Below are 71863 nucleotides of genomic sequence, written 5' to 3' on the forward strand. Positions count from 1 at the left end.
GCTTGGCATTTGGGATGGATGTGAAAGCCAGAGTGCTGGGTATTACTTTTCAGTAATCTAGAAAAATACTCCATGCAAATAATGAAGAGATAAGGAGATAATGGATCTTCTTAATGTACACCACATTTGCCTTGGAAGAGACCGAAGAGATTACCATTGATGCAGATAGAATATGAGGCATTCTCTACACATTTCATAACAAGATGAACAAACCTAGCAGGGAACCCCAAGTGATGCATGAGATCACGAAGAAAAGACTGAATCAAATGCTTTCCTGGAGTCAACCTTGATGGTACAGCGAAGAGATACATGTTTTTTCCCATAACTCCTCAGAAGCTCTTACATGAGGTTAATAGTATCAGCCATGAGTCTCCCACTAAGAAAAACATTTTGAGAAGGGCTGATGATATCATGGAGCACGTGAGCTAGCCTCTCTGCTAGTATCTTGGAAATAACTTTGTAAGTGATGTTGCATTAATAAATAAGTCCGTAATCTATAGCAGAGTTAGCATTAGCTGATTTTGGAACAAAGGCTATGATAGAATGGTTAAGCTATTTGAGAATCTCCCCTGAGGCAAATAAGTCTTTAACAACTGAACAAAAATCTTCACCCACGATGTTCCAAGCTTTTTTAAAGAAGGCAGAGGTATATCCATCCGATCTTGGAGCTTTGTTATCATCCATACTGAAGAGGACTTGTTTGATGTCATCAGCAAAAACTGGAGCAAGAAGAAAGTCATGGGAATCAACATTAATACAGGCTCCACTTTGAACTACTTCAACTCGTAGTGGAATAGTGAGCTTGGAAGTCCCCAAGAGCTCTTTATAGTAAGAAATAAACTCTCTTCCCACCTCTTCAGCCAAAGAAGTGAGCATACCATTACTTCGAACAATAGCAGGGATACGGTGTCTCCTGTGGCGCTGGTTCATCAAGGAGTGAAAGAATCTGGTTCCTTTGTCGCAGTCTTTAAAGAATGCACACTTTAGCTTTTGGCCAAAGAACATTTTCTCCGTTGATTTAAGATTAACAAGGCTCGGCCTCTGTTGCTTATCAAGAACAAAGAGATTAACATTATCCATGTCATTCTGAAGAAGAAGCTGAGTATCTTCCAGGTCCTTTGCAGCTCTAGCTACCCTCTTTGAAATATGACTAAAGTGAAGTTTGTTTAGAGACTTCAAACCTCCCTTCAACTGCTTGAGTTTTTTGCAGAGGATATACATATGAGACCCGTAGACATCCAAAGACCAATTCTGGGAGATGGTTTCCAAGGATTGAGGATGAGCTACCCACATGTTGAAAAATTTAAAATTCCTTTTGCCATGGAATTCCCAAAGCCCCAGCTGGACAGTAGATGGAGAATGGTCTGAAAATGCTCCTAGGGTACCAAAGTGGACGTGGGCCATTTGCTGCAAAGAGAACCAATGGGTGTTAACCATAACCCTATCAATCTTTGTCTAGATTGCGCCTTTTGTCCATGTGAAGTGAGAACTCGTAGAGTTCAAGTCGGTAACCCCAAGATCAGAGCAACACTCTCTAAAGTCTGAAGTTTTATAGGTAGAAACTGGCTCCCCATTATGCTTATCTTCATGAGAGAGGATAGAGTTAAAGTCACCTAGAAGAAGCCATGGAGAGTTCGTGCCCCATCTCCTTAAATCCTCCCATAAAGCTCTCTTGCCCATAATGGTGTTGAAACCATATATGAAAGTGGCTATAAAACTAAATTGTTCCACCAAGCTTGTAATCTGAATGTGTATCCCCTGGGCAGAGAAGTGAAGCATCTCAACCTTCACTGTTTCAGGGTTCCAAAAAACAATTACACGGGCATAAGTTGTAATTTCAACATTGCTTACAAACTGCTAAGTCCTCAACCGTAGCTTATGCATGCATGTAACTTTTGCCAAAGACAATTTAATCTCTAAGAGACCACAAACATCAAACTTTTTACCCTTTATAAGGCCAGCGACCTCATGCTGTTTAAGAGGGCTATTGAGCCCTCTCACATTCTAGTAGTGAACAATCATGGGTGAGGAAAGGTGGGAGGAACCCCACCTCTGCTAGAAAATTTATTAGAATTCCTTTGAATTGAGCTTCTAGTAAGCATACCTGAATCTGTACGATAGGGAGCCTTATTACTAGAAATATCAACTGAAATAGCAGGAGCTTTCCCTTTAAAAGAAACATTTTACTGAAGAGGCACGTTATTTTCAACAGGCAAAAATTTTGGTGACTGTTGCTTGTTGCCAGAGCTATATCTCCTGCTACGGATAGTTACCGCTCTTCTGAAACTACCGCTGGGACCTGAGTATAAAGCTGCTTTTCCTAAGCTACGCAAGTTCCTGAGGGGGCAATGGGAGCATCAAGCTTAGGGGCATTCACTGGAGGAGCATCAATAGGGGAGACTTCAGCCGGATGAGTAGCAGCAGGCGAGGCATCAACTAGGGGGTCAACAACAGGGCTGAGACGAGAGAAGACGCTGCCTTTAACATATTCCTTGGTAGCAACACTAGCTGGACCTGCCTTCATAATTGTTCTGCCCTCTTTCTTACCTTTAGAACAAGCTCTAGTGGAATGGCCCAAGTACTTTGCAATGTTTGCAAAACTTGGGAAGCGTCTCATAGATAACTTTTTGAATGAGAGGTTTTCCATTGGGCAAGGTAACATTTATAGAGGATTTAAGGTCAGTCAGAAGATCTACTTTCACAAGCACCCGGGTATAGGATAGTCTCTCCTTGGTGGAAGTTAACTTGTCACACTGTATTGGTTTACCAAGGACACTTGCAAGCTTTGATAAGCACCTTGATGTCCAGCACTTCAATGGCAGGTTTGGGAACTTAATCCAAACATGGACGTGAGTCATTTCAGTGCATGAAAAATCAAAGTATTCAGACATGGGATGTAAAATAAGTGGCTTGCCATATACTAAATAATGCCCTCCACACAATACAGAAAGCTTGTCCTCTTCATTCTGAAATCTATAAACTAACCAACCAGATTCATTTATGTTAAGATTGGCTGCACATTTCCTGACGTTCCCAATGATATTTTTCAATGCATTATAACCAGGAAATTACCTGAAACATAACCAATGGCATATAATTTCCAGTCATCACAAGAGTAATCTAAGTCTTTAGCTAAAAGGGGGCAAGACTCAATGTCATTTAAGGCTAAAAAATGCATGAGCTTTGGACAAGATGTGGTGTTTTGGTTGGAAGAGAACAAATCTCTTCATTTACCACTAACAGGGGAAGAAGATGGAGGGTTACCTGTTTTAATAGCGTTGGAACGGGTAAAGGTGGCACCTTTGGGACTAGCTGGCGGTTCTAGAGTGACTAGAGTCGGAAAAGATGGTGGAGACCTTTCATATTCTTCCTTGAAGCAAGAGAAATCTAAATGCTCTTCTTCAGGATCTTCGTCATCTGAACAGTCTTCCATAATGAACCCATCTAGAGATGCATTTGTATTATCCACCGGAGACCCATCTGCCTCTTTGGCAGTGCTTGTACCTACGCCGCTGGATGGGATGACAGCAGGGAAAGAGGGTAGATTAGCGCTTGGGATATGGGAAATAGAACCATCAAGCATACCAAGAGCTGACTTGAGTCCAAGAACTAGCGAACCACCTTGGTTTGTGTGAGATGGAACAAGAGCATATAATGGGTCCTGTGGACGATTGACAGCTACTGCAGGTTTTCGTTTGCTTTTTTTCCATTTGTGTAACACATGGGAAAGAAGGAAATGGGTTACAAGAAACAGCTTTGGTATCTGGTGTAGTGGACAGTCATGAACATTGGAAGGAACAGCTTCGGGTGGAAGAAGAGCGTCTCTCTCTTGTTTCTCTCTCAAGTCGTGACTACTACTAAAAGCTCTTTCTTGATTATACACAAATGTGTTTTTTATAAATACAGGTTGGAGTACCTAGGCCATATTATCTCTAAGGCAAGAGTAGCTACAGATCCAGAGAAGCTACAAGCCATCAGTAATTGACAACTCCCTCAGAACATCAAACAGCTATAGGGATTCTTCGGGCTCACGGGTTACTATCACAAATTTATCAAAGGCTATGACATTATTTGTCGTCCTTTGACAAGGCTTCTAAAGAAAGATGCAGTAGGTTGGGACTAAGAAGCAACGGTGGCCTTTGAAACTCTAAAAAGGGAAATGGTGAATCCTCTAGTGTTAGCATTACCCGACATGAGCAAACTTTTATTGTGGAGACTGATGCTTCAGGTTCTGGTATTGGGGCAGTATTAATGCAGGAAGGACATCTAATTGCATTCATTAGCAAAGCTTTGGGGCCAAGGTAACATGCTTTATCTACCTTTGAAAAGGATATGTTAGCAATCCTACTGGCAGTACACAAGTGGAAACAATATTTGTGGGGTAGATCTTTCAAGATCAGGATCGACTATATTAGCCTGAAATACTTGCTAGATCAGAAAATATCCTCTCCTTCTTAACCTTTGTGGCTGACAAAACTATTGGGGTTTGATTACGAAATTGAATTTCGTAAAGGAAGGGAGAATGTTGCAGTTGATGCTCTTTCTCGAATAACCAATAGCGAACTTAATGCCCTCACACTATCAACAATAGAGACACCAGTGCTAGATGACATCAAGCTGTTGTGAAAAGAAGAAAACTGGATCCAAGCTATCATACAAGATCTAATGAAAGACCAAGCTACACATCCTCACTATAAATGGAGCGAAAACCACCTTTTCAGGAAATGCATACTTGTGGTGGGACACAATCCAACACTCTAGCATCAACTCATATTAATGTATCATGATACTTCCTTAGAAGGACATTCGAGCTCTACAATGACTACAACAAAGGTCGTTAGCATGTTTTACTGGAAAAAAAACAGCTGAAACAAGTCAAACAGTATATAAGAGAGTACTCAACCTGTCAACGCTGCAAAAAAGAGAATGTGGCTAGCCCAGGGTTGTTGCAACCACTGCCAGTACCAACCGCACCCTTCACAGATATCAGCATGGATTTCATAACGAGCCTCCCTAAATTAGAAAGCAAGGAAGTTATCTTCGTAGTGCTAGATAGGTTCAGCAAGTATGCCCACTTTATGGCATTTTCACACTCTTATTCAGCTACCATAGTTCCCAAGACCTTCATGGATTCAGTCTACAAATTACATGGGATGCCAGCAACCATATTAAGCGATCGAGATACCATTTTCCTTAGTTAGTTTTGGAAGGAGTTATTCACTTTACAAGGGGTCAACCTCCATTTCTCCACCACCTATCATTCCCAATCTAACAAGCAAACATAAGTGGTCAACAGGTGCATAGAAGGCTACCTTAGGTGCATGACAGACGACAAACCTTCACAATGGTGCAAATGGTTAGCTTTGTGTGAATGGTGGTATAATACAAACTACCAAAACTACACCATACAACATATTATATGGTTTTTTCCCTCCCATGCACATCCTTTATTTCCTAAAAGATTCACCCCTGAAGGCAGTTGATCACTACCTCACTATAAGAGAACAAATATTGCAGACAGTCAAGCACAACTTAACAAAATCCTAGAATCGAATGAGATAACTGGCCAACAAAAAGAGACATGACAGGGTCTTAGAAGTAAGCGATTCAGTCTATTTAAAATTACAACCTTACAAACAGATATCAATGCTTCAACCCTACCACAAGCTAGCTACTAAATACTATGGTCCATACACTGTAATCAAGAGGATATGAGAAGTCGCATAAAACGTAACCTCCCATCTTCATCCACCATCCATCCTGTTTTTCACGTATCCCTCTTAAAAAAAAAAGCATGGGAAATCGAATGGTGCATCACAGTTTGCCTGACAGTCCAAAAGAACCGCTGCTACAACCTCAAGTAATCATGGATCGCATAATGGTCAAGAGAGGTATACAAGCTGCCATACAAGTCTTAATCTACTAGAAGGGGCTATTGCCAGCAGAAGCAACATGGGAGTTCCTGGACGAAGTTAAGTTAAGGTTTCCAACTTTTAACCTTGAGGATAAGGTGGTTCTGAAGGGAGGAGACTTGATACAAGAAGATTCGGGTTGAAGACTGTAATGAAGGGAAAAGTCGTTATAAATTGAATTATAGTTACAACCACAAGCACCGTTTTTAGTTTACACCCAATACACACCGTTTTAATAAACCATAATCAGAAGGAATATTATTATGTCCTCTCTCCCCTCAGTCCTAAATTCTCTCCTTATCTTCCTCATTCTGTTGAATTCTTCACCATTCGTTTACTCCCTTATCATATTTTTTATCATGAGATTATTGAACTCACAAAGCTTAGGTCATGGCCTTATGAGCTTTTAAGGAAGGACATACCTGACAGGTCGAGGCCTCCTGTCTTAACTAAGAAAATGTTGGTTGGTTGAGAGGGTAACTATTTCGGAAGAGGGAGATTCTCATCCGCAGATAGTTGTCATGTTTTAAGTCGATATTTGCCTGTAAATGGTCCTTGCACAGTGGACCAGTTGGATAGTAGGACTTATGTTTCTCAGTTTTCAGATGACGGTACTCTTTTCGTTACAAGATGTCAGGTATTGTTCATTTACTTGGGATAGAAAATAAACTTATTATTCTCGACTAGGCATTATTCTTCATAAATAGTTGGGGATACTTAAATTAATGGGTCTGTTTGTAATGATATTTTTTGAGTAAAAACTTTTCTTGTACAATAGGGAAGCCACATTAGGATATATAATGTGGATAAGGGATGGAAAGTTAAGAAGGACATTTTAGCCAAAAGTTTAAGATGGATGACTACTGATGCATGTCTTTTGCCCAATCAGCATTATCTTGTAAGTTTCTGATGATTCTAGATGGAAAAAAGATGTTTATGTATTACTAAGATAGGAAGTAAATTATTGTAGTCATATAATGTAGTTCAATGCATTAGTTTTGGTTCTCTGGGTTTACTAGAGCCTTTTCATCGATTATTATACCGTAGTTCAATGCATTAATGCAGGTTCTCTGGGTTTAGTGGAGGACTGTCTCTTTGGCAGACCACCTCTTTTATGACCTAATACCAAATTAATTAAGTACCGAGCAGAAGTTTTCTTTGATTTCGTTTAACATACAAGTAAGGTGGATTATATGCCTAACAAGTCTTACTATATTATGCATATCATGTCCTGTCTATGACATGTGCCCCTGTTGCTCTTATGTGAGTGTGTATGTGAGAATGTATGATCATCTCTCTATGCATTTTCAGATTCAATCTCTTTGAATTCCGGATTGTGTGGATATCATTTTATTTATTTTTTGGATTGTCATGGACATAGCTCAAGTGCTCTCTTGTAAAGTAATTTTTGAATTGGCATAAACAGACTTAAAAAAGGGTTACTTTGTTGTTTTAGGTCTTTGTATCTTTTTGGTTGTCTACAATAAGTCAATTTCTCTAATGATATTTTGCAACTTAGCCCAACTTTGGAACTAGGCTTGTTGTTGGCCAGCATATTTTTATTAATTGCTTATAGCTCATCCTTATTTTCCTGTCTAATGGCTTTTACTGTTGTTGTTGATTTTACCAGGATTTCTGCAATACTTGAAATAGTTGCACCATATAAGGCAGAAGATAAAACTTGGATTATCTTTTGGGCTTCTATATTATCGCAAATATAATTTACAGGATCTTCCACTTATGTCTAACCATGCCACTTTTCATTGGGGACAAATTGATTTGTAGACTTGACATGTAATGAGATTTAATTTTATAACTTAGATGCAGTGTTTTTCTTTGTTGATTCCATTTACCTTTAATTTTAATGTGCAGGTGTATGCTAGTTTGTCACCTGTTGTCCATATTGTCATGGGCGGAAGGGTATATAAGGCTGAGGGGGGCTGTAGCCTAGGTAAAAAGATAAATTATAACCTACAAATGCAACAATTAATAGTTTGAATAAGTTCTGAAAAAAGTTATTTCAGTGATAATATAACTTAATTAAATTTTCCTAAATATATTCCCATCAAAAAGCCCTGATTTGACATTAGTATTCCCATCTAATAATATTTAGGATTGCAAAATGATTCTTAGCAAACAACTAAAACGCATAACTAAGTAAAAACCTAGTTAAAATATTGAATTTTTGTATTAAGTTTTTATATAAATAATCTATCTTTTATCAACAAATTAATAAGAATATCTTCATAGAGAACCCCAAAAAAAATAATTAAATTATATTCTTTTCTTTATCTTTAATATTTTCAAAAATATAAATTCATTTTGGATTTCAAAAATATAGACTAAAAGATTTTAGTCTATATATATTATGGTAATAAAAGCAAGATGTTATTAAATATATTAATCTTGGTTAAGAAAATTTAATATTTTTCATTAAGTTTAGATATGAATAGTCTATCTTTAATTAGATAAAAAGAAAATATTGTCTTCTTGAAAATTGATTTATTTATATTTTAGTTTTGACCACTTAATAAAGCATTACTTCGAACTTTGAGAGATGCCGGATTTGATTTTTTTCCTTGCATATGTGCAATCTATTTACACATAATATGAGATTGACATACCACATATGTTAATGCTTCGTATAAAAATACTATAAGTCATTTATGTCAATAATAAGAATCAGTGATAGTTTACCAACATTATCATTATGAAATATTTAACTCAACAATAAATTTTCAATTAGAATAATTAAATTCTAAATTCAGTGATGGGACAATTAAACTCCTTTCACTTAGCTCTTTTTTAGAAAATCATTTAAAGTTGATGCTATTTGCAAGCCTATTAAGAAATTTTATCATAAAGATTTCAATGAACAAGAGATGTATTATTTGAGATCTCAAATAGATTGATCTAATTCATCATAAGAGCTTTTAGAATATATCTATCATTTCTGAATTATGTCGAGAATTAGTTGAAATAAATAAATCACAGCACTATCATTTGATTGGCAAGTTGATTCGTCTTATTTGGACTTTGTCTATTTTCATTACCACTATAAAACGAGCATTTTCAACAATAAAACATGTTAAAACTGTGTTTCACAATAAAATAAAAAAATAAGTTTTTAGCATATTTTATGATGATTTACATTGAACGAGAGCTTGCTGAAGATATTGATTCAGATCATAGATAAATTATATTTCACAAAACATGAAAGGGTACAATTTCGATAGTGTAATTTATTTATTATTTTTTTAATTTTATGTATTTTAAACTCGGATTAAAACTTTATTATTAGTTAGAATTAGTTGAGAGATAGTTTTGTGTTTAATTGTGTTGGATGCTTAAGAGTAGCAACCATCCTTTGTATTTGTACTTGTAGAGTTGTGTACAATATAATGGTAGGATGTATTACATACTATAACTATTACTATATAGGAGTGTTTACATTGTATTCAAACTCTTTCCTTAATACACCCCGTCAAGCTGAAGGTGGAGATTCCACCCGAAGCTTAGATCGAAAGTAAGCAAACGAGACTGGAGGAAGAGGCTTGGTAAAGACATCAGCTAGTTGATCTTTGGAAGATATAAACCGTACTTGAATTTCTTGCTTAGTAACATGATCACGGACAAAGTGATAATCAACTTCAACATGTTTAGTACGAGCGTGAAATACTGGATTTGCAGATAAGAAGGTGGCCCCTAAATTATCACACCATAACGTGGTCACAGTCGAAGAAGGAATCCGAAGTTCTGTCAATAATGAGCGAATCCACAAAATCTCAGCCGTACCATCAGCTAAGGCTTTGTATTCCACTTCAGTAAAGGATCTCGCAACAGTGCGTTGTTTCCCGGATTTCCATGAGATAGGGGTAGAGCCAAGGTACACAAGGTAACCACCTATGGATTTTTTATCATCAATACTACCAGCCCAATCAGCATATGTGAAACCATGAAGAGACAGGGGAGAATCCCTAGTGATGTGCAGACCATAAGTTGTTGTAGCCTGAAGGTAATGCAGGATGCGTTTAACAGCAGACCAATGATCCTCAGTGGGGGCATGCATAAATTGACAGACCTTGTTGACTGCATAGCAGATATCAGGTCTAGTGAAGGTAAGATATTGTAATGCCCCAATAATTTGTCGATACTGTGTGGGATCAGAGTAGAGAGTACCCGGTATGAGTCCTAATTTGGAGGAGGCAGATAGAGGAGTATCAACTGGTTTGCACGAAGTCATACCTGCTCGTTGGATGATATCGAGAGCATAATTATGTTGGCTTAATAAGATCCCCATAGCAGTAGGTTTAACTTCAATGCCCAAGAAGAAATGAACAGAACCCAAATCCCGAAGCTTAAATTCTGATTGCAGCAAAGTAATCAATCTATGAAGCATAGTTGAGTTACTTCCGGTTAATAAAATATCATCAACATACACAAGCAGGTAAATCATGGCACCATCATGAGAGAGAATAAACAGAGAAGTATCACCTTTGGATGCCTGAAATCCAATGGATAGTAAGAACTCACTCAACCGGTTGTACCAAACACGAGGGGCTTGTTTCAAACCATACAGAGATTTATGGAGACGACACACATGAGACGGGAGTGCCGATCAACAAACCCAGGCGGTTGCACCATGTATACCTCTTCCTGAAGAATGCCATTTAGGAAAGCATTATGAACATCCAATTGATGAATGGTCCATCCATATGAAACAACAATAGTGAGCACAAGGCGAATCATTGCAGGCTTGATCACTGGATTGAACGTCTCCAAATAATCAATCCCTTCTTGCTGAGTGAAGCCGCAGGCAACTAACCGTGCTTTATATCGGGAGACCTGACCATCATCATGTCTTTTTATCTTATAAACTCATTTACTGCCAATCACATTCATAGTTGGATGGGGAGGCACCAACGTCCAAGTCTGATTAGAGTGAAGTGCTCGAAGTTCCTCTTGCATGGCAGTGTCCCAAGTCACATGCCTGTTTGCTTCCTTAAATGACAATGGCTCCTACTGAGGTAAGGTCATGACTCGTGAGACAGCTGCAATGCTAAGATTAGCATTTCTTTCTGGCCGTGGGCGAAGCACCATAGAATGGGTGCGAGCCCGCTGAGATGGAAAGGAGACAGCGGCAGGGACGTGTTGAAGATTGAACTTAGATAGATCAACACATACGTTAATTCCAGGATGGGAAAGAGAGGAAGAACTTGTGGGTGAAGACCTCAATAGAAGCACAGACCGTGGTGGAGACCCAGCAGAAGAAGCACCCACAACAAGGGAGCGAACAGGGGAGAAACGAGGGGAGCTGGCAGCAGCATCAGACGATGCTTGTGAGTGTGAGGAATCTAAACCTGCAATTGAAGAATGATCATAATAACATGCAGATAATGGTAAATGAGCCGAAGGAGGTGTAGGCAGTGTATGGGGCAGTAGTGAAGGAACTGACGAGGGTTGCATGAGAGGAAGTAAAGTGATGGGTATAGAGGGAGCAGAGGGCTGTTTGGGTGTTGTTGTAATTTGTTCAGTTTTATTAAAAGGAAAAAAAGTTTCATGAAACCGGATATGACGTGCAAGATAAATTCGTTTGGATGACAAATCAAGACATCGATAACCGACATGCGAGGTACTATATCCTAGGAAAACACAAGGAGTGGACCAAAAATCTAATTTGTGAGCATTGTATGGACGAAGTAAAGGAAAGCAGAGACACCCGAAAGTACGAAGAAACGCATAATCAAGAGTCGATTTTAGAAGATATTCAAACGGTGTCTTATTATTAAGAACTAGAGTGGGATGTGATTAATCAAATAAACAGAACTTTCAAAAGCATAACTTCAGTATTTAAGGGGAGCATGACACTGCCCAAGGAGATTGAGTCCAGTTTCAACAATATGTCTATGACGGCGTTCAACCATGCCATTTTGTTCATGAGTGTGCGGGCAGATCACACGATGATGAATACCAATCGTTTTAAAATATGTATTTAGTTTTCGATATTCACCACCCCAATCGGTTTGAATAGACTTAATTTTTAAGGAGAATTGGCGCTCCACAAGCGCCTGAAACTGATAAAAAATTACAAAAACATCAGACTTAGCAACCAAGGGATAAAACCATATAAACTTTGTATGAGCATCCATCAAAATAACAAAATAGCGAAAACCATCAGATGACAACATAGGGGATGGACCCCAAACATCACTAAAAATCAAGTCAAGAGGAGCTCGAGTTTGAAGACCCGTAGTTTTTAGAGTCAAACACGATGACTTGCCCAAAGGGCACGTTGGACACTGAAAATTAAACTGATTGGATGTACATGACACTTTTTTATTTTTCACTAGCAAATGCAGAATACGTGGACTAGGATGTCCAAGGCGACGATGCCAGACATCAGCTGAAGTAGATAGACAGGTAGAGAAAAAAACTTAAGGCAACGATGTTGCGGATGACGTGGACAAAACATATACACCATCTTTACTCTGACCGAAAAGAAGAACTTCCTTTGTCATGAGATCCTTAACATAAAATAGAGAGGAATGAAATTCAAAAAACACATTATTCTCATGACAAAATTTTTGAATAGATAGCAAAGGTTTTTTAATGGTAGGAATATGTAAGATATTGGATAAAGTAAACATGCGGTTTGGTGAGCGAATTTTAGAGTGAGCTATATTTGAGATAACAAGGCCCTTACCATCACCAACATGCAGATGATCATTTCCAAGATAAGGTTCTGAACTCGTCATACTTACAAGATCCGGCGTGACATGATGATTTACACCTGTATCAGGAAACTAAGTAACAGGAGTGGAAGAGGCAGGATTAAATGCAAGATTAGCATTAGCTTGCATATGATAAGTAGCCAACTGAGAACACTGTTGAGCAGTATGCCCATATTCATAACACAGCTGACATTTTATATTGCAAGGATAGCCACCAAAACGATTTCCTTACTGCCCAAAACTACCTGTTGGCCGTGAGGTGCCAGATGAGAACCGGTTTCCATGTGGACTATATTGTTGTCCTGAATTATAACTGTTTGCTGGTCCATTGCCACGATAAAAATTGCTATGATTGTTAGGTCTCCAGCCCCCACGAAAATGACCCCGTCTGCCAGATTGATGTTGCACAAAGAACGCGGCTGGCTGTTGCGTTGGAGTTGGTAACAGAGGGGCTGTTACAGATGGCTGAAGAGAGGCTTTGTGAAGGAACTCATGTGTAAGAAGACTGCTATGAAGATCAGTATAGTTAAATTCTACCAGGGAGATTGGTCTGCCAGCGGCAACTAGTTCATCAAACAAGGCCTTAGCCTTCTGCAAGTAAATGCTGGCAGTATCATCATTCTGTCGTAAATCCTAAAATGAGTCGTGGAGCTGCATAATCCTGGAATTGGAGGGGGAGGCAAGAGTTGTTTCCAGCATTGTCCAGATGGCATGGGAATTGGTACAATTTACAACCAGGTGCAGAACTTCCACCGAGAGAAAAGATAGGAGGGCACTCATGATTAGGTGATCTTGCTGCTTTCATGACAAATATGCAGGGTTGACAAAGAGTGTAGATGTCTCAGCCGATGCCAAATGTGAAGGAGGACATGGTGATGTGCCATCAACAAAAGAATAAACGCCTTAGCCCAAGAGAAAAGGTTTCATCTGCATCCTCCAATACAGGAAATTATGGTTGGAGAGTTTTAAAAAGACTACATGGTGTGTGTTAGGAAGAGGAATAATGGAGGCAGTAGGCGTTGCCCCATACATAACTGATTGCACCACAGGAGAAAAGGAAGATTGAAGAGCTGATGTAGTGCCAACAGACTGTTGGAGTTCTTGATTGTCCATGTTGCTAGGGGGGAGAAGTTGCAGTTTTTACTTCGTGAGAAGTGACAGAGGAAGAAGAAGATGAGTGATCTCTGCTAAGGAGAAACTGCTGCTTGGGACTCTTAATAGAGGAAGAACGGCTACTAAGAAGTAAGGAGGGCTGCTGGTTTGAAACAGCTACGCAGGACAATTGCAGTTGTTGCGGAAGAAGGCTGCTGAACAATAACCACAGCTCTGATACCAAGTTAGAATTAGTTGAGAGATAGTTTTGTTTTTAATTGTGTTGGATGCTTAAGAGTAGCAGCCATTCTTTGTATTTATACTTGTAGGGTTGTGTACAATATAATGGTAGGATGTATTACATACTATAACTATTACTATATAGGAGTGTTTACATTGTATTCAAACTCTTTCCTTAATATTATTAACTTAAAAATTTATATATATAAGTTAATAATAGATCTTGAAAAATAATTTATGTATATCTGCTTGATATCCCAGTGCAGGAAAAATCTCCGCCCCTGCATATTGTGAATATTGAATCTGCTGCAACAGAGTCACTGGCAAATGCAACGATATGCAGTGTTTTTCGTGCTGTCTTTTCTCCCCTTCTCTATCATTTCCCTTCTTTGAATGCAGGGTAGGTATAGATTCGGTGAACTTTTACATGGAACATCTGTGAACCTATTTCTTGGCAAGAGTCATTAAAATGCAGATGTTTTGCAACTTACTCTCGAGCAGGGCTTAGTGTTTTTGGATATGTCGTGATCTTATGTTTGTTTCTCATGCAGTCTGATGTTAACACGGTATGTTTTGCGGATGAAGCTGGCCATCTCTTATATTCTGGAAGTGATGATAACCTCTGCAAGGTAAAAGCTATCCATTTGACTTTGAAGATTTAGGTCATCATCTTCCAAAGTGCTACACTTTATTCTTTCTTGTTTAACCAGTTTGCAGCTGCCTCACTGTAGGTTAAGCAGAATTTTTCTGTATGCTACTACAATTGTCAGTTTGTCTCAAGCCATATAGGGCTAACCAGAAACTAAGCCATTTTGAATAAATAATGATGCCTTTTCAAGCCTGCAGAAATTTAACTTGGCACTAATTTTGCATCTCTTAATTGGTATTTTTTTTTTTAATAAAGGAATTTTCACTCATCTTTTATTTTAACTTCTACACGTGTGGGATAGGCGATGTTTTATCTCAAAAGGGAAAGCAGCAGGGTTCTTGATGGGACATCTAGAATATTTTTGCTTATCTGTTCTTTAATTGCTTCAAGTCTTTCCTCCATGTCTATATCACTATGCTATATTTTTAAACCGTTCTAGTTAGGAGATGATCGTTTCAAATTCTTATTCCATGTGACAAACTTGTAGTTAATACTTTTTGGTTGATGGTGAAGCTTCAGTGGAGCCAAGTAGAGGTTCAAACTGATCGATGCTAACAATTTTGGAGTTGCATGACTTGTTCAATTTCTTGTATACTAACAGGCAACTGCAATAGCAAATTTCTATTTTGGTTTTGCAGCTTAACATAAACCTGAAAAAAATGAAATCTAGTTTGGAACTAGGTCAGAAGATGTTTACTCTTACAATATGTCATCTCTAGCGGGTAGCATCCTCCAACTTGGCTTTAGAGGCCTTGTTCTACATATTTTTATAAAATTATTTTTCCTAATGAGCAAACCTTGTCAGAAGATTGGATTTTCAATAAAAGCAAATGAACTTTTGATGATGAATTAACATATATATTAAAGATTTTGGGTGGGGGCTGAGTATACGTATTTCTAATTTACATTGCTTCATCCACCTAACTGCATTGCTTGAGCGTGTTTTGAGCTTATTGTGTGAAATGACTGAATTTTTAACCCACCCAGATTTTGAAAAGGATCTGAATTACTTGTATCTGAATTGATTGACGCTCTCCTGAGATCATTTGGCTTTGTTGCCTCAGTGCAGATGCATGTTCTCTGTCTTGATCAATTTCCCATGAGCCAGGCCTGATGTCAGTCAAAGGATTGACCCAAGGTGTTATTCTTTCTGTTTACCTGGATTTACTGTTCAGATTACCCTAAAATTAGCTTAGCAGAAACACAAAAAGAACTTGGAGTCTTATTACCTAGTTGGCAGCTGAAAGTTTTCCATCGGTAACATTTTTTACGGTGTCAATATTCGGCGAAGTAAGATATTGTGTCTGTTGAAATTAGCTTCTAGGTGAAATGGGACAGGACCTACCCGGTTCACTGCCTGTTCAACAGTTTGTCTGATTTGGGACATTACTTTATCATCATGATAGTTTGTTTCTATGTACTGATGATTGCTAGGGTTTCACCATTTGATTATCACTTGTTGCAGCACCGGCCAGAAGCACATCTACACTGGATCTAGTGATTGTTCTGTTTATATTTATGATCTGGTATGTACTTGAATCAACGCTCTTCTTCAAAATCTAATTGTGACAATGAGTTCAGCAGCTTCATAACATTGTTTCTGGTTACAAGCTGCTGGGTGCTGCAGCCACCTTTCTATATGTAGCTAGCTCGTTACACTCCTGCAGCCTGCACATTCTTTTTTTTTTTTTTTTGGTATAACCAAGGGTATCCTGAGCGCTGGCCCAGACTAATCCCCTTTCACACCGGGTGGCAAGTGCTCCCCAAGCGGCTGGCTACAGACGAAGAGAGGGGTCGAACCCCAGACCTCGTAAGCAACAAGAGTGCACACTTTCCCTTTTCCCCCTCAAATAAAGTCATAATCATGTAATGTTCGTCCATTTTCCTGCCTTGGAATGAAAAGGAATAATAATACTTTACGTTCTTAAAAAACTTTGAAACTATTCTTCAAGGCAATTCGAATTCTCATTGAAATTTATGAAAAAATTCAGCTCAAAATACTAACATAAATGAAGGGTTTTGGTCAGAGGTGAAAATAAGCTAACACAGGACCTCTACTATTAACTTATAAGTAAACTCTTTAAATAAAGAGCATCAAATCATATGATATAATTTATAGTATTTTTTTTTTCAAAAGTCAAGTACCTTGAGAGTTTTAAATGAATATACATATATTCAAAATATTTTTTAATTCATAATGATGTTATATTTTTCATTTAAATTCAACTGGTAAAAAACTATACAAATAGCTAATTATATATAGTGAAAATAACGAAAAAAATACTAGAAACAAATATAAATCAACAAGTATAAATAATATAAAATTCTATCAAATAGAATTCTCATGTAAAAATTTTAATTTTAAATTTTTATTATTAAATATTTTTTTTTAAAATAATATGCTTCTTTTATTACTCCTTAAATAAACTTAAAATCAAGTTAAACAAACTAAAAAATTCAAAACAATAAAAATCTTAAATAAATTTGAAAAAATAAAATTATTAAGTATATTATTTAATTTCTTAAGCTAAATAAAAAAATTTAAAAATAAATTATTTTTTTTAAAACCCCACGCATCATAAAATTAGTTACATTAATTAGCACGAGTTATTCCATAAAAAAAAACATTTAATAAGTTTTTAAGTATGTTGATTGCTTATATAATTTTTGAAAAAACTATTATTTATGTCTAAAATTATTATTTTTTAAAATTATATAAATCTTTTATCTTTTAAGTGCCCCCGCCGATAATCCTTCCGCAATTCTCCAATTTTAGCCTCACACGCACACGGTGGTTTCAGTCGGTTCCAATTTTCAAATCCAAGACGACGGCAACACCAAAAAAAGAAAGTAAGAGAAGATGGCATCAGCGACAACAAGAGTGATATTTAGGGTAGTGGTGGGGATTCTAGCCATCCTCGTTCTCTTCTACGTGGGTCGTCCTCTCTACTGGAAAATCTCCGCTACTGTTCAAGAGATCCGCGAGAACAAACGCACCGTCAAACAAGGTCTGTCTGTCTGCATCATCATCATCATCATCATCTCCTTCATCTAATCATTCTTGAGATTCCGAATCTGAATGAATTGTGTTGTTATTATTTTTCACAGGCATTTCTCAGATTGTCTTCGAAGCCCAGAAATCGGTTGGCTGGTTTCGCGATGAGTCTGGTTCTCGAGTCCGCCAGAATCGCCGAGTCAGGTCGCTCTTTTAATTTTTAAACCTTTCTCTTTTATTTTTTAATTAGTGCTTAATAAATTATTATTATTATTATTATTATGTGTAAGATCTGCATCTTTGGTGTACTGTAATGGTTTACGAAGGGTTTTATTGAAATGATAAAAGAGTAACTGAACTAATTAGAAATAAATACATCAATAAAATCATCAGTGCTTGCTTTTGCTTGATTTAAGGTTAATTACATTGATGATACTTGAATTTGATTAATTGTATTTTATTGCTAATATTTGTCAGAACTCTTCAGATACACTCATTTATTTATAGACATCATCTCTAGCACTTAGGCTTGATTCATTAATCCACAACATTGCAGCCCGCAAATGTTAGAATGATCTTTGGAGCATTGCTTTGCTTTTTGTTGAGTGAGTGAAACATCGTAGTCATGAAACTCGGTCCAACCTAGCGGATCAACTCAGAAATAGAATTTAGGTTTTACTTCAAATTGTTGTTTTTTTATATATATATTTTAACCAAAACAAGGTCATTTCGGTTTAAAAAAATCATTCGCTATTAATTTGCTAGTCAATCTGCTCTATCACAACATGGATATTTTTGGGCTGAGTTGATCCCGGGTTGGGTTTTATAACTAAAGAAAGAAGACAGACTTGCTCCAGATGCATCTTTTATGCACAAAAACATGGATTCGCTCGGATTTTAACGATCAAAATGCTCAGATTAACTTTCTTCCCCTTCTGGTTTGAGAAAGTAAGTTGTTAAATACAAAATTTTACCATCTACATATACAAGTGCTCTCAATCAAGCAATCCTATCCTGATATTAGAAAGCTGACAAGCTGACAAGCTATATGCCCTTTCTCCAAGTCTTCATTTGTCGATGTGGAATATTGCAATTCATCCATTTTAAGGAACCTAACGATCTCGTCGGCACTATCGAACAACCAGTGAGTCGGGCTCTAATACCAATGTAATACCCCATCCTATTAATAAGATATTATCTGTTTTGACCTATAGACCTCACGGATTTATTTTTGACAACCATGCATGACTCTAAAATACATCTTACTAGTTAAGGTAAGCATGCTTATATAAAACACTCTTCCAAGTTTTTACCTGCTGATATATATATATATATATCCTCTCTTTGAAGATAACAAAACTTGAACTTAATGCTTTCGAACTGAATTAATTTTTTCGTCCCCGCCTGAGCCAACTCTCTGGGGACGATGGGGGCGTTACGAGCATGCTAGGGTGTTATGCCAAGTCCCTTGAACTTCCGACCAAGCTAGAGTGTTATTGCCAGGATCCCTTGAACTTTCAACCAAATTACGCTACAGATTAGCTGTGTCAATTATTTCAAGAACATCATGGAGACAAGACGATAGAATTGTCTCGAATCTCATTTTACCCGACCGACAACCCAATTAATCAAAGAACAGGAGTGCTAATTGACACGGCTCCGGAAATATCAGATCACAATTATTGGGGCGCTAGATCTTGATCGGAAGGTTATATGCAGTTGCAATTCTGAATCCAATCACATCGAGAAGTTAGGGGCCTAAAAAATCTGATTTGACCAAGGAGATGATTCCGAGCTGGCCTTGATGAACATGGCAATACGGATCTAATCTCAAGTTAGCCTCTACTTCGATTTGGTTTGAAAGGAGAAATTTATGGAGCAAGAATATTTCTATTTTTTTCCCACGATTAAGGATCGGTGCCTGTCCCCTCGGCTTCGGAGACATCCAATGACATAGAAAGTGGTATTAACACTCTAGTTGATTTGGTAAGATATATTTATAGAGTAGATAGATAATAAGATCAAGTTCAAAAAAAAAATCGACCCATCAAATGATTTTTTTTAATTAAAATAGATATAAGTTATAATCATAGTTGAGTTGAGATAAAATCTATCAAAACTTTCTATAAGCTCTGTTTTTTTTTTTTTTTGTGTAAAAGTTAACATTAGTCGAGATCGGGAAAATAGAGTGTTTGGGAGTGCTTTTCAAAAGCGCTTCCAAAAAAATTTAAAATTTTTTTATTTTTTATTTTTGTTTTGAATTAATATTTTTTTGATGTTTTTAAATTATTTTGATGTGCTGATCTCAAAAATAATTTTTAAAAAATAAAATAATATTATTGATATATTTTTCTGAGTGAAAAGTATTTTGAAAAACAACTACAATCATACTTTCAAATATACTCTTTTATTTAAGAAAATCGATTTAATTAATGTTTAAAGAGCAGGTGTGCTATTTTTTATAACAATGTTTATGAATTATTGAATTTTGAAATTTATCAAAACAAAGTTTTTAAGAAAAGTAGTTTAACCCCTTTTTTCAGTTTTTTTATTTTAAATTATTTTTTTTTTATGTTTTCATTTAGTTTTAATATTCTAACATTAAAAATAATTTAAAAAATAAAAATAACTCTGTCTAAAAATCTTATATATATATATATATATATATAAACTAAATAATATGGGTACGTACGCAACATCTGTTTCCCATCACATCCTCAATTAATTAACATTCGTACATTATTCAATGAATGAAGTCAGAGAAGTGGAAGTATTGTCACTTTACATCACATGGGAGAAGTGAGAACGATGATTACACCTATCTATGGCAATTAATGGCCTGTAGCTTTCGCAGGAACATATATAGACTCGAATATTCTGTTTATTTTGTGTTTTAAAAATATTCTTTATTTATTTTTATGTTTTATTTTTATAAAAACAATAATAACTTGTAATTTAACTGTCAAATCAAATTAAAATTTTACTAGAATGTTTTTTATTTCTTATAAAAAATAAAAAGATGTAATGGGAAAACTAAAGTCCCAATTGCATACTAGTTCATAACTTTGACAAAATGCTTATGTCTCTACTTCGTTTTCATGTTTCTTCAATGAATAATCGGAGTACGGGTTTGATGGTCTCGGACTCGGTATTAATTGTTTTTAAAATATATTAAAATAATATTTTTTTATTTTTTTAAATTAATATATTAAAATAATTTAAAAAATTTTTAAAAAAAAACAACAAATTTTAGGGAACCCTGTTTTGGCCAAACCTCAGTTACAAACAGCGGCTAATTCACGAGAATGATACAAAGAGTGTGTTTGGAAGTTTTCTAATAATTGTTTTTTTAAAATTATTTTTAATATCATCACATTAAAATAATCAGAAAATATAAAATAACATTAATTTAAAATAAATAAAAAATTTTATTTTCTTTTAAAAATATTTCTGAAATGTTAAATTTATTCTAAACTAGCATGATATGGTATGATATCATGATAATCTTTGCATGTTCAAAGGCGATGAATGGGCCCAGTAGCATTGGAAGGACAAAAACAATCAAAGACTATTCACCACATGACAATTTACGAGGAGTATTAATGTATTTTTTAATTGTTTTCGATGCTCTAATATAAAAATAAAATAAAAATAAAAAAAAAACTAATATTTTATATGCTTAGAAGAAAATAACTTTTGAAAATTACAGTCCACCCGAATGTCAAATACATCGAGGAGTCCGTCGAATAATGGGCCCGCATTCTATTTTAGTCTCATAAAAGTTTGATGGTTTCAAGATAAAAATAATACTTTTTTTATTTTTATAGTCAATATTTTGGATTTAACGATGTTGATTAGAAGGCCTGCACAGCCGTTAGTAAATCAAGTCCTGCGTGATGATTACGTTTCACCTACAATATTTATAATCTCCATTCTCCCATCAATTATTCAAAGGACACATCGATTTGAGTTTGTTTGAAAATATAACCGTAATTATTTTTTAAAATAATTTTTATATTAAAATAATTTTTTTTTATTTTTTTAAATCAGTATATTAAAATAATCTAAATATATCTAAATATATTAATTTTTAATAAAATTAAATTAAATTTTTATAAAATGATCCTTAAAATCAATAATTTTCTTTGGCTCCAAGTTGCCCTCCATTAATGTGTATGCACGTGCTCCTCAAAGCCAATAATATTAATAATAATAATAAATACATAGATATGGCCTAGTTTTTGTGAATCTGCTATGCAATTCTACTATGCAATTCAAACAAAAAGCATCATTATCTAACAATGTTAGATTTTTCTTATTGGAGAGGTATTTTTATTATTCTTGATAAAAATATTTTTAAATAAATTAATAATGATTAATGTATTGTAGAAAAAAATCAAACTATTTATAAGAATCAAAAGCAATTAATTTTTTTCAAGGCTATAAATATTATTTTATTATTAAAATAAATAGTAATGTGGGTCTATAGCAATAATGAATTCTCCTTCTCCTTTAGGTTTTTTTTTTTTTTTCATATATATTGATTTCATAGTAATTAGTACATTAAAGCTTTTATTTTTATTTTTATTTTTATTTTTTTCTATTTTAAACACTTGGATCATCACTTAATACATCCGGTGTTACTCGTTCTTAATTTCTTGTTAATTTCGTGGAACAAAAGGTGATTTTGAGGACTCCACAATTGAAAGTGTATATTAATTAATGTATTGAATCTATCCATGAACTTAATTTTCAAGTTTTGGGAAAATGTTTTTGCTATATGACACCATGCTGCATGATCACTGGTCAACAATATGAAAAACAGAAGCAGTATTGCCCATGGATGGTTTTTTTTTTTTTTTTGCAATGATCGAGTTTCTCTTTGTCACAGTTTCTCTTTCTAATTTTTAACCTGCAAAAAGATTAAAGATAACGGCTTAATCCTAAGCTCACAAAAGGATTGGGTTTGATCTTGCACTTGTAAAAGGATCATGTAACGATTTGGTTTCACTCACTAAGAAGATTAGTGTGTGATAGTGAAACTTTTAAACGAAAATTCAAGGAGAGGAGTAGGTGGTTTGTCGAACTTCTATTAATCTTGGTCTACGCTTTCTAAACTCTAACTCTTTAATTATCCTAGTTATTTTGTTAATTGCTTCCACATTTGCTTAAGTGTTTAAAATTGCATGTTATTAGGTAAGAAAAAATTAATTTTTAGTTTTACCTTGCATACCTAATTCACTATCCTCTTATATGTATTGTTGTCTTAATCTTAGAACAACACACATAACATAGACAATGGTTTGGTGAATCAGTGTGGTCTACTGTGATGGTAATTGTTGAGAAATATCATCCTTGTAACTAAGGAACTAAGCTCTATTTTTTTTTTGGTGACCAACCATAATTTAAAATGTGATTGGCCACATAAACATTCATGGGTAGTTTGGAATTGTGGTAGCAGTTGCTTTTCAAATTATTTTTTACCTGAAAATGCATCAAAATAATATTTTTTTTATTTCTTAAATTTTATTTTTGACATTAACACATCAAAATATTCAAAAATCATAAAAAAATAATTTGAATAAAAAAAAATTAAAACTTTCTCAAAAGTTCCTTTTGAATGCAAAAAAGAGACACTCTCGTACCATAGTTTAAAATGCAATTGGTAACGAGACCATTTGGAATTGTGTTTCGAATAGCGTTTCTAAAAAAAATAAATTTATTTTTTGGCTTTAAATTAAAAAATTTTATGTTTTTCGATTGTTTTGATGCGCTAATATCAAAACTATTTAAAAAAAAAACATTATTTTGATGTATATCTAATTAAAAAATCACTTTGAAAAGCAATTGTTACCCCACTCATAAACACCACAACATAAATAAATGTTAACTAGTAAAAGTTATTGCAATTTTTAATTAAAAGAAATGTTGAATTTGTGTGCAAGCTAGCTACCAGGCATTTAAGGATAACATGGGCAATTAGCACAAAAAATAATAATTAAATGCCGAAATAGCAAAGGATAAAAAGGTTTTGCTGAAATAGTAGATATCAAGGTTCAGAAACAGGACATTTCAATAATGTCGTGGTTCAGAAATGCTATATTTGATACATGTCATATTTCATAATCGCAACAATTGATATCATGGTTCGTAACCGGGACATTAATGAAATGTTGTGTTTCTGAATGACGACATTCTCAAAAAGACCATTTTGAGAAAAGACTGGACATTTGATAAAACAGTTAGACTGTAGCAAAAACAGTCAAACCGTTTTTGCTATTGTATAGTTTTGGGTCATTTTTGTCTTTTAAGCCTGAAAAAGTTTATAAAATCATAGTTTTTGTTAATCTAAAATTTTATTTACTTTATAATTTTAGAGAGTTAAAATATTTACAATTTTATCAAATTTTGGATAGAGTTTCCTTTATATAGGAACCATTCTCAAAATTTTATCTTGCTTAAAAAAACTAACAAAAAATCACAATGATTGTAATCAACAAATTCTAATTAAACTCAACATATTCTCATATTCCATAATCACAAGCAACCCCAGGAATGCAAAATATATATATATATACACATGCAAAATGAATATAAAATAATTCAAAATTCGAGTAATCTCAAAATATATAAACATAACTCATTTATCTATTTACATCTACATCATTTACTGGATGATCTCGTCTCATTAATAGCATTGCCGAATCCATTTAGTTAATGCCATGCTTCAAAAGCGCGACATGTAGTTGTCGCGTTTTAGAAACACGATATTTAGTGGATGTTAGGCTTTAGAAGTGCAATAAGGTCAAATTATGTCATTTTGCTAAATCTTTTTCAAACAATGTCATTCCCCTAATATTTTAGGTTTAGTATGCTAATTTGAAGAAAAAAAACAAAACAAAAAAAAACAATGCTTCACATGGTATAATTATTTTGCATAGTAATAGGTGATATTAATTAGTCGGGAATCTATTGCTCGTACCAAAATTCTAGAGTTTAAGGACTGATTTTGATGAAGAAAAGCAACATTTCTATTATATTGGGATTTTTTTTAAAAAATAAGATAATTTGTTAAAACTTTTGGTAGAATGACATAATTTCATAAAGCATTTGGAAAATAACACAATTTGAACACAATCATGATTTTCAATATTGCTTCCATGCAAAACCGTTACTGGAAATAGCGGTCGAACACAAGTGCGTTCTCTAATATCAATTATATATCCAATTGTTATTGAGAATAACGGTATTTATAGTGACGTTTCTTCTTCTTCTTCAAAATAATTAACATTATCAAAAGTCAACTCAATATTTTATGAAGATTCAATAGCTAAAAATTAAGATTCAAGATCCAATGACTAAAGAGATAAGGTGATATGGCAGGATAGAGAAATTAAGGAAGAAAAGAAATGCAAAAAAAAAAAGATCATCAAGGACACATCCAGGATCTGTTTTTGACATACTTAGTATTGTTAGAAAGATCTCAACAATACATTTTTAATTACATCTTGGAAGACCATTAAACGAGGTCATAATTAACCTTAAATTAACCCCGAACAAAATCTTAAGAAATTAGGACCACAATTTGATGGTCTTTCAATGTTTGGTTAGAATTGTTTTGTCGAGATCTTTCTAACGGCACTGAATGTGTTTAAAATAAGTCTGATGTATTCTAAAAACCCTTTTTTTTCTTACGCATTAAATCTTAAATTTTATTTCTTGACCAATAGATTTTCATAAAAAAATGAATTGATTTTTGTAAATGTTAATTAATTTGATTCAGAACTTATTTTGAAAATAACTACTATTTCTAATAGCGGTTGGGTTCAAACTATGTTATTTCTCAAACTATTCAAACTATGCTATATTTTTTAAAACATCATTTCTCACAATACCCAACACACTGTATTTTTTAGATCAAAATCATATTATATTATTTGTTTTTACTCTTACCTTTCACTCTCCATTATTACCAAACCACATGTCAAAGTTTCTTCTTTTTTTTCACAAAACCCTAGAGAGTTTTGAACACTCATCGAGATGTATTCTCCACTCCCAAATTCTCAAACTAATGAGATAGAAGTGTCCAACACCAAAAGCAGAAGACACGACAGACCCTTCTCATACACAGCAGCAGCTTGCACCAAACCCTAATTGCACATCGATCGTGCCCTTCCTTTTCTGTTTGGCCCAAGGTTTAGTCAATAACAGCGACAATTTCCAAGCACAAAATGTTCATCAATGATAATGGTATCCCATCATTTTATTTTTATTTAATTTCGATTATGGACCAAAAGCCTTCTCCGAATTCTTAATGGAAATGTTTTATTCAGTGACTGAGTCCTTGTAGGCCCACTTTTGTTTACAGTGATTTTTCTAAAGAAAAATAAAATTATTTTCCTTGAAGCACAAGGAATTGAACACGTGCTCTCAAAAGGAGCTAGGTCACTTGTGTGTTGCTATAATTGGTTTCCAAGGAGGATAGTCTAGGACCAATTACTTTCTTAATACACTCTTCAGCACTATTTTAGTGCATGTTTACTAGCTAGTGCTAGCCCCGTGCGTTTGATATCATGATTTAATCATGTTTTTAATTTTTTTTTAAAAAAAATTTAAATTTAAATTAATTTTTTATAGGTTTGGATAGTACTAATATTAAAAATAAATTAAAAAATTAAAAAAAATATTATTTTAATATATTTTCAAACAAAATTTATTTTAATCAAGCTTCTTAATACGTTTTCGGTCGAGAAATGGCTCACCCTTAACCTAAATACCACTCATAGCTCTATTAAGTGTCCCATAACTCCATTATTAAGGATAGTAAGTGAGGTTTGACCGAGATAAACAACTTGTACCAGTGGTAGAAAGCAAAGCTCCTTTTAGTGCACACACCACAACAAAAACAAATATTTTGGTTTCTAAAATCTTCCGATCTCCCCTTTTGATCCCCTTTTGAACAGTCTACTTATCCACGAGATGTTTTTAATCTTGGACTTTTTCACATTCCACCATTGAGAAAAGGAGTGAGTGGGGCCTGATCTCAACCCAATAAAGCCAATATACTCATTTCAATGGCTGGGAAAATAGAATTTATCATGCTGGAGACCCCTTTAATTAATGGGAGGAATACCTTAATTAACATATAAATAATTGACTCTCGATGCTCTTAGCCTTCTCGCATACGACGTCGCCCTTTTGAGCCTTAGGGTATTGATTATTAATTAAACCCACTTCGTAATCTTTTTGTTTCTTAATTTCATTGTTCTTGACAGCAAAAGATTTCTGATTACACAGTCGATCGATCGAGAAGAGAGAATCTCTAATTTCAAGTTATTATTCTGCATGCCGGCCCTTCCTAATCTTCTAGACGTGGTGGTCGGCAAGATTCTCAGGCCTTCCAGGCATGGTTGAGTAGATAATTTAATATAATTTCTTTTTTTTTTTTTTGGTTCTTGGAGTCTGAATCTGTTCTTGTAATTAAAGCAAGAAAAATATATAATTTTTGAATTCGTCTCTCTTTGATTGGCCGACAAGAGTGAAGTATAGGGATCATTCGGCGATCATAATTTACAAGTCGTGCAATCATCCTCTCGGACACAGAAAACAAATTATTTTAATTTATCCTAAATGGGCATTGAGAACATATATTAATTTATTTATTTTTGGGTACTTTAAAACGTATGTGATATTCCCTCACGAGAACAATCGAAGGGCCGTTCAAGTCTCTTCAACTCCAACCGCCAAAACTGAAAAAACAAAACGGACAATCCACGTGGGAAACGCATAACAAAACGACATGCCTGCGTAGGAGCGCACAAAGTCTTCGGATTGCCAGTCGATGTCAGGATTTTTGCAGAGGTGTTATGTACGTGGGCCCCACATATTTAAGCATCGCTTGTCAAATTAGAGGACGTGTCTCCTGTGGACAACGTGGCATAATGAATCCTGGGACTTTTAACGGAGGCCCCATGCCTACTTTTCTCGGATTGCATCATAAAAACAAAGAAATAAAGATTATTAATTACCCATCAAGGTCAGTTCTTGTCTTTTCCTTGTGTTTGAAAAAGATTGTGACAGGACATAAATATTTTTTTTTCCTTACTTTGTTATTTAAAAGAGATAGCAATCAATCCAAATTGTTGATTTATCTATTTTTTAATATGTCAACTTGTTAAATGTTTTTAGTAATACTTTTTTTTATTAAAAATGATTTTTTTATATATTTTTTAAATAAAAAATATCTAATCCCTTATTTGAAAATGTGGTTACAGATGTTTTACAAAGTGTTTTTTATATCAAAATATATTAAAATAATTTTTTTTAAATTAATTTTGAGATCAGTATATTAAAACGATTTAAAATATATAAAAAATTAATTTTTAGTAAAAATATAAAATAATTTTTTTAAAATATAGATACAGTTACGTTTCCAAAGCTATCGATTAATTGATAGTTATACTATCCTTTATAATACACATGAACTTTTTAATTTTTATTAAAAAATATAGATGAATATAAAAAAAAATAAAAAAATAAAATTTTTATCTAGCTGGTCCATTCAAAACTTAATATGCTTATTTGGTCAACTCTAAAAATTAATAGTACATCGCTTCAATTTTTTTTAAAGTTTTTTTATCCTTTAGAAAAAATATAGCTACGTTGTTGATCTGCCAGGCTACGGATCTTGATCTACGTAGAACTCTAAAATATATAATAAATAATTGTTACAGATTGTTGATTCTTATAAACAAATATAATTGTGTACATGTTCCCTTAAAGTGTGAATGGTCAAATTAAATCCAGTCTCGATCCTTTCACCAAGCCATGACGCGGCAGCATTCAGGGCCAACGAGATGGAGCACCCAAAGCTGAATTCGTCAGGATCAAAGAAAATTATAAAATAAGAACGGAAGCCAGAAAAATAAAAATCATAAGTCAAAGCACACCTTACACTAAAAGAATTCCGATCATGCTAGCTCATTGACAATATATATATATATATATATATTATATATATATATATATATATAGAAATGTTTTTGCGGCATGATAATCTTGCCCAGAACAGTGCATTCACACCCTTTCTGCTCTAGCTTTTATTTACTTGACACTTTGTTTTTTCTTTTACCTTGATCTACACTGGTAAATCCAAGATCAACTGTGAAATTTAGACATGACCAGTGGTTTTTGTCTTTCCTGGAAATGAGAGAATTCAATTACAGCAACAGTATTGTCTCTGCCAGCCCTTTCTTGGAAATTAAAAAAAAAATTCTTGATTTAGAGAGAGAGAGCAGGTAAAGGTAAAATCAGTGAAAAGTCATGTCATCAAGATATATATAATCATACAAAATCATGAATAGAACATTAGCAGTGATCTCACATGGTAACAAAAGATGACATAATTAATTTGACTCACCCCATCATAGCTACCTACTACATGTATGGAATTTGACTCTTCCATATTTTGATACTGATACTCTTATCTTCTTCTTTTTTTTTTTTTAATAATCTCTTGTGATGGAAAAAGGTCCAAGAATCTATTATAGTACTGGTAATGAAGACATAATTGCATCTTCTTTGTCTCTTCTCTTGCTGCTGCTTACAGAAATTAGTCTTGTCAGTGCTTTTTCACATGTGAATCTTACCTTTAAAACCATTTCAGACACCAATTAGCTAAACCTTCAAGTCCTTGTCTCCCTTCTGTGCTCTCACCTCTTTGTTTTACGGCCTCCATTATATTCAGTAAGAGTACTGTGCTTTTTGCTATCATGTTTTTATGTATTTGTTTTTCTTGTTTTAAGGTATGGAATGGATGTAACAGTCTGTATTTTCTGTAGTTTTTGGAGGGAACAGACTTTGAGGATTGTGATTGGAACAGAGAAAAAATGTTGCGGAGATATCTTTTGGCAGTTGTAGTGTTGATTAATGTTCTTGAACTTGCTAGAGCTAGTCTGTACACTGATGGGGGAAAGCCACATCGGATTCTTTTGGATACAGATGTTGATACTGATGATTTCTTCGCTCTTTTGTACCTCTTGAAGCTTAACAGATCAGAATTTGAATTGGAGGTGAGTCCTTTTGCTTTTCTTGTATCTGTTGTCCATTCATTTTCCAGCTTCTGGATCTGTTGCATAAAAGTTAAGCTGCATATGATCAATGGCAAAGTTGTTAGCTCAGGGTTGAGTTTTGCCTTGATTCTAGAATCATTAAATAGTTTTCTTCTCTCTTTGATCACATCAGAATTATTAGATAGTTGGATCAGAGAATTCTTTTCATTCTCTGAAATGGCCAGCTAGTCGAAGCACCTTTTAATCCTAAATAGAGCTCATCTGGGTTCTTAAAATGTGACTTTAGAGCCCAGTTTCCTGGAATTACAACAGAATTATTATATATCTTTTAGTTACAATGCAGTTTCTGATATCTTTGACAAGGCCTGCATTTTTCCCTTTAAAGATTTTTTGCCCTCTCCAAGATATATCTCTATGTTCATGAACACTTGATAACATTGGCAGTTATTGCCTTAGTCCAGGCAGTCACTATCAACACAAATGCGTGGACTGATGCAGGGCATGCCGTGAACCAAATCTATGACATTCTTTACATGATGGGTCGTGACGATTTATCTGTTGGAATGGGAGGTGAAGGTGGAATAAAAGAAGACGGTCACATACTTCCGGATGTTGGTGGTTATCTTCCTATAGTTGAACAGGTGCGTTCAACTACCCTCTTCTGCATTTAAAGATGGTATCCTTTTCTTTTGATCAAGTTGTACTTTAATGACGATTTGATTTGCTAATACATGCTTAGGGAAGTCAACTTAAAGAAAATTTCATTGAGATATCCATTAATCTCTCGTTTTCTATGATTATGTTAGTCGACATGTTACTGATGTCTAAGACTCCGTCCATATCAGGGAAATGCAACTGCAGGAGGTTGTAGATACAGGCAAGCTATTCCTGTTGGTCTAGGAGGACGGCTAGATATTGATTCCAACTATGGCATAAGGAAAGCATTCCTGCCTCAGGTACAAATTTGGTTGAGTTGCTTTTAGTTTTCAACTGCAATTTAAGCAGATTATTCTCTTTCGCACGCGCGCGCACTCACACACTGCATGCCAGTGTACTTTGTTTGGATTGATTATTAAGAACAATATGTTAAATCACTATCTAGCAGGTATGTGGTTTCTCCTTTTGTCAATAAGAATTTCCTGTGGAACTGAATCCACGAGCTTCGCATTTGTTGTATTTACAGTTGAATTTGAAGATCTGCTCTTTAACGTTCCTCCCAATAACATTATATTCATATATGTCACATACATTTGTTCATCATGAACCAGGGCAGCAGGAAGTATTCTCCTCTTCAACAGCCTACTGCCCAGCAAGTGCTGATCGAGAAAGTATCTGCAGGTCCTATTACCATTTTCATAATAGGAGCTCATACAAATATGGGGATTTTTCTTATGAAGAATCCACATCTCAAGAAGAACATCCAGCATATATATGTGATGGGCGGTGGTGTGAGGTCAAAAAATCCAACTGGTTGTTGCCCCAGTAATGCAAGTTCATCATGCCAACCAAGACAGTGTGGTGACCCTGGTAATCTGTTCACTGACTACACTAGCAACCCTTATGGTGAATTCAATATCTTTGGTGATCCTTTTGCTGCGTACCAGGTAAACCTAGAATAGATTTTGGATTCTTCTAGATACAAAGAATGGCTGCATTCTACGATGACACATTTGCTTTCAATTCAGGTGTTTCACTCTGGAATTCCAGTCACCCTTGTGCCCCTTGATGCAACAAATACCATTCCAGTAAATGAGAATTTCTTTAAGGCATTTGAGCAAAACCAGCACACATACGAGGCACAATACTGCTTTCAGTCCTTGAAAATGGCTCGCGACACTTGGTTTGACGACCAATTCTATACTGTAATGCTTGTTTCAAGAACTTTTAATCACCAATTGAAACCTTATATTAAATGTCATATATATCTTTTCGTGTGGCAAGGGAGAACTAAAACTTTTATGATCATAAATCTTAATGCATCTTTTGCAGAGCTATTTCATGTGGGACTCCTTCACGTCAGGTGTAGCAGTTTCTATCATGCGTACTTTGCATAACCAAAATGGAGAAAATGAATTTGCAGAAATGGAGTATATGAACATAACTGTGGTGACTTCAAATGAACCTTATGGGATAAATGACGGCTCGAATCCATTCTTTAACGACCGTAAGGTTCCGAAGTTTAATCTAGTGAAAGGAGGAGTGCACAGTGGTCATGTTCAGACTGGTCTTCGAGATCCATTTTGCATTGTGCAAAATGGGAAAGGGAGATGCAAGGTAAATCGCTTTCTTTAGTGGAAACACACCAGCCAAATTGTGTTCATAAAAGACCATCTATCATTTATTTTTTTCATCTCACCCAACAAAGATGTTGCTTGTTTTCTTCAATCCAATGGCTTTGGCACTAGGAAAATCAATTTCAGTCGCTTGTTTTAGTTAATTATATTCAAATCCTTACATGTAGGACGGCTACACGGAGGAGGTAACCAGTTCAGATGCAGTACGTGTTCTTGTTGCTACAAGAGCAAAGCCTAATCCGGACAGTAATAGCATCCTTGACAGAGCATACTTCAAGAGCTTTTTGGATGTAAGTTCACTCAAGCATTGTTTCTCTATATAATCATCAATGTTTATACGTGTTTCTGATGTATCACTTTAGATATCTTCCAATGATATACTAACAAACGTTTTCGTGTATACAGGTTCTTAACCATCCTCATCAGACTGGAAGGTTCAATTTTACCACACAATTTCCTCATTACAAGGAAGTTTTCTACAAACCAGACTTCGGAACCAAGAGACTAGGGAAACCTGTTGTCTTCGATATGGATATGAGCGCAGGGGATTTTCTTGCTTTATTCTATCTCCTTAAAGTGCCAGTAGAAATAATCAACCTCAAGGCAAGTGCTTTCAATTTTCCAGATTCTTTACAGCAGGCATATGCTATTAGTCCTGTAAAAGCCAAGTTCGAAAGACTACAACTCTAGTTACCATTTTTATTTCAGGCGATAATTGTAACTCCAGTTGGCTGGGCAAATGCTGCAACCATCGATATTGTTTACGATTTATTGCACATGATGGGTCGCGATGACATTCCAGTTGGTCTAGGAGAGGTATTTTCAATGAACCAGTCTGATCCTGTCTTCCCTGCGGTTGGAGACTGCAAGTACCTCAAGGCCATCCCTCACGGGAGTGGTGGACTTTTAGACTCGGACACTCTCTATGGGCTTGCTCGTGATTTACCGCGAAGCCCTAGAAGGTATAATTTCCCTCCATAGATGTTTATGCCTTTTCTTTCCTCTTATTTGAACCGTGATCTTGCTTTATTCGGGACTCAAATATCGAAGGCTTATTTTTCTTCTCAAGGTATACTGCAGAAAACTCTGTAAAATATAGAGCTCCTCGCGACACAGATCACCCTGAGCTCAGGCAGCCTCTAGCACTGGAAATCTGGGATTCCATTGTAAGAACATTGGATCCAGGATCCAGGATCACCATATTGACCAACGGCCCCTTGACCAGTTTAGCCAAGTTAATACAGAATGAGAATAATACAAGCTCTGTGATTCAGGTAAGTGGACTTTATCTGCTATTGTCAAAGTAACTTGCAACTAATGTTGTGCCACGCAGTGGTGGTACACATGCTCATGATGTTTCAAATGTCATTGCAGGATGTTTATGTTGTTGGAGGACATATCAGCCATAGCGATACAGACAAAGGAAATGTTTTGACTATTGACAGTAATGAGTATACAGAACTAAATATGTTTCTTGATCCCTTGGCTGCTAAGACAGTTTTCGAGTCATCACTTGACATTACGCTCATTCCACTCGGCGTCCAACGTAGAGTCAGTTCCTTTCCTAAGATCCTAAGAAGTTTAAGCAGCAAGACGAAAAGAACACCTGAGGAACTGTTTGTGCGGCGTTTGCTATCAAGGCTTTACCGCCTGAAAGAAACTCATCACAGATATCATCACATGGTAAGGATTCTAATCTTAGCCTGAAGGAAAGCACCATTATATTGGTTATAGATAGTAACTGGATCATTTCATAGATTTTCTGAATATTAAAGAGCTTAAATTTGTTTTCTAAGAGACTATAGTTGTATCCGGGGAGTATGCTTGATCCTTCTCCAAGGGAGAGAGTCTTTTAGCTGCCACTACTGAATGAGCTTGCTCTGCAGGATACATTCTTGGGAGAAATCCTTGGTGCAGTAGTCTTAGCTGGGGATCATTCCAAGCTTGAGCCAATCTGGCGAGCCAAACCTGTCATGATCCTTGCTGAAGGTGATGAATCGAAAGATGGACAAGTTGTGATCGATGAAAAACAAGGAAAATTTGTCAAGATATTGGAGAATGTAGAGCCTGCGGCACATTATGATCTTTTCGCAAAGCAACTCACCGTTAAGAAACAATCTGCTGTCGTTGGAAGCTTTGGTGAACAGAGAAGAATTTGGGGTGTGCCACCAAATTGAATCAGAGGGGTATCCTCACTGATACATTGGTCTGAACATTATACCCTGACAGCAGTAAATGATTTTTTATTTTTATTACTGTTATTAGTGGAGGATTTCACTGGATCAATCATATTTCTTGCAAAAATAATTCTTTCTGTTTTGTACTTGGCACATTGAAAGAGAAACAAAAAAAAGTAGCTTATATAGTAAAAAATTGAAGGAATACATTGAAAAATCGGGTGAATGTCTGTGTTTTACTTAACAAAATTCTAGCTTATATAGTAAAACATTCTCGGAGCAAAAAAGTATTTTCTATGTTATTAGAATTATAAAACCTGTGGATTCGCAGTTGGAAACTATGTGCTTTAAGTTTTAAATCAAGAATTTGATGAATGTCTTTGAAATATATATATATATATATATATATATATATATATATATATATATATATAGTTGGTAATTAAGTTTTGAAATGTTATTTCTATTTCATGTTACATTTTATTCAAACAAAATCAAGTCTATCCTATCCAAAGATAAATGCTTCTGCTCTACTGAAAAAACATAATTACCTGAATTTACTTCCATAATTGTTTATTTTTTTGATTTGGCAAAATGAATTATTAAAATTTAAACCATGTCTAATTAGTAAGAAATAATCTTTCTATAAAATTAAACTAGAGAATACCTAACACGAATTAACAATAATAATTGCTTTGAATTATTTGTTGTGGTTTGACCGGACTCTCAAACACAAATGTATCCCTGAGATTATTTGTGAAATAATCCTTGGGATTGTTTTTGAAATAAATTTAGTATCGGTTGACTAACGCAAGTGAATCCAAGATATCTCTTACCATGAATGAAGGAGAGAAAAATAGCACTAAACATGGCGGAGAAAATGAATGCACGCATCTTTGAAAAAGGAAGGTGCGTGCATGGTAGGAAGATGTATAATTACATAAATTCTCTAGTACAAAATGGGATATCTGTAGCCATCATAATTAATGAAAAATCTATCAAAACTCCTGTATATAGCGATCTAGTCTCCCTTGTCTCTTGTTTGTTTTTCTAAGAATGGGACTTGGTCGGTAAAACATATCCTGAATCGGAGGAGAGAAAATGCTGCAGCAGAAGAATCTCTGGGTGCTCTTAGCATTGATTAATACTATAGGACTTGTTGGATTTAATCATCTGTGCCATGCAGAGGGAAAGCCACACCGTATTCTCTTGGACACAGATGTCGATACTGATGACGTCTTCGCTCTTTTCTACCTCTTGAAGCTCAACAGATCACGATTTGGATTGGAGGTCAGTCTGTCAATTGATCAAGCATGTGTTTAACAAATTACATCAATCGAGTCTGTTTTGATCACCGGTCTGCTCCATGCTTGCTCCAGGCAGTCACCGTGAACACGAACTCATGGACCGATGCAGGGCATGGTGCGAGCCAAATCTATGACATTCTTTACATGATGGGCCGCGACGAGGTGGCTGTTGGGATGGGAGGTGAGGGTGGAATAGCAGAAGATGGCCACATATTCCCAGATGTTGGTGGTTTTCTTCCTATAGTTGAACAGGTCGGTCTTCAACTGTGCCCCCCTCATGATCTTCTGCTAGATTTCACTGCAATTTTTACTGTTCTTTCCTTGTCTGTGAATTTATGGACTCCATGATACCTGAGATTGTATGATATTAATCAGGGGAAGACAACAGCAGGAGGCTGTAGATACAGACAAGCTATTCCTGTTGGTCCTAGAGGACGGCTGGATCTTGATTCTAACTACGGCTTACGGAGAGAATTCCTGCCGCAGGTACAGACTTATTTGACACGTTTGGGAATATGGTGTAAATCTTATTTTTAAAATATTAAATTTTTTAAAAAAAAATTTAATATGATTTTTATATTTTAAATAGTTCTGATGTGCTGATATCAAAAATAATTTTTAAAAGATAAAAAAGTATTATTGACATGCATTTCAGCATGAAAAGTTATTTGAAAAGCAATCGCTACCACACTGATAAATATATTTATTTTAGAATCCCGGCATGCTGCAGCATGGAAATTATGTATCGTAATCTCAAATAAACATTAGCCTTGTTTGCTTCTGGTTTAGACGTGGGATTTTGTTTTCCTATATACTATACTGGTGGAAATAATTGAATGAAATAAATAAACAAATCATTTTTAGCTGCCTTTTGAACATCAAAATCAATATTTAGTAACTTTAATGATACTGAGTTTTATGATATTATTAAATTTAATTTCTTAGTTCATATATGACTTGTTTATTTATGGGGCTAATCAAATAAAATTTAATTAATAAAACAAAACAAGTTGATTATTTATTTATGAATATAATTGAAATATCTCTTAAATAAACTAGTTAGTTTTTAAAATGGACAAAAGAATTAGTTCTTTTTTTTATAAAATTTTGTTGATAAATTAACCAGGGCAGCAGGAAATATTCTCCTCTTGAACAGCCAACCGCCCAACAAGTGCTGACAGAAAAGATATCTGCAGGTCCCATCACAGTTTTAATTACAGGAGCTCATACAAATATTGGCGTTTTTCTTATGAACAATCCACACCTGAAGAACAATATAGAACATATATACGTGATGGGTGGGGCCGTGAGGTCAGACGGCAATCTGTTTGCAGACCTCTATAGTAATCCTTTTGCTGAATTTAATATATTTGCAGATCCTTTTGCTGCATACCAGGTATTTCATTAATTAATAAGCAAAAATAAATATATATATTAGCTAGGTAATAACTAAGAATTGTTGCCTGTGATTATTAATGGAGAGTACGCAAATTTGCTTCTAGGTTTTACATTCTGGAATTCCTCTCACCCTTGTTCCCCTCGATGCAACCAATACCATCCCTACAAATGAGAATTTCTTCAAGGAATTTGAGCAGAACCAGCACACTTACGAGGCACAATACTGCTTCCGGTCCTTGAAAATGACCCGTGACACGCGGCCTGGCGACAACTTTTACACTGTAATCCTTCCGTATCTTCCTTTTCGTTTTGTTCTTCTTCTTCAAGATTCCTCAGCAGCTAGTGACAGTTTCCTTTTATACGATTGTCGATGGGATGTGTGTTTCAGTGAGTGACAAGATTTTTTGCAGAGCCATTACATGTGGGACACCTTCGCAGTTGGTGTAGCAGTTTCTGCCATGCGTAACTCGCAAAACCGAGATGGAGAAAATGAATTTGCTGAAATGGAGTACATGAACATAACAGTAGTGACTTCAAATGAACCTCTTGGGATAAGTGATAGCTCGAATCCATTCTTTTACCACCGTGAAGTCCCGAGGTTTAATCTGACGAAAGGCGGAGTGCACAGTGGTCATGTGCAGACGGGCCTTCGAGATCCTCTTTGCTTCGGGGAGAATGGGAAAGGGCGGTGTGAGGTAATCTTTCTAGGACCCCTGCATGCCATCTTCTGCAGTTCACAGAGAAAGATGTATCATTTCTTTAAGGATTTACCTTGTAATTTCCTTTCCGAAAATGCTAACTGGCCTTCTGATGCAACAAAATGGTCGATATAGGATGGCTACACAAAGGAGGTGAGTGGTGCGGAGGCAGTGCTTGTTCTTGTTGCTACGAGAGCGAAGCCTAATCCTGACAGGAATAGCACACTTGACAGAGCATTCTACAAGAACTTCTTGGATGTGAGTTCACCAAGGCATTCATCTTGTTCTTCTGAATCTAAAGTTCTTTTTGCTTATTCCTTAACTGTAGACCAACAAAATCTAATGCAATGGTAACACAGGTCCTGAATGACCCTCAACAATCTGGGAGGTTTAATTTTACCACTCAATTTCCTCATTACAAGGAAGTTCTTTACAGGCCAGACTTTGGAACCAAAGGACTGGGGAAGCCTGTTGTCTTTGATATGGATATGAGTGTTGGAGATTTCCTGGCTTTATTCTATCTCCTTAAAGCGCCTGTAGAAGAGATCAACGTCAAGGTAAGCGACTTCAATTTTCCAACAAGCATATACAATTAGCTCTGCTTGTCAAAACCAGCTCGGGATCTAACCCCATAAAGGAGCAAGATCATTGAGTTGTCAGGTCAACCCGGTTCAATCATTTCTTATTAAAAAGACATTGTTTTGTCCTTTTTTAAAAATTCGTTAGCCACTTTAAACAGGTCAATGATAAAACCGATTCAAATTGAAACCGGCTAGGACCAAGCTCTAGGTTGCAGTCATCCCGTAGACTTGTGCTGGGTTTAATAATTATACTTGCGACTACCAACACATTGGTTCCAGTTGAACAAAACACAACTATGGTGTCTTTTTCTGTTCTCTTTCCGTCCTCTCGAAAGCAGTGGGTCTAATGTCATATCCTCTTGGTCAGGGAATCATTGTAAGTCCAACAGGATGGGCAAATGCTGCGACGATAGACATTGTTTATGATTTTTTGCATATGATGGGCCGTGATGATATTCCAGTTGGTCTAGGAGATGTATTTGCAATGAACCAGTCTGATCCTGTTTTCTCTGCGGTTGGAGACTGCAAGTACCTTAAGGCCATCCCTCACGGGAGTGGAGGACTTCTAGACTCGGACACTCTCTATGGCCTTGCTCGTGATTTACCGCGAAGCCCTAGAAGGTATAATTTCCCTCCATAGATGTTTATGCCTTTTCTTTCCTCTTATTTGAACCGTGATCTTGCTTTATTTGGGACTAAGTATCGAGGGCTTATTTTTCTTCTCAAGGTATACTGCAGAAAACTCTGTCAAATATGGAGCTCCTCGCGACACAGATCACCCTGAGCTCAGGCAGCCTCTAGCACTGGAAATCTGGGAGTCCATTGTAAGAACATTGGATCCAGGATCTAAGATTACCATATTGACCAATGGCCCCTTGACCAGTTTAGCCAAGATAATACAGAATGAGAATAATATAAGCTCGGTGATTCGGGTCAGTGGACTTATCCACCATTGTCATGCAAAATAGCTTGCAACTAATGTTGTGGCCACACAGTGGTGGTACACATTCTTATGATGTTTCAAATGTCATTGCAGGAGGTCTATGTTGTAGGAGGACATATCAGCCATGGTAAAACAGATAAAGGAAACGTTCCGAACATCGATCTCAATGACTATACAGAACTGAATATGTTTCTTGACCCCTTGGCTGCAAAGACAGTCTTTGAGTCTTCACTTGACATCACGCTAATTCCACTCGGCGTCCAACGCAGAGTCAGTTCCTTTCCAGAGATCCTAGAAAGGCTACGCAAGATGAACACAACACCCGAGGCATTGTTTGCGCAGCGTTTGCTATCAAGGCTTTACCACTTGAAAGAAACTCATCGTAGATATCAACATACGGTAAGGGTTCTAATCTTAGCATGTATCAGTACGTTTGAACATCATAATCCTAGAAGAAAAGCATTGCTATCATTTTGGTTCCTGTTTTTTACTGTCTGATCAGAATCAGCGTTTTACACAAAGTGTAATTGAAATTGTTTCGTAGACTTTCTGCATTTTCGAGAGCTTAACATTTACAAGTGAATGTTGTTGAATACATGGAGTTTCTTTGATTTTTCTCTGATGGAGAATCTTTAGCTGCTATTGCTAAATGATATCACACTGCAGGATACCTTCTTAGGGGAAATCCTTGGTGCAGTAGTGTTAGCTGGTAATTTTTCGAAGCTGGACCCAACATTCCGAGTCAAACCCATCAAGGTCCTTGCTGAAGGTGTTGAATCAGAGCATGGACGAACAGTAATTGATGAAAAACAAGGAAGATTGGTTAAAATAGTGGAGAAAGTAGACTTGGGAGCATATTACGATCTTTTCACAGAACAGCTGCGCAGCAAGGAACAATCTGCTGTCATAGGAAGCTTTGATGAGCAGAGAAGAAATTGGAGTGTGCCGCTAAATTTAACCAAAGGTAAGCTTAGTTTATTGGGCTAATTATTTCCAGACAACAGGAAATGGTTTCTTTTTCTTCTTTTTTTAACTCTTTTAACTCAGATTTTTTTTTAATTGTATGCTTAAACTCTTCTGTGTACAGGATTTCACTAGACCAATAAATCATGCAGAAATTATTAGTTCTGCTGTTCTGTACTTGGAATAATGAAAATAAATTAATAAAGTGCCTGTAAACTTATAGGGAAACAGTGATTATATACATTGAAAATTTGGGTTATATCTTTTCTTGGAACAAAATATTTGTAAAAGGTTAGATTTTAAAACAGAAATGATAGAAACACGTTAGAAACACGCTTGGTTGCAAGAACAAAAACAATAGACAAAATAATATTCGGCTGTCAAAACAATTTTCCTTCTCTCTTTCATTCTACCAAACAGAAGCAGAGACCAAGATGTTTGGTGATGATGATCGGTCCTCTACTTTGAGACTAACAGGCAATGGCAATAATATCACGGTAAACTTCACACCCGCTTAAGGGCTTTGTTACACAGTTGCCATTTACAATTGACAACTTCAGAACTTGAACAGAACTTTGGTGTTGGAAGATCACTATTGCTTCACTACCTGGCCAATGAAATTGTGTGCTTGTCCTGTAAGATCTTCAGTATCAAACTGAGCGTACAGATTGCAAAAATTACTACGGTGACAATGAGAAACCAATTTTTAATTAATTAGGAAATGGGGTTTCTTACTTCTACAAACAACACCAATATTGCACTTGATTCAAAGATAAATGCCCCTGCCTGTTAAAAATACTGTCACTCGGTGTAAACCAGCTTGTAAGTAGTAGATTGAGACCAAAAAATAACGTCCCTAAAACCCAAAATCAAGTTGCCTAAATCCTGTCAAAATGATCTTGCAGTGATTACTGTATCGACATTAACCTCTGGAGATATTGCATAAACAAGAATCCATGTCATGAAATCATTCGGATGCAGCTCTTGAAATATAATAATCAGCAGTCAAAACCATTAGATTGTCTAGCATGAAGAACAACGAAAAAGATGGTAAATAAAAGAGAAGCATGAAGAGCAATGGTTGTCTGGATTGAAGCACATAATGATAAGTTGCAGTTCATGGGACTTATCTTCATGAATTAATACAAGCACAATCTCATTAGTTAAACAGAACCTTCCAGTGAGAGTAGTGGAACACGAACAACCCAAAAAAGCTTCTCTACAGTAATCCTCCCACTTTTACTTGCAGCTTTCCTTGCATTGAATTGATAGCCTTAAGAACTCAATTCTTCCATAGGAATCGTCCCGCAAGCTGCCACGATCTGTTGCTCCAACTGTTATAGAAAACATTTCATTTGAAAAACAAAACATGAATACAAAAGAAATTTAACTGGATTTCTTTAAACAAATGAGCATGTTATTAAGCAGAAGTAATTTACTCTACTCACCCTGATTAGAGCTTCAAGCTTGCTCTTCACAAGATAGTAATCCTGTTTCAATTGCTGCAGACATCTCAGGCACCTGCAATCCAAGTAACCAATCACTTGTAGTTGTAATAATAAACATTGTTTCACTTAAAAATACTAATCTGAGATTCAATTGCTAAATGAGAAAAAAAAAATAGGAAAATAATTTGAAAAGAAGAAAGAAAACAATATGGAGAATGCGGTAGAGGAAAATAACTCACCCCTCAATGTTCTGTTCCTCACAGAAGTTGCGAAAGGCGATGCAGTCATTTTTAACTCTCAGTGCACCTATGCTATATAACACAAAATCCAGTCTTGTAATCAATCATCGAAAAACTGAGTTGAAGAGAAGAATTCATCTTTATTAAATCAAACAAAAATGAACTAAAAAGAAAAACAAACAATTTTAACAATTCCATGTCTAGTTTTTCTAGGCCATGTGTATTAGATCTGAACTATTTTTGAAAGGTTCAATGCTTTCATATCCAATATGGAGAAAAACAAACCCTCAAGAATGTTTTTTTCGTTTTTTTGTTGTATAGGAAGAAAACATGTACCTGGAGCTGCTACCCTTAAACTGGTGAACATGAGCATCAACCTTTTTGAAGTCTATATTTTGCTGTTCTCTATAAAAGGAGAGGTAAAAAGAAAACCCATTTAGTTAAAATACAGTCAGCTAGCTAGAATCAACCATAACCAAAAGGAAAGCTCAAAACTTTTAATCAACATCATGCAGTTTCAGATGTCTGAGAGAGGGAGTCTCCTTACAAGGCAGAGGTTAGATCAGTCAGAAGCCTCTCTGAATCTTCAAAGAAGAGAGATACCACTTCAGCAACAAAATCTGGGTTGCTCTCATCTTGCAGAAGCTGCAGTTGTTGAAACTGGGCATCCAGAAAACCCTTCATCCACCCAAAAATAGAACATACAGAGATGAAAACCCAACACAAACACTGACAAAACTCGAAAGCAAAACAGAGACAGACTAAAGAAAGTTAACACCATTTTTTTTTTTTTTTTTGCACTACCTCCCTAAACAAGGACTTGGTATATTCAACCCATGCTCTCTGCATCTGGCCAACCTCCATGCTTTGACCCTCTCTCTTAAAAGGTTGGAAGAACACAAAAACAAAGTGGGTTTTTAAGCTATGGTTAAACACAGCTTTGTGGCTTAAATTTTCAGATCTTGTGGAGTTACTGCACAATCAAAGTGGGTAATAACTAGAGAGCATAAATGCTATGGAAAAATTAAATGTGGAGAGATTTTTGCTTGCTTTTTTGGTTATTAAGAGATTGACTAGCCACCTTTCTTTATCCTTTCGTCTCTGGATTTGTGCTTATGTTCTGTTTTCAGTATTTTTTTTTTGGCTCGCACTCAGATTCCAGTCACAATCACAGCCCCACCAACAACATTTGCTCTTCTACTATATCATCATTTAAATGAAGGAACCTCAACCTGACTCCATCTTCAGGAATCTGAGGCAAATGTATCTCCTAACTTTACTTGTGCTAAGGCTAATGTATTCCTTCAAGAATAAAATTATTTTTTATGTGCGCTGCAAAGTAGGAAGTGTTAACTATTGGTTCTGGTTAAAATTATTGACTCTAACTTCAGACCTTTTTTTTTTTTTTTTGCTTAATTTCACGCAACAGTTTATTTTCGTTACTTTACATATCAATTAAGATTAGATTTATTTTTCATATCAGTTTATTTTTATATATTTTAAAATATTTTTCAAATAATTTATTTTTTTTAACTTTTTTACTTTAAAATAATTTTTTTTATATATATTTTTAGATCATTTTGACATACTAATATCAAAATGATTTTAAAAAATAAAACACGTTATTTTAATGCATTTTCAAGCAAAAATAACTTTGAAAAACAATTATTAGAGCTTGTTTGGCAAATGTTTGTGGTTGCTTTTTAAATAACTTTACGTGCTAAAATGCATGTTAATGATTTTTTTTTTATTTTTTAAAAATTATTTTTGACATCAATACATCAAAATAATTTTAAAACACTAAAAATATATAAATTTGAAATTAATAAAAAATAAAATATTTTTAAATTTTTTAAAAAATAATTTTAAAATACAGAAACAAACAGTACACTCTCAAATATCCCTTTAAAAATAACACCACATGAGTAAAATAAATTTAAGTAAATAAATTAATTTTAATTATTATTATCAAGACTGAGTTTATTATAGAATTTATACTTTTAAGCATAATTATTGTAATTCATCTATAATTTAACTTTAAAAAAGCTAGAGTTATCAAGTTATTAGATCAATCCATAAAGTTAATTTTTTTATTAAAAATATATTATTTTATTTAAAAAAAATATCAGCATTGAACCAGTCAAATTTATATGTATATTGTTAGTCAACTAGATCATTAAAATTTCATCTCAGTCAACCAGGTTTAATTATATTAATAATTTCTCAATTAAATTAAAATTTTATCTAAATTAGACTCCACATAATAATTTTCTAGGTGTTTTTTTAGATAACCTAAATATTTTTTCAGTAAATTCTCAAATCAAGTCTACCAATTATGTTCTAGCTAAAATATGTATTTAAATTTTTATCCATCAAGCAAAACTATATATAGCAGTTGTCATGAGTAGAGGTATCAAGTCATTACAGGCTGTTATTGCTACCTAGGTTGCTCACATAACAACTTCCATGAATCAATCAGCCCCTGATTCCGCCATTGTTGCCACTATCAAATTTTTACTGAAGCTCTCGAGGAGACATGATCAAGAAAAAAAGAAAGAAAAAAAAAGGTCAAACTTCAAGAAATTCCCTGCTTTTAGGGTAATTTCAAGTGGTTCTCAAACATTTTATTTTTATGTATTAGTAGTCAATGTATTAATAAATTCTCTTTGTTAATTTAAGCTAACTTAATAGTTAGATTGTTATGTAAAAATCATGAAATCTCTCTTTGCCTCAATAAAACCTATTAAATTAATTAAAATCTTTCATGTGTTAAGGTAGACTATAGCGAAAAAAGTAAAAATTAAGGTTTTTTTTATATAATTTGGTTTATCTTGTAGATTTTATATTATACAAAATAAATAAAAAATAGAGAATTAACTAGTTTCTTATAAATAAATTAAAAAGTAAAATCATATGAATGTTATGCAACTATTGAATAGTTTTGTTAACTAAAAACGAATGCATGGTATGATTGAGAATTTATGGATATATTGAGGATCTAGTAATAATATCCTTAAAGGTTAATTACTTTTATAAGATTTATCAAAATAATATTTTTTTTGTTCTTACCCAAGTATTCTTACACCATTTTAAAAGGTGAAATTAGTCTTGTTTGGAGTTCGTGATTGTCCCTCCTAATAAATATGTTTTCTGGAAATCGAACTTGTGTTATTATCCTTACATGGATATAATAGTGACTTAACCATTAGACCAACATTTTATTAATATTTATTAAAATAATATGATCCACAACAGCGTTGGCCAATTAACATTGTCGTATTATCTACATCTAAATCAACAAAGTGGAGAAAGATGAGTCGCAAGTTGGCCAAACTTTGAAGTTTATTTTATCTTTGTTGGGTTTTATTTTCCAATTATAATATGTATTTATTTTTAATCATTGTTTTAAAATTAGGATAGGATCGGCAAGTCATTTGGGTATCAAATAATATAAGTAAACATAAATAAATTTATTGAATCCATTAAAAACTTGAATTGATATATAATTAAATTGACTTGAGCCAATCATTTATTAATTTTTTTTTAAAAAAATAATTAAAATAATATTAGTTTAATTAGAAAAATAATTGAATCAATCCTTCCAATTAATAACCTAGATTTGATCTAAAGATTTAACTTCAAGTTGAATTTTAAAACTAAATATATTTTCAGTAGATATTATGGATTGATTAAAAAACTGAATTGTTGTGAAGTGTCGATGTTCTCTTGCAATCTAGTTGTTTCAATTATAATTTGGTTTCTACCTTTCGGTGTTCTTTAAAGTATATTTATTTAAAAACATTAAATTAATAATTTTTAAAAAATATATTTATAGATATTTTGTCACGAGAATGGTAAAATCACAAGAAAATAATATTAATTTAGAGCCTTGAAAACACCATCAACCTTACGAAACACGCACCCAACTTTAATTAATTATTTTCATAATCTGAAAAGGGACAGCTGGACAAAACAAAAGATACGATTGAATTCTAAAAGGCCAAGCCCCAGCCCCCCTTCTCTCCCTCAAAGCCGAAAGGAAAAAACACATGTCACGTGGCCGGTTTGGCTTACTTGCGTTGTGACCTGTGAGGTGGAGACACCACACGTGGAGAGAGAATCCTTACCAATTTTATTCTCTTTGTTTTTTGTTTTTTTATCCTTACCACACATTAACAAGCTTCATATTCTTCCCTTCTCCTCTTTTCATTATTCGTATGCGTCGATGAGGATATTGTCTGCTGCGAGATTTGGGCATCCTTTCTACTTTCTCATGAAACGACAGCAATCCGAACTGAACACGACTTCTTCTTCATTTTCATTAGCAGTAGGGTTAGCTTGTAGATATTTTAACTAATTTCAGGACTTTTAAAATTAATAATTATATGATTTTTTAATAATTCTGATATTTATAAAACTTGAACAGATAACTTTTAAAAAACAAACTTAGAACCTAATTAATTGAGCTATACTCCTCTAAGCTACACAACTTCTTTTATGCATTATGCATTTGAGTTAGGGTGGCCAAATGAATAGTGAATTAACTTGTTGGGCGGAGTCAGGTTTTATAAAAAACACTAAGGATTTAACCTGACATATTAATCCGTAATCTGATCAGAAAACCAGTTAATGTTTTTGTTTTAAAGAGACAAATCGACATCATTTTGACAAAAAATAATAATAATAATAATCTGGGTTTGGCCTCCAAAAGTATATCATCCACTTCGGCGGGGCAAAAAACCATTATTGAAGCACATATTTTTAATGCATCCTCTGTATTTCAATCATTTTCTAAGAAGCTGGCTGTATCTACAATGAAAGGAAAATCACGTTTAAAACCGCCAAGACATGATTACAACTTGTAAAATACAAAATGGATCATTTTTCAACAATGTCTAGAATATTGTAATTGAGAAGAAAAATCTAGTACAGCCCACCAAAACGATCGACAACCCACAGCCACAAGTAACATACAAGGAGCGTGGAGGGCATACAGTGATGTGCTTAACATACCTTACAACTCCTCCTACAATATCCAGGAAGACCTTGAGTTCCAACCATGTACTCGACGTTTTTGGTGCATTCTCCAAGGGCAGCCCACCTCCCACAACTTTCATTCTGATCAGTGCAATTCCCACCAGCTTCCAAGTTCTTGTCAAATGAGTCTACATGAATCCACTTTGTGGCGGACCATTTCTCACCTTCAATCACAGGGCACCCTGCGTGGATGCTGCTTGTGTCTGGAACAGCAGTTGGATAGAGACTGAAGAAAAGAAGCGCGTCCCCTCTACGTGGTTTCACTAAGTATTTCCAAGGTGCGGACAAGAAGACAAAGGAACACATTAACTGAGTGCAAATGCAACTCGAGGAATACAAGTTATAAAACCATTAGTAATCTGTGTGGTGGCTCACCTGCAACTCCTTTCCTTGCACATTCAGAAAGGTCTTCATGACTAACAGAAGCTTTACGACGGGAAGGTTCCTGATAGCAAGTCATTTTTTGAAAAACTTGAGTTAATTCTTGTAGAGTATTCTCTCTGCCTCCCATTCTCAATGTTTTACTAACTTCAATTTTAGAGAAGTGATTGCCTAATTATGTCAGTGAATACAACCAATATTGTAGTTAATCCAAGAGCTATGTTAGGCCTATCAGCATGTGTCTCATGCAGCAGCCAAATCCAGAGGGTATTATAGACTAAAACAAATTCTTTAGCACTGTTAAACTGAAAGTTCTTGTAATCTGGAAGAGCTCAAGCGTATACACAATGAAAAAGGACAAGGAGCTTGAACTTACCTCAGCTGAGGGGAACACTGTTTCACCACCCTTTTCCACATCTGTAAGATACATGAGTACAGTTGCCACCCGGTGTCCACCACGAGCAATATTAACCTTGTCAGAAAAGTAATCGTAGTGGGGATCATATTTCTGCCCATGCTCATATCTCAACACTTGTATGTCTTCACCATTCTCTGACCAAAAGAAATACAGATCACTGTTATGCCATTTGTTGAAAAGGGAGGGAAAGAGTAAAAATCTTAATTATTGCATATGTTAGATATTATTGCATATGATTAAAAGATGGTTAATCTCTCTTGTTTGGTAAAGAATTTCTTGCACAAGAGTACAGCTGAGAGAAGCAAACACTACAGTAACTTCAGGATTTCACAACCCGTATACCAAGGAAGAACAAACCTTTAAATGATAGACCACAACAAAAATTCAAGTGAATTTCACGTTTTTTTTTTTTTTTTCCTTGTTGCTTTACCAGTAAATTATGATTCATGTAGTTGAAAGCAGAGCTTTCTTTGGAATTGAGAGTTCTTTGGCAAATCATTTACTCATTCTAAATCCAACTTCCCTTTTTAACAAATCTCCGCATGTCAATGACAATCAAAATTAGGATTTTGAATGTACAAAAAACTTAGAGATTGGATAGCACTAGGCATCAAAAGTGAAAAGCATAGTCTCGAAAGCAGGTTTGTAACCAAGAAGCTTCCTGATAGGCTCTTCTACGACACTCGAAACAATGCATCACAATAAGCAGCAAGAATCTCCTTACAGATAGGGCTTCTAATACAAAATTCACTCGTAATCAATTTTAAGTGGCACAACATTAAGGGAAAAAGAAAATGGAAACACCCCTTTTTAGGCTTCTAATGAAGTGAGCTTTAGCATGCCAATATGACCTTAAAGAGGCGTGGGGCTTGGCATTATGTTTTTCTCTCTTTGGAAGCCTGCATCCAGGCATCTATTTTTAAGAGACAGAGGAGTGCATGCATAGCAAAGTAGAAATCACATCAAGAAAGAACTCCATCACTTCCACTTGAAAACAAAATGTTGAGCTCAATCAACCACTAGAATTTTTGGGAGCAAAAATGCTTTATACGCATTTTTATAGAGGTAATGAAGGGTAAAACAGAATTGACTATATGCAAGAGCACACATTTTACTTTCAATAGTCTTGCCCGCATGCGGGAAAATAGTGCTTTTGGTGCAGGCTAGGTATGGTCTTGGCAGCAAGTTAAGGCCCAGGCTTTGAAGGCAGGCACAGCTCTGGCAAGTGTGAGCCCTAATGTGCCCTCATTGAGACCTAGCCTTGCACGGCCGTTTTCAAACACATAAAATTGCACAGAGACAATCCCAAATTCCTAAACAAGCAAGAATTACAGTGATGAATTCATAACTGAAACTGACACTGTAGTATGTGAATGTTGGAGTGAGAAATTAAAAAATATCAGTAAAAGTTAACAAATGCATCCAAAAAATGAAAGAAAAAGATTATGATACTGAGATTCATTATAGTGCACTGCACACCTCTTGGAAGAAAAGTCCATGTTGCAATCTTGTCCTCTATACCAGCAACAATTGGATCCTAAAGAACGGATAAATTAAAATAAAAAGCAAATTATAAGGCTTAATTTGACAATTATCTTACAAAAATAGGACTATATATATAAAAAAAAAAAAACCTTTGCTTTAGTGATAAACATTCCAGAACTGGTTCGAACTTCGCTCAGTTTACTCTTTCCACTCTCATTATCAGCCACTGCTGATCTTTTCAACTCCGATTTGGCCTTAGTTTCACAAAAAAATCAAAAGTCAATTAAGAGAAGAAGATACTGTTTTCTTGAATATATTAAATTAGGACTCACCAGAGAAATCAAGTGATCGCATTCTAAGTCTGTTAGAAATCCTTCGTACACAAATGCCCTGCAAAGCCATCGTCATTATTTTTAATTTCATTTTAGATTCTGTTTCACTAAGGAGATGAATGTGTGAAATTTCTAAATCTGAGAGAGAGAGAGAGAGAGAGACCTTGGCTTCCAAGAGACTTGTTTGACTTTGGCAGGGTTGATGATCGAGCTGGAAGTACCTGGATAAGAGATGGATTTATGGAGAATCGAAAAGATCGACAGTAGAAACAGAAACTGGCGAGGGTAGATCGTAGTAGCCATCAAATTTGAGAGAAGAGAGGAATGAGAGATTTCCTGGGAAAATGTTTGATTTTTCTAGTTCCTTTACCAACTCCCGGCTCGTATTTATGCGTTTTGCTTGGAATCAAAACGGCGACGTTCTTTCCTTTTATAATTAGGGGTCACCACTAACAAATCTAGTAAGGGGACAAAAAAAACAAAACTAAGGCAAGTAACTCGCACGACTTGTCACTGGCTTCCAGTTAAGATCACGATCCAATTCTTATAATATTCTTGAAATCTTTTTTCTTAGCTATAAGTTGCGAGTCGAGTTATTTTTTTTTAAATTATAAAAAATATATAAAGATATTATTAATATATTTTTTTAATATAAAAATCAATAATATATTAAAAATTTAATGCATATTAGATGATTTTTTTTAAATATTAAAAAATAACTTTATTTTTTTTTAATATTAATACAATGATATATTGGTTCAATCAATACTAACCATTATTTATTTACAGAACTTATAACCCGGTTATGACAGCGTGATAATCTCATAGAAAAAAAAATGAAATATATCATGAAGCTCAATTCTTAGTAAGCCAAAAAAGTTGAAAGATGAAAAAAAAAAACGACTTGAGTCAACCCAAATGAACCCGCTAAATTTGTGAACTGAGATTACCTCATATAAAATAAATTGAAAAAATATACAAAGGGCAACTCTAAACCAAACCATTGTTGAAGAACAAAATTGAAAAATAGATAATTAAAAAAAAAACAATTTGAGTCAATCCGTGAAGATTTGGCAAACACGCGACAGGATTATATGACCATAATAACTTAATAAAAATCAAATAAAAAAAATCATGACACTCAATTCTCAATCAATCAAACCTCCAAACTTAGTCATGAGAATGAGATTAGCTTATTAAAAAAAAATTGAAAAAAATAAATTATAAAGCTCATTTCTCACCTAACTCATTGTTGAATGACAAGATAAAAAAAAATAAACAATTTTAAAAAAGCAAAAAAAAAAAAATTCAGTTATCCTAGATTAACTAGACAAACCCACAATCTAGGTTACAAGATAGAGATAATCTAATAAAATAAAAAGAAAATAGAAAAAAATCACAAACATCAATTCTCAACCAATTAAACTCGTGATATGGTTTATAAAAACATGATTACCCCATAAAAAACAAATATAAAGAAATTATCAAGCTCATATCTCAATCAATCAATTGTTGAATGACAAGATTAATAAAGAAACAATTTAAAAAAAATTATGTCATCCTAAGTTAACTCGAAAAACTCATAACAAGACCAAAATAACTTAATAAAAAACAAATAAAAAAATCATAAAGATTAATTCCTAACCAACTAAACTTGTGAATTGGGTCATGAGAACATATTACCCCATAAAAAGCATATCCAAAGAAATTATGAAACCCATTTCTAAACCAATCCATTGTTGAAGGATAAAATTAAAAATGAAATGAATTTTTTTTTAAAAAAAAAAGACCCAAAAAAAGGAGGGAGAAAAAAAGAAAAGAAAATGTAGTGTTATAAAATCATAATAACCATATAGAAAGTAAATCAAAATAAATCATGAAGTCTAATTCTTGATTAACCTAATGTTAAGGGACAAAATTTAAACAAAAATATTAAATTAAAAAAAAAAATTACTCGGGTTAACATGTTAAACTCACAATTCATTTTATAAGATAAATATAACCCTATAAAAAGTAAATTGAAAGAAATTAAGAAACTTTATTTCCAATAGATCTAACGTTAAATGTTAAAATAGAAAAAGAAAAATAAATAAATAAATAAATCCATGAGCTTGTCATATGACCCTACAGGGAAAAAAAATATATTAAAAAATAAAATTGAAGAAAATACTAAAAAAATTTAAAAACAAAACCCACAAAATACTATTCAAATAAATAGATTTTTTTTTAGGAGTGTAGCTACAGTAAATTAGCCACTCCCTTTTGTTTTTCTGTTAATATTTTAACAATATTTTAATATTTTATTTATTTGATAATAATATGTATTCTTAAGCTAGCTTACACTAAATCAAAACTAAGTTTCATTCATAGATGATTTTAAAAACATACCTTCATATTGGTTTTGGTATATTTAGAAAAATTTAATAAGTTATTCTTGATGATAGGATTGAGTTTTAACAATTATGATTATATTATTATTTGATGAAGTAAAAAAAAAACTTCAAATTAAATTTAGGCTTCCTATTAAATTAAGGTGTCTAAGGTTTGACCATTCCACCCTCTTCTACATAAAGAAGTCATCTATTAATATAATGGATCTTTGGATGCTTAATTTAATAAATTGTTAGTGGGAAATAGTGCATATAAAGATATTTATATGCTTGAGTCGTATTAAATTATTTTGTGGAGCATGGAGTTGTATGTGACAACACTGAACCATTTGAAAATTTGTGTGGGATTGGGATTCAGTTTCAGTATTTAGAGTCTCCAATAGTACAAGGTTGTCCGCCCTTTTTCGTCTTCCTTTTCTTTTCTTTTTTTTTTCTTCTTCTTGTTATGTGTTAGGCCATTAATGCTGAATTTTTAAACTAGGAAATGATGAATTAACACAATATTTGAATTGTGAAGTCCAGAAAATAAATTAATTGTCAATTATATAACAAATGCAGATAAATAAGTGTTCACAAGAACACGAGTTTAGATTATGGCTGAGAATGGATAAGAAGGGAATCACACATCTCCAGGACAGAAACATGTTTGATTATATATATGGTCTGAACAAATATTTACTTTCCTGGCTTCATTATTTTTTTACCTCTGTTCTTCCAAACTGTTTGTTTTAGTTCCATAGTTTTGGCTCCAATGCTTAGGAGTCTTGTCAGAATAAAGACTTAGAGTGTGGAGAGAAAAGGGTAATGGATTCGATTTCGGTGTGGCCAGGAACCACCTCCACCCTTCTGTTGATTCCGATCAGTTGTTGATCGGTCGTGGTCTTCAGACTTTCCATTACAGTTAACCAAAACCACCATCTGTTGATTGAGATGGCTTAGATACTCTGTCGGATTGTATTCATATGCATCAACAGATCCGCAACCGAGGGTGTCCTTTGGTGTCTAGACCTTTGTCGTAGCTTTATCTCTATCAAACTGCTTTCATCTCCTTCTAAAACCCTTACAACCTGCAGAGAAATCTTAATTTAACCGAATCGCATAAGAACTTTGTAAAGTTGAAGCATTTATAGAGGAAGAACTATACTTGCCTCATCTGGGATCCATCTGTTCTGAATCATAGGCATCTCCGAGAGTTGGAACAACAAGCTCCTTGATGCTGTTTTTCATTAGCAAAGGTTTGGGCTGACAACAACATTGCTCCAAACTGCATAAATTCTTGCTAGAAATACAATACAACGGACTTGAAAGAATTCGATCGCTCAGAAAGAAGCTTACGTACCCACATTACAAGACTTTGTTGTGAACTATCTAAAGCTTACCTTACGGTAATGGGCTCTAACAACAGAACCCCATAAGCATAAATATTTGTCTTCTCATCTACTATGCCATGCGTGAAGAATTCAGGAGGAAGTTAGCTGTTAAGATAAGAAATGAGATCAGATTACAAGGCAAGATATCTTGAAGATTTAGAGATCATGCCAAGTGCCTTCAATTTTTTTTTTTTTTTTTTGGTAACCCGGGGTGTCCGGGCCAGCTTACGCGCACCACGACTATTCCCCGGGCCCACTGAACATCCTGCAAGCCCAGTAGGCAGGTAAGGCACCGCGGGGGTGACAGGCTGGTACTCTTGAGGATCGAACCCAGGACCTTCGCAAAGACAAGCTTTGTATTGTCTGTTCTCTACATGTAAATCTCAACTATGCGGGGCCTCTGTTATGAAATCTCATCTTTTATCAGAAAAACTTTAGCAATATTAGGGTGGTCAACATGGACTATAATCCCAAGCACCGATAAGAAATCAACAGTCATTTCTTCCGGTGAGCCTCTGGTCAGCCGTTTAATTGCAACAAACTGCCCATCTTCCAATTGCCCTTTGTAAACTTCAGCATAGCCTCCTTCTCCAATCAATTTTCCTTTATAAAGGAAGACAAGGTATCGTAAGCATATTGAGATCGAGACTAGTACAACTACATACAAAACAGAATTCATGCTTAACCATGGAATTGGCTAATAAAGTTTCCGAATCGTAACCCCAAGAAAGTGAAGAAAAAAAGAAGCGTAAATCTTTGCTAAAGGTATCAGTTGCAGCCTGGTGTTCTGAGAGTGAAAAGTTCGTCCATGAAGATTTGAAATGACAGAATTCACCGTCTAGTGGAGAATTTAGAGTAGGAACAATGGCCTCTCTAAACTTTCTTCTTCTGCTTCTCCTTTTACTTAGCTTTGGCACACCTTCCTTCAGGGGAGGGAGGGTATGAAAGCTCGGTGCAGGTCCCTTTCTAAGAGTGCATCTGGTATTGTGGTAGTTATTATGGTTGTAGTTTGAAAAAAACAGTTTTATAAAAAGTGTTTTTAATTGTGGTTGGTCTGGAAAAATAGGTGTTTGGTTAAAACTGTGGTTCAAATTGAAGTTAAAAAAAAATTGTTTAATGTGTTTGGTTACAAATTATGGTTCAATTTCATTTTATTGTATAATTACCTAAAAGGACTTAATTCATAATATTAATGAAGTAACATTACAACCAATAAATTTTTGCAAATAGACCTAAACATATTAGAGCAATAATTTATAATTGTGTCATTAAACTTGCAGCAATCCCATCATGTACATAATCCATTCACGAAGGCCTTTGGTGTCCTTGGCTTTGTGAATGTGGAGCCACATCAGTTAGAAAATCATCGGGCACAAAATTAGGATGGCAATCGAACTCTGTAAATGCCACATCTTGCATTGAAGTTCTTCTAATGTAATTATGAATAGCCATGGATGCGACAACAATTTGAACTTGTGCCTTGTAATTATAAGATGGCATATTCTGTAGGATTCACCATCTTTTTTTCCAAACTCCAAATATTCGTTCTATCACACAACATAATGAAGAGAGCATACGGTTGAAAATTTCTTCAAGAGTTTGTGGTTTTCCTCGCTTTCTAAATTCTTGCAAATGATATCTCTGACCTCTATATGGACATAAAACTTCATATTCATTAGATATCTCGAATCAACCAAGTAGTATTTCCCTAGAAAAACATATAATTGTTTTAAACTGAAAATTGCAAAAAAAATAAAAATAAATAACATTAATTATCATATATACACACCCACATACACATATTACTACCTTCCAGTGGCTTAGGAAATTTTATACGTGGATTGTTAATTGCCTCGACAAAAATTCATGTATCATGTGAACTTCCTTCCTAACCCGCCCAAACAAATTTGAATTGCATGTCAAAGCTACATGCAGCCATAACATTCTGGGTCGGCACACCTTTTCGGCCGATAAATGGGATTTAATTTTCAAAAGAAACACATGCATGAACATGTATACCGTCAATAGCTCCAACACAATTCTAATATACGATAAACAAGCAAAATAACATCAATTTAAGTTGATGAAAAAATTAAATTTCATAAATTCATGAAATACGAATCACCATTAACAAATACGATTAACGACATTACCTTGAAATGTGGCATATACCTCGGATTGTTCATAATTTCCCTCGGTGTGTTTACGAACCCAGGATCTGCAGGTTGAATTAAATCTGTAGCGAGCAAACAAATTGATCTAAGAATCTCATTAAAGTACCTACTAATTGTTTCTCCTAAATGTTGGAATCTCTCTTGAACTTCCCTGTTGGAAGCACCCAAAGCTATTGTATAAAGAAATATTCCAACTTTTTCAAAAACACACATTCTTCTAGATGCCTTTAACCCATATTGGTTTTCAAGTTTAACGCACAGACTCTGAAATGTTGTTGCATCCACCCTAAACATGTTTACACAACGCGTCCAATATCCATGTAATATTTCTATCAACCATTACATTCTAGTGTTGTACGAATCCATACAAGGCTCCTTATATATATAAGTATTATAATATAAAGCTATGGCACCTGCCATACATAAAATCAATTTTTCATCATCGAACTCCCTTTCCCAAAACAACTCACCTTCTTCATCTGAATCATCATTGTCATCGTCGTCGTCGTCGTCAGTATCAGAACTGTGATTACCACTACAATCTCCATCGTTTATAGAAGAATTACTATAATTAACATATTCGGCAACATTATTCAATATGTCATCATAATCCCTGTCAAAAAGTGATGAAAACCAGTGCGGATCCATATCTATCATGCCATACAGATTTTTTTGTGAATAATTGGAAATTGTATGACTTGTTACCAAAAAAAAAAAAAACAAATGGATAATGCATTCTTGCAAATAAGTGTTATTGTTCACTTTCTCCACGTTTAATGAAATTTTGCTCGGCTGGTAAAATTTATAAGGCTATATTTATTTGCAATTCAGTCCTTTACCTCCTCTGAAAGTGAAATTGAATTTCTTTTTCCAAAATACCTATTATCTCTAATCAAAATTTATAATTCCACTTGCTATACACAACATAAAAAATAGAATTTCAACATATCAAAATTAGAATTCCAGAAACAATGAACAAATCACAGACAAATTCTTTTTTCTTTTCATTTCCTACTTCCACTATTTATTTCTTGTGCTAACTATAAAATGTCAACTGTACCATACATCACTTAAAATTGCATTTCCAAAACTGAGCCATACAATTAACTATAATATTTTCATTTCCCTTTGGCCTGATTCAATAAATAATAACCATGTTTGCCACCTTCCCCTAAGATTCAAACCAGTTCTACTTATGGAATGCTGCATCAGCATATTGAACAAGACAATGATGACATTATGTAAAAGAATATACAATGACAAAGGTCTCTAACAAAGCTAACGATTTTCTACCCTTCACTATCCTAATGCACACCATAAACAAACATTTAAAAACCTAAAAAACTAAACTGATTTGTAATGTATGCCATAACATTAACCAATCGGCTGCAACCTAATGAATTAAATGGAACTTACATATTATAGATGTATAAATAGCAGCAATCAACAACACCAGCAATTAGAAACAACCACTCTTCTGCAGGCACTAACACATTCAGTTTATACCTAAAGAAATTGACAACATGTAAACCCATAACTTCCCATACTTATTGGTTTTTATATATAAATACATAGGAATCGAAGTAATATTCCAAAAATTGTTACCTAACTTTCAAAAGCTACCATTCAAGAGCAAGATACCAAACATTCAAATGTGACATACACCAACTGAAAATTTCAAAATTAGCAACCTAGACCTGCCATTCAAGATCAACTAACCAAATATTCAAAGTATAATACAAACAAGCAGTAGTCTCAATTGCATAACTTATTATCACCAACCATTCAACTTTAAAGTAACCAAACTGCAAAGGAATACTTTAACAAGCTAAACATAACATTCAAAGTTAAGCATTCATATATTTAAGGTACCATTGAAAGATAAACATCCACATAATTAAGGTCTACAATTCAGAAATTAACATCCATGAAATTCCAACCCAACATCATTATTTAGTCATACATATATAACAAAACATACATGGTAGTGGGTTCCAAAAACTTAGCTACGGAAATACATCAAAACATAGGCAACTCCTTCTAATTCCAGCATCATTTATAGCACAGGAAGTCTGCAAAACCAGTGGGAAATATTTCAGACAACTAAATATGTTACTTGTCTACATAATTCAATATAAATACAAAGACATGAATAGGGTAAGAAGCTAAAAACTGACCTTGTCCATCTAAGTTTGTCTATGTTGGTCAAACATTATTTTCAGCCATGACAATTTTTTGTCAATAAAACCCATTGCAGCCCACATCTCCCTCTTGCTCCTCGTACAGAAGAATTTAGTTACAAAGGTATGCAGTGCACTACCAAAGGTAACTCCATCAATAGAGTGCAGTTCTTCCATTACCTCTTCAATGCTACAACTTTTTTTTTTTTTATCTCTACAAGGAGCTGTGATCCCTCTAGGCATGGAGACAGTCTCATTAATTTTATCCAGACATGCAACTAGTGCTACTCTCATTCCAGTTCCCCTTTTTTTTTCACAATTGAGGTGTAATTTGATGTGGACTCTTTCTCTTTGAACTGCTAGGGTTGCTACTATTGTTTGCGACATTACTTCCACCAACCATGTTGCTAACATCCCGACTAAAATCAAGGATTGCATCCTCTTTAGAGTCACCACTTCCTTCTTCCATGTTAGTATCCTCATTGGTTGTATTTCTCATTCCAGCCACCACATTATCTTCATCTGATAAAAGTCCTTGTGAGGGAGTCCAAGCATATTCTCCCGTGGCCGCTATGTTATTAAACATGATATCGTACTTGGCACACAACGAGGGCTCTATGCCGACATGCCTAAACTTCTTTGCTCATCTTATTTCTTGTTTAATGACAGCTGGATGTAATTAAGAATGCTAATAGATGAATAAATAATACAACATGAAAAAAAATTATGATGTTATTGCAAATCAGCAACTTAACCTGAATTTTTGATTGCCACCATTCATCAATTGCTGAGATGGTCCCAAGTTTAGAAGACCAACCAACTCCAGTTTCAGTTATTAATTTTTTCCATACCCTCCAATCCTTTTTAATCTCATCCCATTTGTTTTTAAGCTGAGATTTTGATAATGAAAGGCCTATCTGATCTTTGAATGACCGTACGATAAATTTCCAGCCAGCTTTGTCAAAATATATGTTTGGTCTCATGCCTCTCTCAATAGCTATAATGCAAATATTGCAAAACGTGTGCAACATTGCCTTGCTCTAAAAAGCTTTATCATGTGTGTCAGACCCATCCATTGCTTATGGTTGACAATGCAATGAAAAATTAAACAAACAATTAATTAATGAACAAGAGATTAAATGTTGATAAGGCCATAATACAATAGTAACAGATCAATAGATTACATGTGCAGCAAAAGGTATACCAAAGAATAACAAAAGGTTGAATGTTGACAAGGAATGAAAACATAAATAAAGAAATTATCTATAGCAGCTTGGTTGACAATACAAGAAAGAATTCAAAGCACAATTCACTATAGCTGACAACAGCTTTAATGCTGATAAGGGATGAAAAAACGAAACTAAAGAACTAATTCAAAAAACGATTGAATGATGTGAAGTGTGAACTAAGAAACTTGACAGGGGAAAGAACATAAAAACCTACCTACGGTGGAATAAACCTATTACTGTTTTTCATCAATTAGCAAGGGATGTTTTAATTAGCAACTGAAATTATTTGTTTAATTTACTATTACTTAGAAATCAGCAGCACACAATACCAATTTAACATAGCAAGCAGGGGATGTTTTGTGTAATATGATTTTAACATAAAAAACAATATGTACATATATACATATTGTTAATCACAGTGGCTGACGTGTGTCCCAACAATCTTCAACCATAAAAAACAACATTGATTCCCCAATTCATTTCCTGCTGCTCTGTTGATAATATCAGCTTTAACTTTCTTTCTTTCTATCCTTTTTCTTTTACGAGCCAAAAGGCTGGGGTTACTCAACTAATTTCTTGTACTAGCCCTTATTCAAATATAGGAAAAGTGAAAAATAAAAACTCTTTTATTTTATTGATAAATGAAAACAACTCTTTTGCCTAAATGGATGACAATTATAATCTGAAACAATGAAGTTTGAAAGTTTTTGTCAAAAATAAACAACACATATCTCCAGCATTCTACTATAACTCCATTTAAATCGTTCTAAATAAAAAATCAAAGCATTGAAATCAAATTTTCTCAAATCACTAATAAATTAAAGAATGGTTACAAATTGAAAGAACAAAAAGAAATACAAGTGAATTAACTATTTTAGCAGTAATGGTTGACGAGAGTAAAATACAAGTGAATTAAAAGGGCATAAACAGGTCAATTTCATTGCAATGAACAAAAATAAAATTAAAATTGCTAAGGGGACCAATGACACAGTACTTGTTGGAAATTGCAGCTGAGGTGTTTGAATGAAGCACGAAGTTGATATCTGTGGTGGGGTTGTTGCTTGCAAGAACACAGGTTGCTCGTCGTCTTCCTTTTCTTTTAATAAGGAGAAACGAAGGAAAAATTAGCATATAAACAAACAAAAAGGGATAAAATAGATCTGTGCTGGAATAAACAAGAAGCAACTTAAAATTTGTATAAGAACAGACCAGTGAACTCACCCTTTGGAAATTTGAGCTCTGGTGCTTGAATTATGCTCGATCTATATACATGTTTCGGGGTTGTTGCAAGTTATTCTTCATTTCCTTTTGTTAAAGAGAAATGAATGATAATTGAACGTGCAGAAGTAGAAGGAGCCATCAGTTAATGTTTTAGGTGCTGCAGCAATAATGGATACTGTGGAGTTGTTGTGTACAATTAGGGCTAATGTGAAGGGAAATCAATGCAAATGGAAGAACAAGAATGAGAATGAGAAGAGAAATGAGAACCGAACGAGGAACATTTGTGTGTTTTTGGTAATTCCCACATTACTATCTCTAGAAAGTTGATGCGAACCTCGTGATCACATGGTCATGCAACCCACACGCAAAGACACCAATTCCTGGAAAGCCAAGTAAATCAGGTTTGATAGGAGTGTGACACAAAGATAACTTGTACCTAGGCACCAGCACTATTGGAAACGGAGACCCCCACCCAACGAATATTGATTCGCGAACGAGAAGTATAAGGATGACGCCACGAAGACAGTTGTTCTTCGATAAGTCGTTTTCAGTTCTTTAGAGAACCATGAAAGGGAGATTATCTCACCAACACACACACACACACAAAGTGCGGTAAACAAGAAGTTTTATTAATATGAATTGTCTTCTTACATGTCTGGTTATGCCCTTATTTATAGTGACTGCAAACTAAAATAAACCCTAATAGACCCCTTATGTGGACTTATATGATGTCCACTTACAATTAAACCCAAATAATATAAATATACCCTAAACTAAGAAGAAAATAACATTAAAATAAATAAATCCGAATTTAATATCCTAAATATGATAGGATCAGATTTGTAGCCCTTTAGAAGTCCTATATAAGCTAGGAGAATCAAATTTGAAGGTAGAATTAGTTCTGAAATCTTCTTTCCTTTTTGTAGCTAGGATGAATAAGGAATCCTTGCAAGAAAAGGATTCTGAAACATTTATGAATCTTTGCCACACTTGGAAACTATATTGCAGCCCATTAAAGATCTTTGTAGAATTAGGAGATTCCCAAAATAAGCTGCCACATCCTTTTAGAAAAAGAATCCTAGCCAAATAAGAAGTCCACAAGTCAAAAGGAAGTAAATAACAAAACTCGTACAGCCTTTGTTGACCCGTGTTTGGATGCCTTGCCGAAATCCGATTGACATGATATTTTAACGCAAGGTACGAAAACATGCCAGGAGCCTCCACGTAAAATTTCAGCCCGATCCAACGGTGGGATTGAGAATTATGACTATTTCCGTAAAACTGGATAGTTGCGCATTTTACGTCAAAATCCGAATTTGACCTTGGCTGGATCGTATCAAAAGTTCAACCACAGGTTGAATATCTAAAAAAAGAAGTATTTTATTGCTTCCAAAAAATTATGGTCTTGCCGCATTTAAATGGTAGGACCCATGTTTTTAATTTTCAAACAATCTGTAACCAAACGCCTAATTAGTGTGTTTTTAATGAAATGCGAACTCTAACGCGTTGCCAAACAGACTCTAAATACACGAAAGAAATCACGCCAAGGGCAGGGAGCTTTAGTGGCATTCGGTTTCCCTTCGGAGCCTGTAATGTTGGCCCTGGGAGAAGTTGTTTCAGATTCATATCTATTTGAAATGCACGAAGAAGTTTTAGATTCTGTGCTCACAGAGCAATCTTCTAGAACTCTCATTGGAGAACACTCTTTTGTGCCATCCTTCCTCCCCTTTTCCTCCTCCCCCACAGTGAAAGATTTCATATCTGATGTAAAAGCATTCAAATAAATAACAATCAACAGAGTTGCATCAAGACTAATAAAAAGATAGTAACTAAGTATAAAGTATGATACCATGAGGCGAAAAGGAGTAAGAAAACCTTGATCGCGTTAATCGCTTGCACCCAACAGGAATGATAGCTTTCTTTTCTTGATTTTCTTCGAAAGTGTTCTGGGAACCATTGCTGCTAACACAGAAGAATGTGAGAAAATCCAGTGGGTTAAAACAACTCATGATAACAAGAATTAATGCTATACATCAACAATTATAGATTAAAGGCCACGAATCTCCCATACATGACACAAACTTCATTCCTTGAAAAACTTTTCTAGGCACAACACCAAATTTCTATCATCATCTCATCTTCAAAATTAAAAATGGCAACTCTATACAACTAGTAATCAAAGGAAAAAAGAAAAAAAGAGTGATATAACGAAGCATAAACACAATTGGTTATAACATTCTTAAATTCCAACAAGAGAAAAAAGAAGTTGTTAAGGATATGAAAACGTACCACAAAGAATTAAGTAGAAGACTCTTGGACATCTTCCATGATGTTTTTCTAAGCGGTCACCAAAGCATAGAGACGATACAAAACCAAAAGGGAGACGGAGGAAACCAATTTCTCATATAAATTGGTTGTATGGATTTATAATTTATACATGTTATAGTTTGTTTTAGACTTTGTAAAAAGAAGAAACATATCCTTTATGTCTTGACTATTTTCATCTTTTTTATTTTCAAATAGTATCCAATTTTATATTAATATTAAAATTTTTCCTCAATTTATCTTCGATGAAGGTTATGCCATTAATAAAACCTAGACCACGTGAGAAAAACATTATAGATATGTCTTAGATTATAGTGAATTTAATAATAAAATTACACTTTTGCCCTTGATTAGAAAATCAAATTAATTGGCTTTGAGGGGTAAAATGGTCTTTTCACGGGATTAATTGTCATTCTTATTTTTTTGGAGGCAATATTGTCTTTTAATTTTTTTTATATAATAGTAAAATTACTATATTAACATTAAAAAGTTAAAAATCAAAACCTTTGATTTAGGGGCATCATAGCAATTTCATTTCCTAATGAACAATGTAATTACTCAATTGCCTTTTATCATCCAATTTTTTTAGCCTTGACTTTCAAGGGCTTGGATGTAATTTCATAATGATATTTTTGTTATTATTATTTAGTCCTAGAGGCATTTTAGTAGTTGTATAAATAAAAAGAAAAAAGTTATTGACATATACTTGGAACGCGTTAGCTGTTCTATTGCCAATGTGCAACACATGTTATTGAATCAAGCGGTCTTAGCCATGATTTTGACATATCATTTGAATCTTATTGGCATCCTCTTTCTCTCTAAGTGTGCATGATGGTTTGGTCTAGTTTGGCATAATTTTGCTTTTCTTTTTTCCATCTTTTTTCTCTATTTCACCTCGATTTACGTGTTGTCCCTTGAAAAATCACATCATCCCTTCAATTTTTTTCCCTTTAGATTTAGTCCATCTTCTTTTAATTGTGGTTTTTAAGTTTGAAAAAAATTATTATATCAAATTTGATCGTCATTTTTTTTATTGCTAGTTTTATTTTATTTTAGATGATTTATAAAATTGATTTCTTTTTACAATTTCATCCTCCAATTTTTTTCTATATCAAATTTGATCCTTATTCTTTTAATTACTAATTTTATGTTTTGGTAAGTTTTTTAGATTGATTTTTTTTTTCAATTTTATTGTTCAACATTAAATTGATTAGAGATTGACCTTCTTAATTAAGCCGGGAGATTTCATTGGTTGCGATATTGTTTTTTTTATATTTATATAATTTTATCCTTCAACATTAAATTGGTTGGGAATTGACCTTCTTGATTAAGCCCGAGTATGAGATTTCACAGGTTGTGATTTTTCAATATTAACTCAAATTTAGGAGATTCGCTCGAGTTTTATTTGTTTTTCATGTTGTTAAATTATGGCTATTTTTTTATACTATTACTTTAACTGAACTTATCTTTTGCTTCTTTCATATTATTTTGGAATATTATCCTTGCTTTGCCTTAACATTTTTCTTCTTGCATCCAAAAAAATTCACCCTAGCTTGCACCTTTGTGCTGGCCGTCATTGTAGGTTAACTAGAGTCACTTTTTTTGTGCTCTTTTTTTTTTAAAAAAAAAAGAAATTTAATTCTTTTTTGACCTTAAATATTGGTTCATTATAATTAGGCTTACTAATTTGTTTTGGTATGAGCTACATGGTTTAGTCACTATCTCTTATCCCATTTCATGAGTTTTGCAGGTTAATTATGGTTGGACCGAATCAATCTGATATATCGATATCTCTATTATTTTTAGAAAAATATTTTATTTAGCATGTCACCAAATAAATATTTTTAAAGTATTTCAGCTAGAATAACTTGAATTTTTCACTTTCTAATATTTTTATAATTTTTTTAATGTGAAAAAAAAAATAGTCCATTGAATAGTGCAGATAAAAAAAAAAAAACTAGTTGTTAATAAGCTATGAAATGGACCATGGATACGTTTTTTTTTGTTACTTAACTACCTAAGAAGCAACCTAAGCTTGCCTTCGCAGGTTTCGAGTATTCTTCGTCTCTAGTTACTAGAAGCCCAAATTCAGGCTCCAAAATGAGTCTTGAGGTAGAATTTTCACATGCCCGTTCAAAGATTGCATCCATATTTTTCAAGGGACCAGAATTAATCAGATCATTGTGTCGATTTTTCTCGGAAATTGACTACTTAACTAATCAAGACTCTTTCTTTCTAGACCAAGAACCGATCGTGACTTTTGATTTCAATGAAATGATCGATCATCTTTGCCCTCTAGAACCTGGAATTGCTGGTGCCATAAAATAATGGATTAAACTATACGTTCCATACTACCATGACATTCAAAAGATCTAATGACGGAGCTGTATCTTGGAATTAAAAAATATTTGAGTTTAATTATAAAATTTAAAAGTCACTATTTAATATTAGATTAATTATATAAGGAGAAGACATATCATCTTTAGTGCACCTTACAATTTAAAATAAATTTCTTTTTGTGAGAAAATCTCTATATTATTAGATTAAATCATAATAGTTTTAAGGCTCTAATTTTAGCATCGCATTTATTTTCTAGTTTATATCTTTAATACTTAAGGGTATATTTTACAGTATAAATTTATACTTTCGAATATTAAAGTCTATATCTAAATCTTAACCCTCCGAATAACAAACTAATTGTTGTGGAATTTTTAGTATTTTGGTTAAACCCTAATGGATAATCATAAATTGATTGCGATATCTATTTTGCATTTTTAAAACATAATAAAAATGTTATTTTATCATTTTTTATATATATAAAAATATACATAAAAACCTTTATGATTTAACTTTATGTACGAAAAACAAAATATTTTTTTGTTATTTTGAAATGAGAGATTTTTTAAAAAAAAAAATGTAGAGAAAAATCAGATATTTTTAATACTGGATTTGTATCTTATAGTGTAAGTCTACAACCCAATATTAAACAAAATTATTGGAAAAAGACGTGACGAACCAACAAATAATTTCAAAATGGTCCTTGAAATATTTTAGATTTTTTTTTGCTTTTAATTAGGCTTGTTTGGCTAAACATTGAAATAAAAACAAATTAAAAACTATGGGAAATGTATTAGAATACTTTCAAATATTTAAAATCTACAACTAAATCTTGTTTGGTGGAGAGATGATGCATTAAATGCCCTTAAAGTAGCCATTCTAGCAATATTTTGAGTTTAAAAGGCTGAAAATGATGAACAATTATAGTCTGGTACCCTTTTTTTTTTTTTTTCTTGATCAAAACAACGTGGTTTTGTATCAAAACAAATTGTTTCATTTAAATCAAACGACATTGTTTTGACATCCTTATGGTTTTAATTAGGGATTTGACTAAAATTCAATTTAGTCATTTGTCTTTTGATTACTTTTAATTGCATCCCTAATTGATTTCAAACTTATAATTTTATGCGATTTCACCCTTGCCAAACTCAAATATCAACCATGAAGTTCAAAGCCTTTTCATTTTGATAATTGATTTTGGATTTATGCAAATTGATCCTTAATTGACATTTAACTTTCAATTCACTTCAATTTCACCCTTATTTTCAACTAAATTGAGTCCTTGAAGTTCAAAACTTTTTTCAAAAACGTCATTGGTTGTGAATTTCTTCAATTTGACCCTTAATTGACCTTAATTTTTTATATTTTTTTTTCTTGCAATTTTGTCTTTGATTTTAATCAATCGACTTTGTAAAAATTAAGTTTAGTCCTTTAAAATTTCAATCCTTCCGTTTAAGCCTAAATTGGGCTTCCAAACTTAATTTTCACCAATTAAGTCCCTAATAAAATTAATTTGACCTATAAAAAGTATAATTAAGTCCTTGCATCTAATTAAATATTTTAATTTAACCCAAATCAATTCTTGAACAATTTTAAATCAAATTGGCCCAAATTAATTTGACTCATAATTAAATCAAATTGACATATTAAAAATCTAATTAAGTCCTTGAACTTAATTTTTATGCAGATTCTTCCAATAATCATTTAATTTGATAATGAATCTGCATTATCTCTTTAGTTTTAGGTACAATAAGATATTATTAGGCTCCTAATATTTTTCAAAACTTCAGCTTGATTGTTTTATATATTTAGTTAATTTCTGTTTAAATTATTGAATTTAAAAATACATCAAAGTTTATATATATAGAACTTGAAAAATCTTATTTATCTTTTTGTTAGACGTTGTGTCACCACCAATTAAATTGTTTTTTCGAAGACGTTCAAAACTGAAATGATTAGCAACAAGGAATACAAAAAACGATGTGACGTGTTAATAATTTATTCTCGTGTAGCTAAATGTTACAAGGAATAATTATATTTAATGAGGGAGTTCAAATATGGAAATAAATGACGCATGTTAATTGTATTAGGAGGATGATGATAATTAAACTGTGATTTGGTGAATTTCCATTTACTAATATATAAATCTCATTGATAAAGAAAACACTTCCCATGCGGAGGACATATCATTTAAATCTTAATCTTATTGAAGATTTTATGCAGAGGATTCTTCCATCATTTATTCTTCAATTACGCAATCAATTAATTTCTTTAATTTCTTTTTACCTCAACTTCACTTGGTCAACAAATCTCTCTCTCTCTCTCTCTCTCTCTCTCTCTCTCTCTCTCTCTCTCTCTCTCTCTCTCTCTCTCTCTCTCTCTCTCTCTCTCTGGAATTATATATATCAATGATATTTATTTTTCATGGCAATTAAGAAATTAATTTCAGGAAATTAGGACCTGTTTTTTTATTTTAAAAATATTTTTGAAAAAATTTAAATTTTTTTTTATTTTTGTCTTTACTTTAAATTAATATTTTATTGATATTTTTAGATTATTTTAATGCGTTGATATTAAAAATAAAAAATATTATTTAGATATATTTTTTAAAAAATATTATTTTGATACATTTCCGAATGTAAAATTGTTTGTTTTTATATTTTAAAAGTGATTTTAAAAAAATTTTAAAAAAAAATTTATTTTTATTTTTGCTTTAAATTAATATTGTTTTGATATTTTTAGAGCATTTTGATGCGCTGATATTAAAAATAATTTTTAAAAAAATAAAAAATATATATTTTAATATATTTTTAAATAAAATATATTTAAAAAATAACCATAATTATATTTTCAAACACGCTAAAATCCCTTCTTCCACCAAGAAAGTAGGTGAGGTATATATTTTTGTCATGTTTTCTTTTTCATATTCCAGTGGTTGGTAAGAAATTTGTCGTAAGCTCCATGGCTTGTGAGCTTTGACTGGAACATCTTCCTGCTTGTTTCCTTGCTCAAACATGTTCCCATCTTTAGCAGGTTCATAATTAAACAGCCATAAATTAAACATTACAATGATTGAGAGGTAAATGCTTTTTAACTACATATTCATGTGTTATTTTGTACTGCCGTCCATCTATATCATTAAAAATCCTCTGTGTTTAAATTTTTTTTTGATTGTTTTGATATGTTAATGTTAAAATTAAATTGTAAAAAAAATATTATTTCGATATATTTCAAAAAGAAAAAACATTTTGAAAAGCAACATTTACTAAATATCAAAGAATTGTCTCAATTCAATAGCTTAATCTTTTTAGATGAGGTTCACGCTATCTTATGCTTAATTTTTATCAAATAAATAGAGATGATAAGATTTGAACTCGTGACCGTTTAGTCATTAAAACTCTAATATCATGTCAAAGAGTTATCTCAACCTAATAAATTAAAAAATTTAGATAAAATTTTAAGATATAATTTATATTATTCTCTAGCGTTACGATCTCAAATAAACACTCAATCTTGCTTGATTATTAAAGCTTTTTGTGTAGTTTTACCTAGATTGCACTAAAAACTTTTCCATTAAACATGATTAATAAAAAAAGCTACAATTTGTAGTAAACTTGATTAATAAAAAACTACAATTTGTAGCCTACTAAACCAAGCCATTGATAAACTATTAAACCATGCATCTACAATTTGCAATTATTTTCAAATATAATTTAAGCCACTAGCATCAAATTGGTATAATAAATTTATTTACACATGATATATATATGTTAATTATATATTGATGTCAACTCCACGACAGTGCAGCAGTACTAATGTACTATATAAATTACAAGGGATCCATGCCCCTTTACATCCCCTCAAGGGTCCAAGTGATTTTGAAAAGGAAAAAAGAAGAAAAAGAAAGGATAAATAGATTCCTGGATTCTCATATCTTTTACTTTACAGCATAGTTGAAATTTGATCCAGCCTTGTAAACCGACCTGAAGCTAAAATCAAGTTGAGTTGAAAAAAATTAAGGTAAGGAAAAACTGGTATGATCCAACAAGACCCGGTTAAAAACAATATCTTTTTATTTTTTAAAAAATAATTAATTCAAACAATCTAATAACTTGGTCAAAACCTAATAACATGAACTTAACCGGTCACCACATAAGTCTGAAAACTATGCTTTATAGTTCTCATGGATTTTCTTCCGTTTTAGAAGGATGTTTCCACTACCCCTTCCCAACGTACTATTCTATAAAAAGGCAACATGGGTGGGAGACAACGCACCATCGTTGCTTCCTTCCAGTTTACTTCTCTGAAAAAGAAAAACTTTTTTGAAAAGCTCCTCTCTTTTTCTTAAATATTCCATCTTTTCTTAGTGGGAAATTGATTCCATGGGGTCAGATAAATTAGGTTCGTGTGTTGAATAGCTTGTTCTTATCGGGTAAACAAGCAAAGCCTAAATCCACTTGTATAAATTTTTTTATTAATTATGGGTGTTGAATTAGTCTGTGTATACTTTGACTAATCTCACAAGTCTTAAAATTAACTATTATATAAGCATCTAGTGACCTTGATGGAATTCAAACTCGTGACCATTGAAGAGTAAGCTCGAGACCTGACATGGAAGCCTCCACTTGTTTATTCTTACCTAATATAATAGTGGCAAATTATTAAATCCATTCAACTCACGATACAATTTAAAATTTTAATTACAAATTAATATTTGGATTAATTAAAATAATATCATTTTGATTTTTTAAAAAGTTAAATTGAATTTTGAACAAGTCACTAATTAACTGTTGAGTCAACTAAGTTAAACCAAATTGATATTTTTAGGATTTTATTTAAACCGGGAATAAGATCAATGAGTTCCAAATCAACCTAGTATGCCAGTAAGGTTTTATACCATTTTAAGATGTTGTGTTCGAATCACTGAGGCACCCATTTTAAGCTCACTTTATAGGGAATGGTGGTATTTTTAGAGGAAGAACCGGGTTAACTTAATTGATTGAGTTATTTGATACGGTTTTAGCCGTGTTAAATTGAATTTATTTAAATTAAACTGGAAAGAAAATCGAGAGGATGTTTGGAGGGAAATGATGCTTATTACTTTTAAAAAAGTTGTAAGTAGCAGTGCACAATTTTGGAAAAAAACTCTAGTAATTTATTATTTTAAACTAAGTTATATATATTAATTGATAATCACAATAAAGTTGATATAACATAAATGCTTTAATGAAACGAAATTATACATGAAATTAAAAACCAAAATCATATCAGTTGAAGTACAATACTTGTTTAAAGGTTTGTGTTATTATGCGGCTTGAATAAAAAAAATTAAATGTAAATAAAAAAGTTATTTTATATTATTGTTATTAAATTCTATTCGAGAGGTTAATTTTAAAACATTCAAATTCAACTTTTGTCCAAATTTAACATTAAATTTAATTATTTAAAAATTATCTCAATATGACTTAATTGATTTGTGGGGTTCAAAAACAAATTAAAAAATTAGCAAAAAACATGATTTAACTTTTTTAAAAAAAAAAAAAAAAACTCAATATAATTTTTTTTTTAATATTAAGATAACAACATATTAAATTAACCTGAATTTCGTATTGTGTTTTTTTTAGATTAATTTTTTTCTTGAATTCCTCAATAATGAATTAATTGAGAATTATGCTTTAACGTTTATTTTGATTTTTTTTATATAAAATTATTTTATTTTCATTATTCGAGTTGTGAATTTGATAAAATAATTGAAATTAATTTTTAAATTATTTTTTATTATTTTTTTTTATAAAATTACCTTAATCTCATGATTTAAACCTAACTAGTGCATTTGTTGGCCAGCACTTCATTAAAGAAAAAACGCAATCTAAACAGAAGATTTGCTTACTATCCTGCAATGTTTTGAAGTAGGTTTCCACCATTTAATTAAAAACTCTGCAACTAAAACACTCGGTCTCGATTTGAGCAAGCATGGAATAGATGAGAGGATCCTCGACCAAATCAAAGCACATGGACTCCAAGTTATTTTATGAAACAAAGATGGAAAGAGTTCCTTTTTGCCCAAATTATTAAACTTTGATCCAATTTAAATGAAAAACTAGCAATTCAAAACTTTACTTGTAATAAGTTTTAATTTAAATTGAAAAAAAATATAAATTAATAAATTCACCTGACCAAATCAAACCCAGCTAAAGCAATATAATTTTTAATTATTTTTAAATAAAATTATTAATCCGAATCAATTTAATATCATAATTATTGCAAGTGAAATCTCAGATAGGATACGACAGCTATGCCTTGGAGAGCTTTTATAAAGCATAGCAATAGTGTAATCTTCAATGATTTCCTTACTTTATAAAGTTGCGATTATAGTTTTGAAGAAAGAAAAAAAAGTGCAAAGCAAGTGGTCATATTTCGACGATGAAACACACACACGTATATAGACAAGAATGATGACAAAAGGAGTAAGAAATCATTGCTTTTGCTTTAAAAAATGAATTGCTTAAATTAAATAACAAGTCATGACTATCGATCAGAGTCCGGTTTATCTTATTATTATTGATTTGATTTTTATAAAAAAAATTATATAAATTAATTTTAAAAAAAATCAAAACTTGTTCAAATCAATTTAATTTGGTTTTTCAATTTAGCTCGGTTTAGGTTTGATCTGGTTTGATTTTTTTAATTTCAAACTTATAAAACCGAACCGATCGGTTTTTTCAAAATTTTAATCGGTTTTTTTCACTATTCGGTTTTTTCGATTATTTTTTTTAATTTTTTCAGTTTAATTGGTTGATTTTTTCTCACTATTCGATTTTTTCAATTATTTTTTTCAAGTTTTTTCCATTTAATTGGTTTTTCGGTTTTTTCTCACCTCTGCTATCACCTATAACATGAACCAGGATCATGCCTTTACGAATTGTTGAATGCATCAACGGTCTACAAGCTATGCTCAGCAAGACGTCGTAGAATTTCCTCACATAATGTGTCTGGTGCAATGCCACCATGACCAAATCCATGTGAGGATTCCGGCGAGCTCTGTTCTGGTTTGTTCGTTCATTTTACTTGTTGAAGAGAGTCGTGTTTTTTTTTTTTTTTTATAAATTTATAAATTAGATATAATTTTCATGTGTTAGTTAAAACTTACACCATTTTAACCATATAATTGTTCTCTAAAATAAATTTATCAAGATAAATCTGAGTGTTTTAACAATCAAACGGGTATCAAGTTGATTAGTTTAAT

At 33.6% G+C, this 71863-nt stretch overlaps 5 protein-coding genes across 11 annotated transcripts; 3 read left to right on the top strand and 2 right to left on the bottom strand.

Moving 5' to 3' along the window:
• Positions 1-17345: 17345 nt before the first annotated feature.
• Positions 17346-18029, top strand: LOC118061058 (uncharacterized). The gene is made up of 2 exons (XM_035074424.2): positions 17346-17632; positions 17733-18029. Exons 1-2 carry the CDS (start codon positions 17485-17487, stop codon positions 17834-17836), a joined length of 252 nt encoding a protein of 83 aa, XP_034930315.1. The 5' UTR covers positions 17346-17484; the 3' UTR covers positions 17837-18029.
• Positions 18030-29079: 11050 nt separating this feature from the next.
• LOC118061057 (nucleoside hydrolase 3) lies at positions 29080-34316 on the top strand. Of its 3 annotated transcripts, none has more exons than XM_073410783.1 (13): positions 29080-29364; positions 29460-29690; positions 30152-30331; positions 30536-30646; positions 30959-31294; positions 31376-31552; positions 31680-31964; positions 32152-32274; positions 32390-32587; positions 32693-32946; positions 33054-33258; positions 33359-33667; positions 33781-33916. In XM_073410783.1, exons 2-13 carry the CDS (start codon positions 29508-29510, stop codon positions 33787-33789), a joined length of 2370 nt encoding a protein of 789 aa, XP_073266884.1. In that variant the 5' UTR covers positions 29080-29364; positions 29460-29507; the 3' UTR covers positions 33790-33916. The 3 variants fall into 3 exon arrangements, with proteins under 3 accessions (XP_073266884.1, XP_034930311.1, XP_034930314.1); XM_035074420.2 differs by having other exon boundaries at positions 29083-29364; positions 33871-34316; XM_035074423.2 differs by lacking the exon at positions 29080-29364 and having other exon boundaries at positions 29558-29690; positions 30135-30331; positions 33871-34316.
• Positions 34317-35050: 734 nt separating this feature from the next.
• LOC118061054 (nucleoside hydrolase 3-like) lies at positions 35051-40313 on the top strand. Of its 5 annotated transcripts, XM_035074417.2 has the most exons (13): positions 35052-35451; positions 35541-35720; positions 35844-35954; positions 36595-36864; positions 36971-37147; positions 37277-37561; positions 37700-37822; positions 37924-38121; positions 38513-38766; positions 38873-39077; positions 39182-39487; positions 39755-40052; positions 40176-40313. In XM_035074417.2, exons 1-13 carry the CDS (start codon positions 35263-35265, stop codon positions 40184-40186), a joined length of 2607 nt encoding a protein of 868 aa, XP_034930308.1. In that variant the 5' UTR covers positions 35052-35262; the 3' UTR covers positions 40187-40313. The 5 variants fall into 5 exon arrangements, with proteins under 5 accessions (XP_034930307.1, XP_034930308.1, XP_073267282.1 ...); XM_035074416.2 differs by having other exon boundaries at positions 35051-35451; positions 39755-40181; XM_035074418.2 differs by lacking the exons at positions 35052-35451; positions 35541-35720 and having other exon boundaries at positions 35838-35954; positions 36665-36864; positions 39755-40181.
• An 806-nt stretch (positions 40314-41119) lies between these two features.
• Positions 41120-43007, bottom strand: LOC118061056 (histidine-containing phosphotransfer protein 1). The gene is made up of 6 exons (XM_035074419.2): positions 42543-43007; positions 42286-42416; positions 42075-42143; positions 41739-41810; positions 41500-41572; positions 41120-41385 (listed from the first exon to the last, which is right to left on the bottom strand). Exons 1-6 carry the CDS (start codon positions 42600-42602, stop codon positions 41326-41328), a joined length of 465 nt encoding a protein of 154 aa, XP_034930310.1. The 5' UTR covers positions 42603-43007; the 3' UTR covers positions 41120-41325.
• Positions 43008-46548: 3541 nt separating this feature from the next.
• On the bottom strand, positions 46549-49761 carry LOC118061053 (probable prolyl 4-hydroxylase 4). Its single transcript, XM_035074415.2, has 7 exons — positions 49555-49761; positions 49392-49449; positions 49209-49313; positions 49054-49111; positions 47533-47708; positions 47151-47220; positions 46549-47038 (listed from the first exon to the last, which is right to left on the bottom strand). Exons 1-7 carry the CDS (start codon positions 49692-49694, stop codon positions 46743-46745), a joined length of 903 nt encoding a protein of 300 aa, XP_034930306.1. The 5' UTR covers positions 49695-49761; the 3' UTR covers positions 46549-46742.
• Positions 49762-71863: the final 22102 nt, after the last annotated feature.

Source organism: Populus alba, chromosome 8, assembly GCF_005239225.2.
Source record: "Populus alba chromosome 8, ASM523922v2, whole genome shotgun sequence".
NCBI classification, from domain to species: Eukaryota; Viridiplantae; Streptophyta; class Magnoliopsida; order Malpighiales; family Salicaceae; genus Populus; species Populus alba.

Excerpts from the sequence above, each read along its gene's own strand:
- LOC118061058 (XM_035074424.2), top strand. The coding sequence starts at position 17,485 with ATGGCATCAGCGACAACAAGAGTGATATTTAGGGTAGTGGTGGGGATT. Across the intron at positions 17,633-17,732 it reads CAAACGCACCGTCAAACAAG|GCATTTCTCAGATTGTCTTC; the intron begins GTCTGTCTGTCT and ends TATTTTTCACAG.
- LOC118061057 (XM_035074420.2), top strand. The coding sequence starts at position 29,508 with ATGTTGCGGAGATATCTTTTGGCAGTTGTAGTGTTGATTAATGTTCTT. Across the intron at positions 30,647-30,958 it reads GGAAAGCATTCCTGCCTCAG|GGCAGCAGGAAGTATTCTCC; the intron begins GTACAAATTTGG and ends ATCATGAACCAG. Across the intron at positions 31,295-31,375 it reads ATCCTTTTGCTGCGTACCAG|GTGTTTCACTCTGGAATTCC; the intron begins GTAAACCTAGAA and ends CTTTCAATTCAG.
- LOC118061054 (XM_035074416.2), top strand. The coding sequence starts at position 35,263 with ATGCTGCAGCAGAAGAATCTCTGGGTGCTCTTAGCATTGATTAATACT. Across the intron at positions 35,955-36,594 it reads GGAGAGAATTCCTGCCGCAG|GGCAGCAGGAAATATTCTCC; the intron begins GTACAGACTTAT and ends TAAATTAACCAG. Across the intron at positions 37,823-37,923 it reads TCTACAAGAACTTCTTGGAT|GTCCTGAATGACCCTCAACA; the intron begins GTGAGTTCACCA and ends ATGGTAACACAG.
- LOC118061056 (XM_035074419.2), bottom strand. The coding sequence starts at position 42,602 with ATGGAGGTTGGCCAGATGCAGAGAGCATGGGTTGAATATACCAAGTCC. Across the intron at positions 41,573-41,738 it reads GAGGAACAGAACATTGAGGG|GTGCCTGAGATGTCTGCAGC; the intron begins GTGAGTTATTTT and ends CTTGGATTGCAG. Across the intron at positions 41,386-41,499 it reads AGCTTGAAGCTCTAATCAGG|TTGGAGCAACAGATCGTGGC; the intron begins GTGAGTAGAGTA and ends TTTCTATAACAG.
- LOC118061053 (XM_035074415.2), bottom strand. The coding sequence starts at position 49,694 with ATGGCTACTACGATCTACCCTCGCCAGTTTCTGTTTCTACTGTCGATC. Across the intron at positions 49,450-49,554 it reads CAAGTCTCTTGGAAGCCAAG|GGCATTTGTGTACGAAGGAT; the intron begins GTCTCTCTCTCT and ends ATGGCTTTGCAG. Across the intron at positions 47,039-47,150 it reads TGCAAGGAAAGGAGTTGCAG|TGAAACCACGTAGAGGGGAC; the intron begins GTGAGCCACCAC and ends GGAAATACTTAG.